Consider the following 62702-nt stretch of genomic DNA (forward strand, 5'->3'; position numbering starts at 1 on the left):
ATGAAAAAATTACTTTAGAAAAATCCACGCCTCTTATGAAAAAATTACTTTAGAAAAATCCACGCCTCTTATGAAAAAATTACTTTAGAAAAATCCACGCCTCTTATGAAAAAATTACTTTAGAAAAATCCACGCCTCTTATGAAAAAATTACTTTAGAAAAATCCACGCCTCTTATGAAAAAATTACTTTGAAAAAATTACTTTAGAAAAATCCACGCCTCTTATGAAAAAATTACTTTAGAAAAATCCACGCCTCCTTTAGAAAAATCCGCGCCTCTTATGAAAAAATTACTTTAGAAAAATCCACGCCTCTTTTGAAAAAATTAGTTTAGAAAAATCCACGCCTCTTATGAAAAAATTACTTTAGAAAAATCCACGCCTCTTATGAAAAAATTACTTTAGAAAAATCCACGCCTCTTATGAAAAAATTAGTTTAGAAAATTCCACGCCTCTTATGGAAAAATTAGTTTATAAAAATCAACGCCTCTTATAGACCTTGAAAAAATTAGTTTAGAAAAATCCACGCCTCTTATGAAAAAATTAGTTTAGAAAAATCCACGCCTCTTATGAAAAAATTACTTTAGAAAAATCCACGCCTCTTATGAAAAAATTAGTTTAGAAAATTCCACGCCTCTTATGGAAAAATTAGTTTAGAAAAATCAACGCCTCTTATAGACCTTGAAAAAATTAGTTTAGAAAAATCCACGCCTCTTATGAAAAAATTAGTTTAGAAAAATCCACGCCTCTTATGAAAAAATTAGTTTAGAAAAATCCACGCCTCTTATGAAAAAATTAGTTTAGAAAAATCCACGCCTCTTATGAAAAAATTAGTTTAGAAAAATCCACGCCTCTTATGAAAAAATTAGTTTAGAAAAATCCACGCCTCTTATGAAAAAATTAGTTTAGAAAAATCCACGCCTCTTATGAAAAAATTAGTTTAGAAAAATCCACGCCTCTTATGAAAAAATTAGTTTAGAAAAATCCACGCCTCTTATGAAAAAATTACTTTAGAAAAATCCACGCCTCTTATGAAAAAAATACTTTAGAAAATTCCACGCCTCTTATGGAAAAACTAGTTTAGAAAAATCAACGCCTCTTATGAAAAAATTAGTTTAGAAAAATCCACGCCTCTTTTGAAAAAATTAGTTTAGAAAAATCCACGCCTCTTATGAAAAAATTACTTTAGAAAAATCCACGATTCTTTTAGACCTTGAAAAAATTATTTAGAAAATCCACGCCTCTTGTAGACCTCAAAAAATCATCTTATAGTCTTTAAAAATATGTATTTAAAAAATGTAGGCCTATTTTTGTTTTTTTACAAAATCCACGCGCCAGGAAAGGGATCTTCCTCAGTGATATCCCTCGCTTAGTGATATCCCCCCTTCTGCTCCAATTTTGAAAATCATATGTATGCAAAGCAGCTGTAAAAATAAATTAAATTAACTAACAATCCAATGCTCTCTTTACAACAATACTAGTCACTAGCTGGTGACGACCACATCAGAATCCGAACCCGACTTACGTTGTGTAGGATATCGAAATTGTTTACTGAACATGCCATCGCCGTATTTATCCTGACTCAATACCATAAATTCATATTCGCGACCCGGTAGCAAATGTGGAATGGTGGCTTCCATGACATTCTTTTGGATGATACGCATTGTACGCCATTCCTGGGCATCCGCCAAACGATACCAGACCGTGTATTCGAGGTTGGGCCGCAAATATCCTGTAAATGAAAAACAAAAGCGAAAGATATAGTGAGTGTGAGGTAAATGCAAAAAAAAAAAACAGTGTCATTTAAAAAAGGATACACCAGGATACTAACTCCTCTCTATACATGCAAAGTGTAAAAATATCCGATGTTGTGTTTTTCGTTTCATGTTTGTGTGAGGATTTGTTTTTGTGTATGTGTGTAAATAAAGTGTAAATGTATTCGCTTCATATATTTTTGTTGGTGTTGTTGTATTTTTGCAAATAATTGTTGTTTATGAAATGAAAATGAAATTCAGTATGGAGGTGTGTTGTTGTTTTTGTAATTGTTCTATGCTGAGGCGAGAATACAGTTGGCGGTTGGAGGTGGAGCTGCCTGGTATGCATCAACGGAATCTCAGTAATTTTTTTTATTGTAAGTGAATTGTAATAATTGCAATTTTTTTTATTTTCATTTTCTTTGGGAATGTTGTAGATTTTTTTTTGTATTATATCCATTGAGGTGAAAGTGGGTTGTCATAATGTTTGAAACATTATATAGGGGGATAATAAAATTATACCAAATATTAGTGGTCTTAATGACAGACCGTTGGTCTTCAAAAATTGGAAAATACAGGGTATCTGCTAACGAAAAATGTGTCAGTCCTATCCCATGACTTCCACAGGGTAGGGCATCTCAAATTCGTGGTAACCTAACTAATCAAAAATATTTATTCCATTTTATTTCTTATTTTTCCTCATTGAATGTTATATTATTTTATTTATATTTATTATTTTGTAGATTAAAATTTTGCACTTGCACTCATAAAAATTCAAGGTTCAGTTATATGTGCAAAATAAATTTGTATAAAAAGCTTACCGGTAGCAGTCAGATAGATATTTGCTGAATACTTTAGTCATTTTGATAATTAAATTTATTTATAATTGTGTGTGTGAATTCTGCGTACATTCAACAAATAAATAAATAAAATTTTAACAAATTTATTTAAATTGGAAATAATGAATAAATTTTCGAAGCAGAAATTGGTCAATGGTTTTTCAGGAAAAATAAAAATTATAAAAGAATTCGAGAATAAAAATATTTTTTTAATAAATCCACACCAATGATAGGGAAAAAAATATTTATACCCTTCATCACAATGTGGTCCAGGGTATTATGTCTTCGTGCATATGTTTGTAACAGGCAAAAGGAACGATATATATATATATATATATATATATTTTCGTCCGGTTTTAGGTAAATAGTGCACCAAAGTCCCTTTCTATCCTTCGATTTGCACGAAATTTGGCACGGAATACTAAATTAAGTGTAGAATGATGTATGTTAAATTTCGGGGAAATCGGTTCAGATTTCGATATAGGTCCCAAATATATTTTCGTCCGATTTTATGTAAATGGAACATCAAAGTCCCTATATATCCTTCGATTTGCACGAAATTTGACACAGCTCGTTTATTTGGCCCAAGGACCAACCCTATTGATATTGGGAAAAAATCGGTTCAGATTAAGATATAGCTCCCATATATCTTTTCGTCCGATTTAAAGTAAATAGTGCACCAAAGTAACTATATAGCATTCGATTTGTTCGAAATTTGGCATAGCGTACTGAATTGGGTCTAGAGTGACGTAAGTTTCATGAAAATCGGTTCAGATTTAGATATAGCTCCCATATATATTTTCGTTCGATTTTATGTAAATGGTGCATCAAAGTCTTCGATTTACACGAAATTTGGCATGGCGTACTAAATTAAGTGTAGAATGATGTATGTTAAATTGTAGGAAAATCGGTTCAGATTTCGATATTGCTCCCATATATATTTTTGTCCGATTTTATGTAAGTGGTGCATCAAAGTCGTTATATATCCTTCGATTTGCACGAAAATTTTCACAGCTTTATTTGGCTCAAGGACGAACCCTATTGAAAAATCGGTTCAGATTATGTCAGATAATGTTCGCCTGATTTAAGGTAAATGGTGCACCAAAGTACCTATATAGCATTTGATTTGCTCGAAATTTGGCATAGCGTACTGAATTACGTCTAGAGTGATGTGTGTTAAGATTCGTGAAAATCGGTTCAGATTTTGATATAGCTCCCATATATATTTTCGTCCGATTTTAGGTAAACAGTTCACCAAAGTCCCTCTATATCCTTCGATTTGCACGAAATTTGGCATGGCGTACTAAATTAAGTGCAGAATGATGTTAGTAAATTTCGGGAAAATCGGTTCAGATTTCGATATAGCTCCCATATATAGATTCGTCCGATTTAAGGTAAATGGTGTATCAACGTCCCTATGTATCCTTCGATTTCACGAAATTTGACACAGCTCATTTATTTCGCCCTATTGAAATTGGGAAAAATCGGTTCAGATTAAAATATAGCTCCGATATATCTTTTCGTCTGATTTAAGGTAAATGGTGCATCAAAGTCCCTATATATTCTTCGATTTACACGAAATTTTGCATGGCGTACTAAATTAAGTGTAGAATGATGTATGGTAAATTTCGGGAAAATCAGTTCAGATTTCGATATAGCTCCCACGTATATTTTCGATTTGCACGAAATTTTGCACAGCTCATTTATTTGGCACAAGGACGAACCCTATTGAAATTGGAAATAATCGGTTCAGATTAAGATATAGCTTCTATATATATATATCTTTGCGACCGATTTAAGGTAAATGGTGCACCAAAGTACCTATATAGCTTTCTATTTGCTCGAATTTGGCATGAATTGCGTCTAGAATGATGTGTGCTAAGTTTCGTGAAAATTGGTTCAGATTTAGATATAGATCCCATATATATTTTCGTCCGACTGTACATAAATTGTGCACCACACTCCTAATGTTTGTCCGATTAACACGAAATTTTGCGCAACGTATCAAATTGAGACTTGAATGACGTTATTGGGTTTGGTTGAAACTGGTGCAGATGCAGCCATAGCTTCCATAGGTATTTTGGAAGGGTGTTTGATTGAAATTAAATTTTTAACAGTGCGGCGCACAGTGGTCCAAGACGCCAATCTAGCTGGAAAAAAGTCATAACTTCTCTTCGGAAGCAGCTAGAAGTATGAAATTTTGGAATTATGCATTTCTTATTGAAAGCATTCTTTGTACCAAAAATGGGCGTTGTAGGTAAAATAGTCGTGGAAATTTTTATGACATTTGAAAGAATATGAATATCTATGTATTAATTTAGAGGTGCCGAATATCCATTTTGGCAATATGTTGAAGGACGACTCGAGTTTCGGGCACCTCGTGCTCAGATTGAAAATATGTATATTTAAAAATTTCTAAAATAAAAATTTCTTTGTAATAATTGCGAAATTTTCAGTAAAAGTTTCAAATTTAACATATAACAAAGGAGACCCCACCACCAATAGATATATTGCACTAATATACAAAACAACATAAGAATATTAATATATATTTAAAATAAAAATCATTTATTTAAATCATTCTACATCTACCTGTATGAAAGGATCTAAAAGTAAGGAAATATCTTCATCACCTAATATTCCTTCATTTCGAGAGCTAACAAATGGCTTTGGTGAAAAAGATGAGATTAATGGATCTGATGAGGCACTTCTGCTGTTACATCGGATAACTTGATTCCATTACTTGGGTAGCACTTTTCTTTAGCTTCTAAAATTCTATAATATGATGGGTATATATCCGCGTTACGGATCTTAGCACCAGCACGCATCGAATTATAACTTGCTTTTGTATATTTTCCATCGATAAACAGACGTAATGCTTCTTCATCTGTATATGGTACTGGTTCCTAAGATTATGCATTAACATTTTTTTTAAATTTTAGTTGCTCTCGTTGGAGATTGATTTATGTTCTTTAGAATCGCGGCAGCATTCCTCTTGCCAGACTTATAAAGACTAACGCCAGCAGCGAAAATTAGTTTCTCGGGTGAACATTCACTAACTAAAGTCGACACTTCCAAACGCTTCCCTTTTTCAGATTTACCTTAAAAATCAGATCGAGGATCCCTAAATCCTGTGGAATTTTAATCACGTTTTCAGAAGGAAGACCAAATACTCCATTTAACCAAATTTTATTAGAGTCTTCAAAATATTTCTTTGATCTTTTTGCTTTTATCCACCTTTTGTTAATTGAATACGTTAATCTTTGTACAGCTAACACAACATTATTGCAATAATCATCTGTTTTAGTTTTCTGTAACCCACTCTTAGCAAAAAAATAGCTAATGACAGCTTTTACACTTTCTTTGCTTTCCATTTCGGCAACCCACACATTATATACTTCTCTCCGTGTTATGGGTATGTTATCTATATATGTATATAAAAAGTTTACCGGTCAATAATTGCAGCTATTTCTTTTTTTCATCTAAAGTGGACACCACACAGATAAACAGGACACAATTCATTTCACGGGAATCCACGGGAATCCTATTTAAAAGTTACTCTAAAAACCATAAACTGCTAAATTTTGCTACACAAAACACATATTTTCTCTTACCAATTATTTTGCACACAGAACATTTAAATTCGACATTTATTTACAATATAGCTTAAACATACCTGACATGATGCAATGTAAAAAATTACGACAAAATTTGTTCTTCTTTGATGTTACGAACAGTTCAAATGTGATGCTGGCAAGCGACAGGCCTGCTAAAACAACAGTGATAATGCAATTGTTCATTTCCAAAACATCATAACAAAGCAAATTAGAAAAAAAAAACAAAAAAACTGATACACAGTTATGAACAGTGGACTGTTATCTAACGACTACCAAACAAATTATGTGAAAATTGAAACATAAAAAAATTGACTTTTTTCCAGCTTGATTGGCATCTTGGACCACTGTGCGGCGTAGCGACTCTATATTTTGTTATAAATAGTTTTCCATAAATGTATCCCATTGTGCGCAGACGACTCTAAATCTGCCTGAATGAAGTTAAATGTATCATAGGTTGCAGAAAGACATGAGTATGTTCCTTCGGGGGAACATTGACATGCAATTGTAAGGGTCCAATATACCCAAAGTGGTGAAGGGTATCATATAGTCGGCCCAGTTCGACTTAACTACTTTCCTTACTGGTTTTTAATAAATCCACCCCTATGATAGGGCGGGCAACAAAAATATTTTTTAATGAATCCACGCCTATGATAGGACAAGAAAAATATATTTTAATGATAGGACAAGAAAAATATTTTTAATAAATCCACGCCTATGATAGGGCAAGAAAAATATGTTTAATAAATTCATGCCACTTTTGGTATACCAAAAATATTCTTTAAAATGTATCTATTTATAAATTTAATCCTTTATTTATTATCTCTGCCAATAAACATATTTGTGACAATTAAATTGAAATACATATTTTCTTCAATTATTTATTAACTTTTAGAGAAAATCCATATGTTTATACAAATAAACCTATTAAAAGATATATACAGGGACGTAGCAAAGGCTGGTCCGCCTTTTACAAAGTTTTTGTTTCTAAGTTTAGAAAAAAATTCCCATGCGATACGTCCCTGTTAAATTATTATCTCAATATTTCATATTGAAATTCTTGACCAAATAAATTCAAATAAAAACCGCCTTCTGGTCATTTTGGTCTCGATCCCATGATACGAGTCCAATGACACAAATGAGTTCATTCCCTGGCATTAATCACATTAAGATTGTTATAAAGTCCATCAATGCAATTCAATTTCAATGAAGTTGAAGGAAAACCAAACCAGGAAATCCTTTGACACAAAAGCACACACTCATACACACACATATACACCGACACAAATCTTATTTTATCTGTAAGGCATTTAACGCAAAACTTCCACAGAGATTATTAAACAAAAAGACAAAAAGAAAGAAGAATTATGTTTCGATTTTCAGATGATTAAGCAATTAAATATAATCCCTTATTTTGAAATAAAAGGCAGATCGAACGACGAACGGACGTAGAGTAGGACGTATGGACGGACGGACGGATGCAAATATCTAATGATGATGACAATGGCATAAAAGTATATTCCTAATCACTTTAATTTATTTACAATAGGATATGAACTCAACTCACCGAATATCATTGTGATAGACTTATGGTATATTTTAGTTACGGATTAAAAATTTGCGAACGAAGAGGCCAGGTGGAGTAATTGATAAGAAAATTAATTTAAATTATAACAAATAAATAAAGAAACTTGGAATTATTAGAGAATATTTTTCAAGGGCCAAAAGAGGGTCGCAAATATTAAAGAGGAGATATTAAAGAATCTTTTTTTCAACAGGGCCATCTAAGGCGTGGATTTATTAAAAAAGGTTTTTTGCAACAGGGTCATCTAAGGCGTGGATTTATTAAAGAAGATTTTTTCAGGGATCATCCAAGGCGTGGATTTATTAAAGAAGATTTTTTCAGGGATCATCCAAGGCGTGGATTTATTAAAGAAGATTTTTTTGCAACAGGGTCATCTAAGGCGTGGATTTATAAAAGATTTTTTTGCAACAGGGTCATCTAAGGCGTGGATTTATTAAAGAAGATTTTTTTGCAACAGGGTCATCTAAGGCGTGGATTTATTAAAGAAGATTTTTTTCAACAGGGTCATCTAAGGTGTGGATTTATTAAAGAAGATTTTTTTGCAACAGGGTCATCTAAGGCGTGGATTTATTAAAGAAGATTTTTTCAACAGGGTTATCTAAGGCGTGGATTTATTAAAGAAGATTTTTTCAACAGGGTCATCTAAGGCGTGGATTTATTAAAGAAGATTTTTTCAACAGGGTCATCTAAGGCGTGGATTTATTAAAGAAGATTTTTTCAACAGGGTCATCTAAGGCGTGGATTTATTAAAGAAGATTTTTTCAACAGGGTCATCTAAGGCGTGGATTTATTAAAGAAGATTTTTTCAACAGGGTCATCTAAGGCGTGGATTTATTAAAGAAGATTTTTTCAACAGGGTCATCTAAGGCGTGGATTTATTAAAGAAGATTTTTTCAACAGGGTCATCTAAGGCGTGGATTTATTAAAGAAGATTTTTTCAACAGGGTCATCTAAGGCGTGGATTTATTAAAGAAGATTTTTTCAACAGGGTCATCTAAGGCGTGGATTTATTAAAGAAGATTTTTTCAACAGGGTCATCTAAGGCGTGGATTTATTAAAGAAGATTTTTTCAACAGGGTCATCTAAGGCGTGGATTTATTAAAGAAGATTTTTTCAACAGGGTCATCTAAGGCGTGGATTTATTAAAGAAGATTTTTTCAACAGGGTCATCTAAGGCGTGGATTTATTAAAGAAGATTTTTTCAACAGGGTCATCTAAGGCGTGGATTTATTAAAGAAGATTTTTTCAACAGGGTCATCTAAGGCGTGGATTTATTAAAGAAGATTTTTTCAACAGGGTCATCTAAGGCGTGGATTTATTTACCATTTCAAACAAAATAAATGCATGAATATATGTTCCGAAATATTTTAAATGTGATTTTTTTTTACATTCCACTACCTATTTTTGAATAAACAAACACGACAGCATCATATTTACTTCGTAAACAGGTCTTTTCATGCCAAATAAGCAAAAACACAGAACCACAACAGAACCAACAATAAAATGAAAATGCATATTCCAATATGTAAAAAAATATGAACAATTCATTTTGTGACACATCAGCATTTTTTTGCTACATTTCCACCCTCTACCTCCCGTCCGCACTTACTTTCCAGAGGCATTCAACCACCGAACACAAACAATATTACTTGGGGCATGAAAGCAAAATGCCGGTATGCCATTTTTTTTAACAGACTACCATATTTTTATGCGACATGTAAAAAAGTGGGAAGGGCTCTGCACAGCTGGCAGTGGAGTCTGCCTTCTTAACATGAGGTGGTCATCAGGCCCTTAAATTATGCATATTTTATACAAATGCACACTCTCACACACATGTTTTGACAAATGCAACTGCCAAATTTGTTATTCAAATATGAATTTTATGCTGTATTAGCTATGGATGTTTTTTTTAGGGATGGATGCCCTTCAGGCCGGTGAATTTGTCCATGCATAAAATATTTTTGGACTTGCAGCCCTTACCTGGTTGCCATCTTATGGTTATCGAAGTCTCCGTACTATTAGCTGTCAAATTATAAGGTGGCCTGGGTGCAATATTCTCGATCATCAATTCCGTTTCGGCTGTTATTGTAGCTGCCTCATTGGTTGCCACACACTCGTAAATACCACGATCTGCCTCAGTAAGGCCAGTCAATGTTGACCCCGTTGAAAAAATCTTCTTTAATAAATCCACGCCTTAGCTGACCCCGTTGAAAAAATCTTCTTTAATAAATCCACGCCTTAGATGACCCGTTAAAAAAATCTTCTTTAATAAATCCACGCCTTAGATGACCCCGTTGAAAAAATCTTCTTTAATAAATCCACGCCTTAGATGACCCCGTTGAAAAAATCTTCTTTAATAAATCCACGCCTTAGATGACCCCGTTGAAAAAATCTTCTTTAATAAATCCACGCCTTAGATGACCCCGTTGAAAAAATCTTCTTTAATAAATCCACGCCTTAGATGACCCCGTTGAAAAAATCTTCTTTAATAAATCCACGCCTTAGATGACCCCGTTGAAAAAATCTTCTTTAATAAATCCACGCCTTAGATGACCCCGTTGAAAAAATCTTCTTTAATAAATCCACGCCTTAGATGACCCCGTTGAAAAAATCTTCTTTAATAAATCCACGCCTTAGATGACCCCGTTGAAAAAATCTTCTTTAATAAATCCACGCCTTAGATGACCCCGTTGAAAAAATCTTCTTTAATAAATCCACGCCTTAGATGACCCCGTTGAAAAAATCTTCTTTAATAAATCCACGACCCCGTTGAAAAAATCTTCTTTAATAAATCCACGCCTTAGATGACCCCGTTGAAAAAATCTTCTTTAATAAATCCACGCCTTAGATGACCCCGTTGAAAAAATCTTCTTTAATAAATCCACGCCTTAGATGACCCCGTTGAAAAAATCTTCTTTAATAAATCCACGCCTTAGATGACCCCGTTGAAAAAATCTTCTTTAATAAATCCACGCCTTAGATGACCCCGTTGAAAAAATCTTCTTTAATAAATCCACGCCTTAGATGACCCCGTTGAAAAAATCTTCTTTAATAAATCCACGCCTTAGATGACCCCGTTGAAAAAATCTTCTTTAATAAATCCACGCCTTAGATGACCCCGTTGAAAAAATCTTCTTTAATAAATCCACGCCTTAGATGACCCCGTTGAAAAAAATATTCTTTAATAAATCCACGCCTTAGATGACCCCGTTGAAAAAATCTTCTTTAATAAATCCACGCCTTAGATGACCCCGTTGAAAAAATCTTCTTTAATAAATCCACGCCTTAGATGACCCCGTTGAAAAAATCTTCTTTAATAAATCCACGCCTTAGATGACCCCGTTGAAAAAATCTTCTTTAATAAATCCACGCCTCCGTTGGCCCTTGAAAAATATTCTTTAATAAATCCACGCCTCAGTTGGCCCTTGAAAAATATTCTTTAATAAATCCACGACCCTTGAAAAAGTTGGTAAATATGATGCCCGTGTTTGTTTAAAAATCTTCTTTAATAAATCCATGACCCCGTTGAAAAAATCTTCATATATTCCTTGAAAAATCTTTGAAATAAATAAATCCACGCCTAGATGACCCCGTTGAAAAAATCTTCTTTAATAAATTGAAAAAATCTTCTTTAATAAATCCACGCCTTGGATGATCCCTGAAAAAATCTTCTTTAATAAATCCACGCCTTAGATGACCCCGTTGAAAAAATCTTCTTTAATAAATCCACTCCTCAGATGACCCCGTTGAAAAAATCTTCTTTAATAAATCCACGCCTTAGATGACCCCGTTGAAAAAATCTTCTTTAATAAATCCACGCCTTAGATGACCCCGTTGAAAAAATCTTCTTTAATAAATCCACGCCTTAGATGACCCCGTTGAAAAAATCTTCTTTAATAAATCCACGCCTTAGATGACGCCTTAGATTGAAAAAATCTTCTTTAATAAATCCACGCCTTAGATGACCCCGTTGAAAAAATCTTCTTTAATAAATCCACGCCTTAGATGACCCCGTTGAAAAAATCTTCTTTAATAAATCCACGCCTTAGATGACCCCGTTGAAAAAATCTTCTTTAATAAATCCACGCCTTAGATGATGAAAAAATCTTCTTTAATAAATCCACGCCTTAGATGACCCCGTTGAAAAAATCTTCTTTAATAAATCCACGCCTTAGATGACCCCGTTGAAAAAATCTTCTTTAATAAATCCACGCCTTAGATGACCCCGTTGAAAAAATCTTCTTTAATCTCTTTAACAAATTTGAAAATCCTTCTCAATAGAAACATCTTCAATTAAAATCCGAGAAAAGTTCGCCTTCTTTTCACAAAAATATTAACAAAATGTTAACAAAGATTTCTCATGTCATCTGAATAACCATTCAATTATGGCTAGTTTATGCATTGATTTTAATGAGCTTTTGGATAATGTCTTTGGAATCCTTTTGAATACTGCAGCAGAATAATAACACAACCACCCAACCCTCCTCCCAAAAATACTGAATCGACAACATTGCTATCGAATGGCATATCCCAAAATTTGGTTAATTCCAAAGTATTGTATGAGAATGCTGAGAGCATTTCATACATTTACAAAATTACTCCGGTAGGAGTTAACGCTTTAAAACCAGGACACCAACTGAAAATGAAAAATGTCCCTTTTACGGGATACTCGGGGGACAAATATCTCTGTATTGTGCATAAAGGTACATCGTGTGCGTGGCATATGAATAACAAAGTATTGCTTTATGACTCAATGGACGACCAGTCAGTCAGTATATATCATTGGGCCACATGACCGAAATAAAGTTGCACTTATCTCAAAAATATTGTTTTGCTTGTTTTGTGGTCCGATGAATGCGTTTGCATTAATATTCTGCCGACACACACCTGCCAATTTTGTAGCTATTATGATGATTGTTGCCACTTACAGTGAGTGTGTGAGTATGCACATATGCTTGCGTGTGTGTCATCTTCTTCAATACATGTACAACAATTTTATGTTTGAAAATACATATAAAACGTAATGCTATACAATGGAACGGAACGGAATCAACAAAAGTATAATAATCTGCCATAAGTATATATCTTTGGAGGGTATATAAAATATATGCATACAGATACTCACGTATATATGCAGAAACGTATTAATATTTGCATATACGTGAATACTGTATATGGGATAATACATACTGCCGTATTTGAGAACAGACTGATGTCCATATAACTCACGTATATGAACAAAATATTTTCTTCCAAAATCTTTAAAACTCCACGCCTCTCTTGGTATATGGAAAAAATATTTTCTTCCAAAATCTTTAAAAATCCACGCCTCTCTTGGTATATGGAAAAAATATTTTCTTCCAAAATCTTTAAAAATCCACGCCTTTCTTGGTATATGGACAAAATATTTTCTTCCAAAATCTTTAAAAATCCACGCCTCTCTTGGTATATGGAAAAAATATTTTCTTCCAAAATCTTTAAAAATCCACGCCTCTCTTGGTATATGGAAAAAATATTTTCTTCCAAAATCTTTAAAAATCGACGCCTCTCTTGGTATTAGGAAAAAAAATGTTCTTCCAAAATCTTAAAAAATCCACGCCTCTGTTGGTATATGGAAAAAATTCTTTCTTTAAAAATCCACGCCTCTGTTGGTATATGGAAAAAAATTCTTTCTTTAAAAATCCACGCCTCTGTTGGTATATGGAAAAAATATTTTCTTTAAAAATCCACGCCTCTGTTGGTATATGGAAAAAATATTTTCTTTACAAATCCACGCCTCTGTTAGTATATGGAAAAAAATATTTTCTTTAAAAATCCACGCCTCTGTTGGTATATGAAAAAAAAAAGATTTTCTTTAAAAATCCACGCCTATGTTGGTATATGAAAAAAATATTTTCTTTAAAAATCCACGCCTCTGTTGGTATATGGGAAAAAATATTTTTTTTTTAAATCCACGCCTCTGTTGGTATAGAGGAAAAAATTCTTTCTTTAAAAATCCACGCCTCTGTTGGTGTATGGAAAAAAATTCTTTCTTTAAAAATCCACGCCTCTGTTGGTATATGGAAAAAAATTCTTTCTTTAAAAATCCACGCCTCTGTTGGTATATGGAAAAAAATTCTTTCTTTAAAAATCCACGCCTCTGTTGGTATATGGCAAAAAAATTCTTTCTTTAAAAATCCACGCCTCTGTTGGTATATGAAAAAAAAAGATTTTCTTTAAAAATCCAGCCTCTGTTGGTATATGAAAAAAAAAAAGATTTTCTTTAAAAATCCACGCCTCTGGCCTTGTTGTTGTTCGAAAAAATTTTCTTTAAAAAATCCACGCCTCTGGCCTTGTTGTTGTTTGATTTTTTTTTAAATCCACGCCTCTGTTGGTATAGAGAAAAAAATTTCTTTTCTTTAAAAATCCCCGCCTCTGTTGGTATATGGGAAAAAATATTTTCTTTAAAAATCCACGCCTCTGTTGATGGCTGCTTCAAAAAAATTATTTTAAAAATCCACGCCTCTGTTGATGGCTGCTTCAAAAAAATTATTTTAAAAATCCACGCCTCTGTTGGTATATGGGAAAAAATATTTTTTTTTAAATTCACGCCTCTGTTGGTATAGAGAAAAAAATTTCTTTTCTTTAAAAATCCCCGCCTCTGTTGGGATATGGAAAAAAGTATTTTCTTTAAAAATCCACGCCTCTGTTGGTATATGGAAAAAAATATTTTCTTTAAAAATCCACGCCTCTGTTGGTATATGGAAAAAAATATTTTCTTTAAAAATCCACGCCTCTATTGGTATATGGAAAAAAATATTTTCTTTAAAAATCCACGCCTCTGTTGGTATATGGAAAGAAATATTTTCTTTAAAAATCCACGCCTCTGTTGGTATATGGAAAAAAACATTTTCTTTAAAAATCCACGCCGCTGTTGATGGCTGCTTATTTTCTTTAAAAATCCACGCCTCTGTTGGTATATGAAAAAAAATATTTTCTAAAAATTTAAGCTTCTGGTGGACTACCAAAAAAATATATTTTTGAAATTTAAGCCTCTACCGGACCACCAAAATATATTTTTTAAAAATCTACCCGTTTGGCGGACCTTAAAAAATATATTTAAGAAATCTAAGTCTCTGCCGGACCATTATCAAAAATTTTTTAAAAATCCACGTCTCTGTATGACTACCACTTTTTTATCTACTCGTCTGTCGGACTACCAACGAATATTTATTTAAAATCTACGCTTCTGCTGGACCACCAAAAAATATTTTTTTAAAAAAACTAAGCAGGATCTTAAAAAATGTTTAAAATTCTACGTCTTAGCTGGTCATTAAAAAATGATATTTAAATTTACGCCTCAGCTGTCCCTTGAAAAAGTTTATTTAAAAATCTACGCCTAAGATGGTCATTCAAAAATGATTATTTAAATTCTATGTAGTTCAAGTAGATCAGCACAATTCACCTGGCTAACTATAGTTTACCTGGCTCATTATAATTCACTTGTTTCAATATAGTTCACTTGTGTCTATATAGTTCAACTGCTCACTATAGTTCACATGGGCCATTATAGTTCAGATGTGCCACTGTTGCTCACATGGCTCACTATAGTACACATGGCTCACTATAGTTCACATGGCTCACTATAGTTCACATGGCTCACTATAGTTCACATGGCTCACTATAGTTCACATGGCTCACTATAGTTCACATGGCTCACTATAGTTCACATGGCTCACTATAGTTCACATGGCTCACTATAGTTCACATGGCTCACTATTGTTCACAGGGCTCACTATTGTTCACAGGGCTCACTATTGTTCAGAGGGCTCACTATTGTTCAGAGGGCTCACTATTGTTCAGAGGGCTCACTATAGTTCACATGGCTCACTATAGTTCAAATAGCTCACTATAGTTCACCTAGCTCACTATAGTTCCCATGGCTCGATATAGTTCACATGGGTCACTGTAGATCACATGGCTCACTATAGTTCACTGACTGAGGGTCACATGGTTCATTATATTTCAATTTGCTCACTATAATTCACCTGGATCACTGGAGTTCTCTATAGTCCCTTTGGGTCACTTTAGAACTCCTGATTCACTACAATACCCACTATAGTTAAAATGGGTTCAATGTAAATCAGATGGTGCCACATAGTTCAATCGACACAAAGCAGTTCCTTCGAGTCACTGTAGATCTACTCAACCGCTACTGTTCTCCTGAACTGCTACTGGAGATCCCCATTCAAAAATCACTTAAAATTTGTCCACGATTCTTTATACCGAAATGACCCATAACCAAACATTGTATATCCTCCCATCCTATACACACAAATATATCCCCAAATTATATATCTTAAAAATTACATATATACGCACATTCGACTACCACAATTGTTATGTGTTTTTTTGGGGGAGGGAGTGATGTGGTTCGTACTTACCCTTTTCCAATCAATTGATGGATGATTACTGCCATCTCGATCGATGGCCTGGCATGTCATGTGTACCGATTCGCCTAATTTTTGTATGTAAATTGCTTTTGGTGTTATTGTGAATATTGGTGGTCGCAAAACAATTACATTAATGACAGGAGATGGCCCGTCCGTGCCCAGATCATTGTATGGCGTGCACGTATAACTGCCAGCATGTGATTCATCTACTTTGGAAAAGAACAAACTGCCATTCATTTTATAGAAGACTCCCTGAAAGCAAACCGAAACAACAATAACAACGAGGACGACGACAATGAGAACAACAATGGCATCAATAATATCCACAACAAAACATTAAAACCATGGAACGACCATTGGTTGCACAATCATCAACACACATACATGGTCATCATCATCAGCTTTACTCAACTCATCATCCTCGGTAAACATAACCTCAACATTGTAGTGGACTAGATAGAAAAAAAAATGAACGAACAGAAACAACAACAACCAAGATAAAGGAAATGACATCCTCTTGCTCATACACAAAGGAGTCATAATTGTTCAACATTGAGGTGTATGTATGGTTACTTGGTTTGTGGGTGGATACGAGGCGGAGGAGGTGAGCAATGAGCTTGTGTCAGTAGAGTTATGATTATGGCACGCATGATGAAACAACCAACAACCGTTCCATGGCAGCAATTGCTTACAGGCACATTATATGAATCGAAGAGTAGGCCATCTTTTTCCCATCTTAGATTCTTCAGCGGTGGATTAGCGCGAAAATGACAATCAAGTACAGCCGGCTGACCATACGGCAAATAAACCTCAGGTGGTGCATAAATCACTTTGGCCTTATCTGGAAAAAAGGGGGGAAAAATAACAACGAAAACATAGCACGCCATAGATGAGTTGGCATCATTGTGCGAGGAGAGAGAGAGATCAAGAACACACGCCTTGATGGATAGCTATGTGGCAAGAAATATTAATTTACCAATGAAGGCGGGAGGAATTTCGTTGATGGGAGTGAAGTAGGCGGTAGTTGGGAACAGAATATATTGATTTATTTAAACTAGGAGATTCGCAAAGGCAACGTTCGGTCCAACATTCAATTTAACTACCTAATACAGCTTACTTTATAGTTCATCTGGCTCACCGTAATTCTCCTTGCTCTCTGTAGTCCTCCTGCCTCTCTACAGTTCTTCTGACTCACATGGATCACCTGGCTCACTACAGTTCATCGAGACTTACATACAGCAGTTCTCATGGTTCACTATAATTCACATAGTTCACTATAATTTGCGTAGCTTACTATAGTTCACATAGCTCACTATAGTCAACATAGCTCACTTTAGTTCATATGACTCTTTATAGTTCAAATGTCTCACTATAGTTCCCTGAATTTTCACAGTTCTCCTGAATCTCTATAGTTCACCTGGCTCACTACAGTTCATTGTGGCTTGTAATACATCACCAGGCTTACAATGGTTCTTCTGGTTTACTATAGTTCTTCTAATTCCCTATAGTTCACATGGCTCACTATAGTTCACATGGCTCACTATAGTCCACATGGCTCACTATAGTTCAAATAGCTCACTGTACTCCACATGGCTCACTACAGTTCACATGGCATGTGAATAGTTCACATAGCTCAGTATAATTCACATAGCTCACTATAGTTCACATGGCTCACTATAGTTCACATGACTCACTATAGTTCACATGGCTCACTATTGTTCACATATATCCCTATAGTTCCTCTGGTTCACAACAGTTCACCTGGCTCACTATGCTTCATTATAGTCCATCGCTCACATGGCTCACTATAGTTCACATAGCTCACTATAGTTCACATAGCTCACTATAGTTCACATAGCTCACTATAGTTCAAATAGCTCACTATACTCCACATGGCTCACAATAGCTCACATGGTTTAGTATAATTCACATGGCTCACTATAGTTCACATGACTTACTATAGTTCACATGGCTTACTATTGTTCACATATATCCCTATAGTTCCTCTGGTTCACAACAGTTCACCTGGTTCATTCTAATTCACCAGTCTCATTATTGTGTACAAGCCTCATTACAGTTCACCTACTCACAATAGTTCACCTGGTTCTCAATAGTTCACCTGGCTCACTACAGTTGATGGGGCTCACAATGGTTAAACTAGTTAAATACAGTTCATCTTGATTCCTACAGTTCATTTGGCTCACTATATTTCATCACATTCACTATAAGAATTCAGGCTCAGTATAGTATAATATAGGTTACTTATCTCACTACAGTTGACCTGGCTCGGCACAGTTCATCTGCCTCGATATTGTTCATCTCAGTCTATTTTGCTTATTATACCTGTCTCAATTAATATGGTTCATTACAGTCCATCTGACTCAGTATAATCTCCTGTCTCCCTAAAATTCTCCAGATTTACAAAAGTTCACTTGGTCCACTATAGTTCACCGGACCCACCAAAGTTCCTGAAGACCTCACTGTGACCCTTGACTCCACAAAGTGCATAAATATTTTCCTATGCTCATTTCATTGCACTTTCTATGCCGCTCTCTTCCTCCCAAAAATCCCTCCTTCCCCCTCCCTCTCTCCTCTTCATCAACCCACGCTTACTTACACTGTATATTTAGATATGCCTTCGCTGTTTGGATTTCATCATCATTACTTCGTACCGAACATTCATATTCGCCATTATCGCTCATCATTGTCGGATCAATACTCAGGCTACCCTGGGGACTGAGACGAGAGCGACGCATCAAATCGGGTATCTCTTGTAAAATAACGCCATCCTTGTACCATGATGTCTCCGATGAATTGGGATATTTCATGACACAATGAAAGAATGCCGTCTGTCCTTCCATAATTGTCTGATTCACTGGGGGTATTTTTATTAGAGAACCACCTGCAGGACGATGCAGGTACAATTCATTGGTCATTGTGTATTGCGAGCAGTACATAGGAATAGAAGAAAAGTTCATTAGTTTGCTTATTGTAGTAGGAGTGTGTACAGATATTTACAGATGTGAGTGTATGACACTCACACATACATTCATGGGAATATAAGAAGTGACAAAACACGGATTCCATTGATTGTCATAAATTTAGATGCAAAAAATCTTAACCCATGATGTTTGTTAGTAGCAAACAAATGGCGAAAGAGGTGAAATTTCCATCCTGTCGATGTTCCTCTCACCTCTCTTCTTTTCTATTAATATATTTATTTTAATTTTTAAAAAAATCTATTACCAGTTACTTCTTATATTCCCATATATTTTTAAAATTAAAAAAAGTCATACCTTGCACTGAAAGATGATACCACGTTCCATTATTACGTATACTCGGTGTACGATTGGGAAAAACAATTTGGCAGTGATACCAACCCTGATCCGATTCACGAATTGATGTTAAATTTGCACTGGCTTTACCATATTCCTCATTATTGGTTATCAGATGCAGTCGTCCACTGTAGAGATCATTCGATGATGTTTCGCCTTCAAACCACGTAAAGATTCGTTTATCCTAGAAAATTGAGAAAAAATAAAATTACTTAAAAGTTCGTTCAGAAAATGTTGGTGTTGGATTAAAAATTCAGGTAATGGAGAAACACTTCTTTCTCAGTAATCACAGAAATTGGGAACTTTTATAGAGAATTGAATTCTCACATACATCACTATTGTTCATCTGACTTGCAATAGTTCACCTGACTCCCTAGAGTTCACGTAGCTACAATAGTTCACATGGTTCATCTGGCTCCCGGTAGTTGTCCTAGCCGAGTAAAGTAGACAAATACTTCCCATTTTCGCACTTGAATATTACGATGTGCAAAATTTGTATGTGAGGTATCGTGCAATAGGGAAAATGTTTTGCTTCTAAAAAAATTGAGATCTAAAAAGTTACATCGATCAGATAATTTGTTAATTCTTGTCATAGTACATATAGCTTCATTATCATGAAGACTAGGGGTATAAAATCATTGAAGTTTTCATTCATATATTCCTATATTTATATATTTTTTCACCCTCCGAAATGTCGAAATGCCAAATTACATCCCCTTCAAAGGAAAATCTCGTTAAAACATTCAAATGACACTAAAAAGAGCTTTCACATGTAGATAACCCCCATCTCTAATACACAGACTCTTCGATTTGAAATTACGACTAAAACATTTAAAAAACTGATAATGGGATGGGACCTTTATATTAGGACTATGTCAAAGTATCGTAAGATATATCCTATTTGCAATACCAAACATCATAGAAGTAGTATTAACATACTCGTATGTGCTGCATCGATGTAGCATTTTATTCTGTTCAACATTGTATTTATTTTGTGGAATGTCCGACTATGTCCGATGGGAACATGTTGGTCTAGAAATGTGAAATTTGGAATCAAAGTCAAAGGGTCAATGTTTTATATAATTTTCGGAAATTCGTACTAAAGATACACAAAAAATATAAAGATACAAAAAAAAAATCAATTGGTGTTTGATATTGTCAAAAATTAAAAAAAAACCAGTAAGGAAAGTTGTAAAGTCGGACGGGGCCGACTATATGATACCCTTCACCACTTTAGGTATATTCAACAGATGAATCCTAACAGACGTCGCATTTTTAAAGAACCAATAAAATGAAATTGGATCCATAAACATGTCATTCTGCAAACGATACTAAATTTTTCATTTGGTCAGATATAGAAGCTATATCTAAATCTGAACCGATTTTCCCGAAACTTAGCACACATCATTCTAGAGTTAATGGAATACGATACGCTAAATTTCGTGCAAATAGAAAAATATATAGGGACTTTGGTGGACCATTTACATTGAATCGGGCGAACCTATATATGGGAGCTATATCTAAATCTGAACCGATTTTCATGAAACTCAGCACACATCATTTTAGGCCTAATTCATTACGCTGTGCCAAATTTCGTTCAAATCGAAATATATATAGGGACTTTGGTGGACCATTTACATTGAATCGGGCGAACCTATATATGGGAGCTATATCTAAATCTGAACCGATTTTCATGAAACTCAGCTCACATAATTTTAGGCCTAATTCATTACGCTGTGCCAAATTTCGTGCAAATCGAAAGTTATATAGGGACTTTGGTGCACCATTTATATAAAATCGGACGAAACTATATATGGGAGCTATATCTAAATCTGAACCGATTTTCCTGAAACGCAGCACACATCATTCTAGGCCTAATTCATTACGATTTGCCAAATTTCGGAAGATTCGGAAGATATATAGGGACTTTTTACATTAAATCGGACGAATATATATATGGGAGCTATATCTAAATCTGAACCGATTTTTCCCAATTTCAATAGGGTTCGTCCTTGGGCCAAATAAGTGACATATGCCAAATTTCATTCAAATCGGATTATAAATGCGACCTATACTTTGTTCACAAAAATACATGGACAGACAGACAGACAGACAGACGGACAGACGGACGGACGGACGGACATGCATAAATCGACTTAAAAAGTGATTCTATGCATATTCTCAAAAGGAACCATGGGTCTATCTCGTTTCCTTTTGCCTGTTACAAACATATGCACAAAGACATAATACCCTGTACCACAGTGTGGTGAAGGGTATAAAAACAATTATTAACAATATTCTCTGTCATCGAAATTTATCACAGGAGGAACATTGAAACTATGTGCCAACATTTTTCTTAATTCGATGCCTCTTCGCGTAATACGCTGGTTGGGCTAGAACTTTGATCATACGGAAATGACGCGTGACGGATAACACTAGATTGCAGAAGGCGGTCATTTTGACCGTTTTTTTAATTTCAAGTACAAAAACAACTGTGCATATAATTACACTTTTTATACCCTTCACCACACTGTGGTACAGGGTATTATGTCTTTGTGCATATGTTTGTAACAGGCAAAAATAATCGAGATAGACCCATGGTTCCTTTTGAGAATATGCATAGAATCACTTTCTGAGTCGATTTATGCATGTCCGTCTGTCCGTCTGTCCGTCTGTAGATGTAAAATTGTAAACAAAGTACAGGTCGCATTTATGATCCGAATTGGATGAAATTTGGCACAGCTCATTTGTTTGGCCCAAGGACGAACCCTATTGAAATTGGGAAAAATCGGTTCAGATTTAGATATAGCTCCCATATATATCTTCGTCCGATTTAAGGTAAATTGTGTACCAAAGTCCCTACATATCTTTCGATTTGCACGAAATTTGGCACAGCGTAATGAATAAGGTCTAGACTGATGTATGCCAAATTTCGTGAAAATCGGTTCAGATTTAGATATAGCTCCCATATATATCTTCGTCCGATTTAAGGTAAATGGTGTACCAAAGTCCCTATATACCATTCGATTTGCACGAAAATTGGCACAGCGTAATGAATTAGGTCTAGAATGATGTGTGTAAAATTTCATAAAAATCGGTTCAGATTTAGATATAGCTCCCATATATATCTTCGTCCGATTTAAGGTAAATTGTGTACCAAAGTCCCTATATATCTTTCGATTTGCACGAAATTTGGCACAGCGTAATGAATAAGGTCTAGACTGATGTATGCCAAATTTCGTGAAAATCGGTTCAGATTTAGATACAGCTCCCATATATATCTTCGTCCGATTTAAGGTAAATGGTGTACCAAAGTCCCTATATACCATTCGATTTGCACGAAAATTGGCACAGCGTAATGAATTAGGTCTAGAATGATGTGTGTAAAATTTCATAAAAATCGGTTCAGATTTAGATATAGCTCCCATATATATCTTCGTCCGATTTAAGGTAAATTGTGTACCAAAGTCCCTATATATCTTTCGATTTGCACGAAATTTGGCACAGCGTAATGAATAAGGTCTAGACAGATGTATGCCAAGTTTCGTGAAAATCGGTTCAGATTTAGATATAGCTCCCATATATATCTTCGTCCGATTTAAGGTAAATTGTGTACCAAAGTCCCTATATATCTTTCGATTTCCACGAAATTCGGCACAGCGTAATGAATAAGGTCTAGACAGATGTATGCCAAGTTTCGTGAAAATCGGTTCAGATTTAGATATAGCTCCCATATATATCTTCGTCCGATTTAAGGTAAATTGTGTACCAAAGCCCCTATATATCTTTCGATTTGAACGAAATTTGGCACAGCGTAATGAATAAGGTCTAGAATGATGTGTGCAAAGTTTCGTGGCAATCAGTACAAATTTAGATTTAGCTCCCATATATAGCTTCGCCCGATTTTAGGTAAATAGTCCACTAAAGTCCCTGGAAATCTTTTGGTATAGCGTACTGAATTAAGTCTAGAATGATGTGTGCAAAGTTTCGTGACAAGCGGTCCAGATTTACATATAGCTCCCATATATATTTTCATCCGATATAAGGTAATTGGTGTACCAAAGACCCTATATATCTTTCGATTTGCACTAAATTGAGCATAGTGTACTGACATTTGAAACTGTAATAATTTGTGCTAAGTTTCATGAAAATCGGTTTAGATTTAGATATAGCTCCCATATATATTTTCGCCCGATTGTAGGTAATTGGTGCACCAAAGTCCCTGGAAATCTTTTCATTTGCACGAATTTTGGCATAGCGTACTGAATTAAGTCTAGAATGATGTTGCGAAGTTTCGTGAAAATCGGTTCAGATTTAGATATAGCTCCCATATATATTTTCGTCCGATTTTATGTAATTGGTGCACCAAAGTCCCTATATATCTTTCGATTTGCACGAATTTTGGTATAGGGTACGTTGGTCAGCTAAGTACTTCGCGTTGTTACAAGAGACATTTGTGTTTGAAAGGTTTTTTGTATAGAAGCAATAGCTTCTGGGGAGAATATCCCAACAGAAAACTAAGGGAACTTATGAGGATCAGTGGCGTGATCCGAAACTATAGTCTTCCCTACCTCACTAATAAATAGTTTTTTTTTTATAAAAACAAAATACAAATGGTATCCCAAATAAACCGCCAACACTACTGAATTAAGTCTAAAATGATGTTGCTAAGCTGGATACATATGTAGAATATACCCAAAGTGGTGAAGGGTATCATATAGTCGGCCCAGCCCGACTTTACTACTTTCCTTACTGGTTTTACTTTGGTGACTTTTTGTACCACATAGAATTACGTTTATTATAAAAAAGTCACCAAATAAAAAGCTGTGTCATTATATACACAGTTGTTTTTGTAATTCAAATTGAAAAAGGTCAAAATGACCGCCTTCGGCAATCTAGTGTTTAATATGTCTGAAATTTTCAAAATACCGAATGGTGTGGTCAACAGTGCGGTTCGTTTTAAAATTGTGAGCTGCAGAGCGACTAGAGAAATTATCCAATTTTATGTAAAATATCATTACGATTAATCCGTAATTCCAATGATTGATTTCAAATTATAATGGAATAGTCAGAATAGTTTTTTTCCTGGTCAAAAGTCTGCATGGTTTGAATGAAGTTTTCGTTATATAAAGGCTACCATAAATAGTATTGGTTCACTATTTATGGTAACATTTGATTAGAAGATTGTCTTCACTATAAGATTTAGAAATACCAAGCTCCGGCTAATACGGTTGACAGTGTGCAAAAAAACCTCAAAAACATACCGAATTTTGGGAATATATGTGGTATATACCGAAAATCATTTGAAATATGAGTAGTAGCAATATGTGTGCAAAATTCGTGATTTCAATAGGCATATGGGCATATAATAGAGAAAAACAAAGGGTATAAGAAACTCAATGTTTTATCTGTGTAATTTCAATAAATGCTACTAAGGTATAGTACAACCCTGCAAACAGTAGCAACAAATAATGCGATAGAGAAAAGAAGAGAGGAAAAACGTAAAGATCAAGAAGAAAATCTGATGACAGATATGGATAGAGTCTTGTGGATCTGGAAGGAACATTTAGCAAAGCTTCTGGTATGAAATAATAGTGGTGAAGAAGATACCCCATAACCAATACGATATGACGGGTATAGATTGTATACCACCTAGCCAAGATGAGGTCCGAATAACAATTAATCGACTAAAAAAAAAGAAAGCAGCAGATGCCGATGAGTTACCAGCCAAACTATTCAAGACATGATCAGATCAACTGATAAATACAATTTGGCTAAAGGAATGCATACCCAATGATTCGATCCTCAGCATCCGGGATCCTCATGCATAATAAAGGAGATAAAACAACTATAGAGGTATTAGTCTCTTTTCCATTACATATAAAATACTATATAGCGCGTTGTGGGAACGACTGAAGCTTATTGTCAGTGATCAGGCCAACAATAGGCCTGCTTAACCAATTTAGGATCAAGGTCACCTCTCGCCAGACTAAACTCATTTTTTGATTTAATTCGATTCTACACTAATTCAAGAATGTCCCTACAAAATTTCAAGTGAAAATCTCAAGAACTCTTGAAAATATAGCCGATTTATTGTGGCAGCATCAAGTGACGGCTAAAGGGCTTCTCAAACTTTAAACGCGTTTTTCTCTTTTGCGAATAGCGGGCTCGATAACTCAAAAATTAATAATCCAATCGATTCCAAATTTTTACACGTTTTTCTGCGAGTGTATAGCTATCGTATGAACTAGGATAAAGCCAATCGGTGAAGATCTTCCTTATTTTTTAACTTGGTTTTTGGTCAAAAATCGGCGATTTTCCAAAAATATTTTTTTAAACGTTCGCCATTTTGTTAATTTTAGGGCGAAGTCAATAATCCTAGTTCATGTTCACATCACTCTTTCACATGTACTCTTTCTAACACCGTTGGAATTTTCGGATTCCGATGTTGCAGTGAGGAGTTATCATGCCCCCCCATCAAAAATAAGGACTTTTCTTTAATTACAAAAAACAACAACAAAACAATAATAAAAACTTTTTGTAAATTATTTTTCTTCTCTTTTAAATCTTCAAATATATATGTGCAAAGTTACAAACCTTAACAAGCATCGGTATTGATTTACCAGCCCATTGAACATCTTGAAAAATTAAAATCGAGAATGGGTGGGGTTCCCTTAAATAAATTTCATGCAGATTGTGAATCTGATTGGCCTTTAGTATTTTTTATACCATCGAAATATTAATTTTCGACCCTACAAAGTATATATTTTCTTTATCTGGATAAAATTCTAAGATAATCTAGCCATGTCCGTCTATCTGTCCGTCTGATGTAATCACTCTGTCTTCTGAAGGAATTGGGACAGGGAGCAGACATGTTTACACAGGGTTGTCTTTGGTCTGCAGGCATGTCAAGTTTGAAGATGGGCTATATTGATCCACGTTTAGGCATGGCCCTAATATAAGAGTACCTCCCAATTTTCGCTATTTTTAGGATTTTTGCGCGTTTTTCTACGGAATTCGCCGTAATTCGGTACTTTGGGTTCCTGTTGGTTACCAATATCTCCACTTAAAATTACAAATATAGGTCCACTTTCTCGTGTAGCCCCATATAACGGTAACCCCCAATTTTCGAAATTTTATGTTTTATGAGAGGTTCTTTCGACCGAATTCGCTGTAATTGGTTATGTAGGTTCTAATAAGATACTAAATATTCCCGCCAAAAATTAAAAAAAATGGTCAAATTTCTTGGGTAGTTCCCATTTATTGGTACACCCAAATTTTCAGTATTCGGAGCGATTTGAGCATTCACATTTGGTTGGTTACCAATATCTCCACTTAAAATTACAAATATAGGTCCACTTTCTCGTGTAGCCCCATATAACGGTAACCCCCAATTTTCGAAATTTTATGTTTTATGAGAGGTTCTTTCGACCGAATTCGCTGTAATTGGTTATGTAGGTTCTAATAAGATACTAAATATTCCCGCCAAAAATTAAAAAAAATGGTCAAATTTCTTGGGTAGTTCCCATTTATTGGTACACCCAAATTTTCAGTATTCGGAGCGATTTGAGCATTCACATTTGGTAACAAATCTCCTTACCAAAAATTATTATGTTCCTTATTTTAGCACATAGGCATATTACACCATATTGTCAGTTTATACCCTACAAGTATGTAATTGTAAGAGGACTTAGCCATATGCTGCTGTAATAATTCTACCTTCGAAGGATATCGAGATCAACAATTAGAACCTCAGGTTCGAGTATGAAATATATCCGTTCGCATTTTCGACACCCATATATAGATATCTGCTGTTTTTAAGTATTCCTTTGTTTAATATTAGATACAAAACCAAAAGAATAAGTTCGAAATTGAGCTATATCGGCCCAAATTAGACTTAGCCCCTTATATAATGATAACTATACGATGTAATAAATATTGGTTCCGCTTTAGGTATAACCTCCAGGGGCTTACACATACAAAAATGTATTTCTGCAATGACAAGTTCATATTGAACCAGCGGGCCGCACCCTGAAATGAACTCATGTGTACGTTGGCGATAGCTTCATATAACTCTCCCCACTAAATAGCGATGTTTTGAGGATTTTATACACATGTTCCACCCTACCATGCGTTGTCAATAACGGTTCACGTTTTGGGATTTTGAGATTGTCAATTTTTAGGAATTTTCTTTTTTCAAAACAGCTTACTAATATTTTCTTGTCTGTCATATTTGAATTAAACGGAAATAGAACATTTTTCTCAATTTCCATATAATCGAGCGCTTATGAACGAGATTGCTAGAGTCGATACATTTCCATTAAATTCTTAAATTTATTTTTGTGGGCAATATTAGCGCCACTTTTATATGAATAATGTAACATATTCTAGTTTTCACACACACACAAAATAATTCCCAGAAATTAGTATAGTCTGAAATAATAACAACAATATCCCGGACCACTTAAAATATAATCTCTACTTTAGACCAGACCGTTAACAATTTCCAATCATTGCCATTATGATTTATGTCTCAGTAACTACACTTATCCTTCTCCGGGTTAAGTATCGCTTAAGTGTTTTTTTTCTGTTGTTATTTCCCAAAATCATAATATCAGCAACAACAACGACTAGTATCTCATAAAACTGCACCATGTGATGACACCCTGATGGTGCAAATTTCGTGGTTACCTTGTGTCATTCATCACCACAGGTATGTTGCAGCATCATGTGTGGGTTTGGTGTTCCTTTGCCCCATACACACCCTACCCTACGCCGATCCCAACCGGCCACCCTATGTGGCATCAATAAAAAACACATTTATCAACATAATAAAACAAATTACACGAACATAACTTGATTTATCCGGTAATTTTGTTTTATGTTGCCATGTTTTTTGTGGGTTTGTGTGTGTGTGTGTGAGTGTGTAGGTGTTGGGTACTATTGGGTGGATGAGGTAAATGAAGTGCACGAGTGGATGTTATTTTGTTGCAAATTATAATTTAATTTTATTTACAAAAAATATATAGATATATAACAACAACAATAACAACAACCAGAAAGCGTCATAGTTGCATAGACAGATAACGTAATTTGTTCGAATATGCGGATACTACGGGGTATGACCATGACGACCACAATTGTCGCACATAATTTGTTCACTTATTTAAGAGTTGACCGTGAAAAATGTTTTAGGGGGTTGGTGGTAGGTGGTGGTGGAACAAAAAGTACAATAAATTATTTGATATATATTTCACACCCACCCGTTTAGATGGCTGACTGGCTGAATGGCTGCGAATGAATGGGTTGATTGATTTAGTAGTTCACAGTTCATAGACATGTGTGAGTATGTGTGCGACTGGTATTTGAGAATTTGATGTTATCTTTTAATTAGATAGATTGTCTTATTTTGTTTTTTTCTTATTTTTCTGCTGGGAGGGTATTTTTTTCTATAAAATTCCATAGTGAGCAATGTGAGGTCATAATGATATATTTTAAGTCATTTAAAATAATATAACATTATTTAGGTTTTGGCTGGAGGGAGTTGCGAGACAGATGGACGTAATATTTTCGAATCAAGGACGTCGGGGTTTTTAAGATCTTGTTGTTATAGACCTCCTTAAGAAGTCAATCGAGTGGCTGATAAATATCAAGCAACGGCTCTGAATGGCTTTAACATGGCGAAGTCAAGGCTTATCTTGGTCCCTCTTTCATCTCAATTGTGGACACTGACCTACGCGGTGTCACCTGGGGTAGCTATTTTCATCACCCCTTGAAATAATAAGCTGATATGTGCGCGAGTTCACCCAAAATGGGTTGAGGCGTCGCGTTAGTTGCCCACACTCGGAAACCCCTCTTACTATGAAAAATCAAAGAAAAAGAAAAACAAACCACCCTAATTTGATGACCCCCGCAAATGTATAAAGGACCAAAGGCGCAGTTTTTTCTTTAGCGGAGGTACTCAAGAGGTACAAAGTCGATATTATTGCCTTACAGGAAATGCGATGGAAAGGGACAGGCGTAAGTAAATCAGATGATTACGCACTATATTATAGCTGCCATGAAACGAGACATGAATTTGGCTGCAGATAACAGGAGAATAAAAGACCTCGTCTCCAGATTCACTCCAGTAGATGTGAGAATTGCTATATGTAATCCGCATAAAAGCGAAGTTCTTCTGGATCAGTCTTATTTGCGCCCATGCTCCGACCGAAGACAAAGATAAGCAGACCAAAGACATATTTTAGCGCCAAGAAACAGCATATGATCGCTGAACTGAACATGACATTAAAATTCAGCTAGGAGATTTTAATGCAAAAATCGGAAGGAAAAATATTTATGGCCCCACCGACGGAAAATTCAGCCTCAATGAAGAAACATCCGACAATGACATGAGGTTGATTGACTTCGCGGCAGCAAAAAAACATGGTAGTTAGCAGCACCAGATTCAAGCATATCGATATACACAAGGCCACCTGGATATCTCCTGATCAAGCAACGAAAAATCAAATTGATCATGTTGTGATAGACGGAAGGGATTCATCCAGTATATTAGACGTTCGATCGATCCGAGGAGCGAATCGTCTGAAACTCGACGTCGAAAGGCTGCAAACACAACAGGTAGCCGAGGCGTACTCCGCTCAACTTACCCACCTGCTTGACGAAAGCACTTCTTGTCCCGATAAAACTGTAGAAAGCACAATACTGCAGCAAAAGCAACACTGGATACCAAAACCCACCACCAAGAAACCCATGGTACGATCAGGAGTGTCGTAATGCTACTGATGTAAAAAACGCAGCGTATAGGGCCACCCTGTAGACAGTAGCAACCCGCTATGCAATGGAGAATTATCGGGAGAAAAGGAAAGAGGAGAAACTCATTTTCAGAACAAAAGAGAGAACAAGAAAAACGTGGGCGTGTGCAAATCAAGCTGTACAGGAGTCGGAATGAAGTCCGGAAATTTTACAACCGAGTAAAACACCAAACCGAAAGCTTTGGTACAGGCGCATCCTCTTGTAGAGATAAAGAAGGAAACCTGGTGACAGATACAGACAGCGTGCTGAGGATCTGGAAGGAACATTAAAAAAACTTCTGGAATCAAATAGAAGCGGTGAAGAGGATATCCCAGAACCAATAATAGATAACTGTATAGAGTGTATACCACCTAGCCATGATGAGGCCAGAATATCAATCAATCGGATGAAGAATAATAAAGCAGCAGGTATCGATGGGTTATCAGCCGAACTATTCAAGATGGGAGCCAGAAGCTAATCAGGAGCATGCACCAGCTGATCAGTATAATTTGGCTAGAGAAATGCATGTCCAATGATTGGAACTTCAGCATCCTGTGTCCCATGCCCAAAAATAAGTCTCCTTCCCTCGCATATAAAGTGCTATCCAGCGTACTGTGTGAACGACTGAAGCCAATGGTCAATGACATTAATAGACCATACCTATGCGGATTCAGACCAGGCAAATCCACCATTGACTAGATTTTCACTCTGCGCCAAATCCTGGAAAAGATCCATGAAAAACACATCGACACATTCCACATATTCTTGGACTATAAAGCCGCATTAGACAGCCCATTCGAGAAGTCGCAAAACATCCAGTAGACTTGGATCAACTGTGGAACTTGAGAACTACTTCTACAAGGTAGTCAGAGATTTTATATACCTTGGTACCAACATAAATAAAACTAATGACATCAGTTTCGAAATTCGGAGAAGGATAGTGTTGGCTATCTTAGACCATAGTAGCATCTGTTTAGAAAAAAGGCCACCTCCCGCCAGACCAAACTCACACTCTACAAGACGTTGATATTACCCGTGCTGTTATATATGGGTACTTACGCTTGTGGAGTGTTTGAGAGAAAAATTCTCCGAAAGATCTATGGGCCGAACTGACTTGATAGTGAATAATGCAGTAGAATGAATCATGAGTTATACCATATATTCTCGGACATAGGCAGTAAGTGGTCCTCATTCCTTCTAAACCAATATTGCTTCAAATTCTTACTGCTAAATTTAAAAAAAAATATTACCAAGTCCTTTGAAGGATTTGATGACTGCACGAAAAGGCTACGTCAAATAACGATCCAATATTCAGTATATCGGACACTCTCTGAGAACCCGAAAATATAATAAAAATTCCCGCCAAGTGAAAAATGATCTTCAAAATACCTAACCTCACCTAGTAACCTTATATGAGAATAAATCAAAACAGGGATCTCAATTGAAATTTGTCTAGCAGGAGGTATTTCATAGACTAGAAGTTGGCTAGCACCTCCAAAGTACATAAAATAGGGGACCTTTACATTAGTTTTACAAATTGAGTGTGAATAAGGAACCTGAATTCCAAATCACAGCTAATAAGGAGGGCCATCAAATTACAGAGCTTTGGGCGGAACGTTTACATTGCAACTATGCCTAAGCATGGACCTATATATACTTCACTCCTTAAGAGGTCCTTTATCATATTAAACCCCTACCTACTGCCAAAAATATGCAAAGGAGTTTATTCCCATGAAGAGCAAGAAATGACATTCCGATTGGAAAATGCGACTAAAACCTAAAAAAATTACGGGCTAAAAATAAAACAACATGAAACCCAACCATTATTAATGGACTGGGACTCCTTCCGCTCGTTTATAAAGATTCAATGACATCTGTTCGGGTAAAAGGACATCTAGACCTTAAGACTGTAAAAAATTATGATTTACTCAGTCTATTAAGTCTACTCAGTCTAATACTTCGATAAATATTCCCTTCAGATATTGTATAAGAACCCTCTTTCTTCTTTCATATTGTCCACAGAGAACTCCTTCAGCTCGTCTATAAATACTCCTTTCTATATATACACCATTCTATAAAGACTTCAGCTCGTTTTTAAAGACTCCTTTCAGCTCAGCTCCTCTATAAAGACACCCTCTACTTCCACTCGTCTTTAAAGACCCCCTATACTACCACTCGTCTATAAAGACTCCCTTTAGCCCGTCTATAAAGACTGCCGGGTTCAGGCCGTCTATAGACACTCCCATCGGCTCCTCTATAAAGACTATCTTCAGCCCACCGATAAAGACTTTCTTCGGCTTCTCTATAAAGAATAACTTCAGCTCGTCTATAAAGACTCCCTTCAGCCTGTCTCTTCTGCCGTTTATAAAGACTCCCTGCTTCAGGTGGTCTATAACGACAACCTGCTTCAGCTTGTCAATAAAGACTCCCTGCTTAAGCTCGTCTATAAAGACTCCCTGCTTCAGCTTGTCTATAAAGACTCCCTGCTTCAGCTTGTCTATAAAGACTCCCTGCTTCAGCTTGTCTATAAAGACTTCCCTCAGCTCGTCTTTTAAGACATCTTGCTCAAAACTCGTCTGTAAAGACTACCTTCAGTGGGGATCTCCAGCTCGTCTTTAAAGACTCCCTGCTTCAGCTCGTCTATAAAGACTCCCTGCTTCAGCTCGTCTATAAAGTATCCCTGCTTCAGCTCGTCTATAAAGAATCCCTGCTTCAGCTCGTCTATAATGACTCCCTGCTTCAGCTCGTCTATAAAGACTCCCTGCTTCAGCTCGTCTTAAAAAGACTCCCTTCAGCTCGTCTATAATGACTCCCTGCTTCAAATCTATAATGACTCCCTGCTTCAAATCTATAATGACTCCCTGCTTCAGCTCGTCTATAAAGACTCCCTGCTTCAGCTCGTCTATAAAGACTCCCTGCTTCAGCTCGTCTATAAAGACTCCCTGCTTCAGCTCGTTTATAAAGACTCCCTGCTCCAGCTCGTTTATAAAGACTCCCTGCTTCAGCTCGTCTATAAAGGCTCCCTGCTTCAGCTCGTCTATAAAGACTCCCTGCTTCAGCTCGTCTATAAAGATTCCCTGCTTCAGCTCGTATATAAACACTCCCTGCTTCAGCTCGTCTATAAACACTCCCTGTTTCAGCTCATCTATAAACACTTCCTGCTTCAGCTCGTCTATAAAAACTCCCTGCTTCAGCTCGTCTATAAATTATCCCTGCTTCAGCTCGTCTATAAAGACTTCCTGCTTCAGCTCGTCTATAAAGATTCCCTGCTTCAGCACGTCTATAAATACTCCCTGATTCAGCTCGTCTATAAAGACTCCCTGCTTCAGCTCGTCTATAAAGACTCCCTGCTTCAGCTCGTCTATAAAGACTCCCTGCTTCAGCTCGTCGATGAAGCTTCCCTTAAGGTCTTCTGTAAATACACCCTTCAGCTCGTCTATAAGGACATCCCTCTTCAGCCCATCCATAAAGACTTATTTCAATTCGTCTATAAAGACTTCATTCAGCTCGTGTATAGAGACTCCCTTCAGCTCATCTATAAAGGCTCACGGCTTCAGCTCGTCTATGAAGACTATCTACCGCTCATTTATAAAGACTCCCTTCATCTCGCTTTTAAATACTTCCAATAACAATTTAAGCGCATCGCTCAAACTATTTAAATTATACAAAAAATTGTAAATTGCAAAATCTGCTCAATATAATTAAAACCCTAAAAGGGGATTTCAAGCCGATTTACTACCGAATGCTCATTATCTTCTATATCTAAAATTTAGCGAAACTAATTCAGATTTTGGAGCCATGTTAAGCTTTTTTGTAAGTTTTTTTTATTCAGCCTACCATTGTTGACTACCGTTTTGGTTGAATACATTTCATTCCGCATTTAATGCAAATCCGGTGGAAAAATACCATGTCCGGAGTGTAATACTACGCATGGACGTAATGTATTAAATTTAAATCATTTGTCGTCTCGAAAAAAAAAAAACAAATTGTTTTGATTCATTAGGGCATTATACTATTACACTCCCATGGTTGATTACATCAAAGTGGTCGGTGGAAAAGTTTTTTTTTTGTCGTGGTGGGGGGTGAAGGTACTTGGGTGCGGTATTTGGGTACAATTAAAAACCACTGTCAATGACACTTTAACATGGACTCGACGCGTCTCGCCTCGTCAACTAGAACAGCAACAATAACAACGTCATTATTTTCATCATTTGTAATGATTGTTGTGGTCTTTCTAACGTCATTGGCATCTGCATTTCAAATGGTGGCAGTAACGGCATCACCACCACCAGCAACTGCTGCTTTTGCTGAAGCAGCAATGGCAGTAGAGCGATATATTTACTATGTGGCCGACCAGTTGTCCGAATGTTAAAACTGTTTATCAGATTGATGAAATGCAAAAAAAGGGTTAATGGAAAATCAATAGAAGATCGAGAGATGTGATTAGACGGAAGAAAATCAAATCAAAGGTAGAATCAAAGAGGTACCATGAACTAAATGAAGACTCCCTAACGAATATACAAAGATTCCCTGTAATTAGCTCTACTCCCTGCCCTTTAGGTGGTCTATAAGAATTCAATGGGCACAAGTTCTCTTATAAAGAATCCATCCGCTTGTCTCTAAGACTCCCAGACCTTTAACTCGTCGATGTGAAGATTTCCTGCTCTTCAGCTTGTCCTTATGACTATTCCTAAGGCCTCTTTCTGATTATTCTTTGTCTTCAGCTCCTATATACAGCGATTCACTGATGTCTGGTAATTTGTTGATACCTTTTCCAATAACCCTCTAAAAAATTTCTACCCATATAAATGTAAATGTGTCCATACATAGAAAACTATTGCACCACATGATTTAATTTAGAATTTTAATGCGTATATGTGTGCGATTGAGTGTGTGCATGTGTGTGTGTTAGTTGATTGTTGTATACACAAAGTCCGAAAACTATTTAAATTTTGTCCATACCTATCTGCATACATATATTTGTGCAAAAATTTGATGATGATGATAATGACGATGTGGTTGATGCCTTTTAGCCCCAATGCCATTGCAATTACATGTGTTCTCGTGCCCAGCTAGCCAGCAACAACAACAACGACGACAAGTAAATAAAGAAGAGCAAATTTAATATTTTATCTGGACAACAAAATCTGAATTGAATGTCAAACTTAGCAGGTGGCTGAGAATATTTTGTAAGAATTATTTTCATAGAGAACATACATGCACACACATACATACATATATACATGGATTCTTGAAATTTACAAATATACATATTTGTGGATGGGAAGGAATGGTTTATATATGGCCAGACACATGGAGACTTTTTCTTTATAGACGAGCTGAAGCAGGGAGTCTTTTTATAGATGAGCTGAAGCAGGGAGTCTTTTTATAGATGAGCTGAAGCAGGGAGTCTTTTTATAGATGAGCTGAAGCAGGGAGTCTTTTTAGAGACGAGCTGAAGCAGGGAGTCTTTTTAGAGACGAGCTGAAGCAGGGAGTCTTTTTAGAGACGAGCTGAACCAGGGAGTCTTTATAGAGACGAGCTGAAGCAGGGAGTCTTTATAGATACGAGCTGAAGCAGGGAGTCTTTTAAGAGACGAGCTGAAGCAGGGAGTCTTTATAGATGAGCTGAAGCAGGGAGTCTTTATAGACGAGCTGAAGCAGGGAGTCTTTATAGACGAACTGAAGCAGGGAGTCTTTATAGACGAACTGAAGCAGGGAGTCTTTATAGACGAACTGAAGCAGGGAGTCTTTATAGACGAACTGAAGCAGGGAGTCTTTATAGACGAACTGAAGCAGGGAGTCTTTATAGACGCACTGAAGCAGGGAGTCTTTATAGACGAACTGAAGCAGGGAGTCTTTATAGACGAACTGAAGCAGGGAGTCTTTATAGACGAACTGAAGCAGGGAGTCTTTATAGACGAACTGAAGCAGGGAGTCTTTATAGACGAACTGAAGCAGGGAGTCTTTACAGACGAACTGAAGCAGGGAGTCTTTATAGACGAACTGAAGCAGGGAGTCTTTATAGACGAACTGAAGCAGGGAGTCTTTATAGACGAACTGAAGCAGGGAGTCGTTATAGACGAACTGAAGCAGGGAGTCTTTATAGACGAACTGAAGCAGGGAGTCTTTATAGACGAACTGAAGCAGGGAGTCGTTATAGACGAACTGAAGCAGGGAGTCTTTATAGACGAACTGAAGCAGGGAGTCTTTATAGACGAACTGAAGCAGGGAGTCTTTACAGACGAACTGAAGCAGGGAGTCTTTATAGACGAACTGAAGCAGGGAGTCTTTATAGACGAACTGAAGCAGGGAGTCTTTATAGACGAACTGAAGCAGGGAGTCTTTATAGACGAACTGAAGCAGGGAGTCTTTATAGACGAACTGAAGCAGGGAGTCTTTATAGACGAACTGAAGCAGGGAGTCTTTATAGACGAACTGAAGCAGGGAGTCTTAATAGACGAACTGAAGCAGGGAGTCTTTACAGACGAACTGAAGCAGGGAGTCTTTATAGACGAACTGAAGCAGGGAGTCTTTATAGACGAACTGAAGCAGGGAGTCGTTATAGACGAACTGAAGCAGGGAGTCTTTATAGACGAACTGAAGCAGGGAGTCTTTACAGACGAACTGAAGCAGGGAGTCTTTATAGACGAACTGAAGCAGGGAGTCTTTATAGACGAACTGAAGCAGGGAGTCTTTATAGACGAACTGACGGCCAGTGAGTCTTTATAGACGATCTGACGGCCAGTGAGTCTTTATAGACGAACTGAAATGAAGTGAGTCTTTATAGACGAACTGAAATGAAGTGAGTCTTTATAGACGAACTGAAATGAAGTGAGTCTTTATAGACGAACTGAAGCAGGATGTCTTTATAGCAGGATGTCTTTATAGACGAGCTGAAGCAGGATGTCTTTATAGACGAGCTGAAGCAGGATGTCTTTATAGACGAGCTGAATCAGGGAGTCTTTTTATAGACGAGCTGAAGGGAGTCTTTTTATAGACGTGCTGAAGGGAGTCTTTTTATAGACGTGCTGAAGGGAGTCTTTTTTATAGACGAACTGAAGGGAGTCTTTTTTGAAGGGAGTCTTTTTATAGAAGAGCTGAAGGGAGTCTTTTTATAGACGAGCTGAAGGGAGTATTTTTATAGACGAGCTGAAGGGAGTCTTTTTATAGACGAGCTGAAGGGAGTCTTTTTATAGACGAACTGAAGCAGGGAGTCTTTTTATAGACGAACTGAAGCAGGGAGTCTTTATAAGCGAACTGAAGCAGGAAGTCTTTATAGACGAACTGAAGCAGGGAGTCTTTATAGACGAACTGAAGCAGGGAGTCTTTATAGACGAACTGAAGCAGGGAGTCTTTATAGACGAACTGAAGCAGGGAGTCTTTATAGACGAACTGAAGCAGGGAGTCTTTATAGACGAACTGAAGCAGGGAGTCTTTATAGACGAACTGAAGCAGGGAGTCTTTATAGACGAACTGAAGCAGGGAGTCTTTATAGACGAACTGAAGCAGGGAGTCTTTATAGACGAACTGAAGCAGGGAGTCTTTACAGACGAACTGAAGCAGGGAGTCTTTATAGACGAACTGAAGCAGGGAGTCTTTATAGACGAACTGAAGCAGGAAGTCTTTATAGACGAACTGAAGCAGGGAGTCTTTATAGACGAACTGAAGCAGGGAGTCTTTATAGACGAACTGAAGCAGGGAGTCTTTATAGACGAACTGAAGCAGGGAGTCTTTATAGACGAGCTGAAGCAGGATGTCTTTATAGACGAGCTGAAGCAGGATGTCTTTATAGACGAGCTGAAGCAGGATGTCTTTATAGACGAGCTGAAGCAGGGAGTCTTTATAGACGAGCTGAAGGGAGTCTTTATAGACGAGCTATGTCTTTATAGACGAGCTGAAGGGAGTCTTTTTATAGACGTGCTGAAGGGAGTCTTTTTATAGACGTGCTGAAGGGAGTCTTTTTTATAGACTGAAGGGAGTCTGAAAGGGAGTCTTTATAGACGAGCTGAAGGGAGTCTTTTTATAGACGAGCTGAAGGGAGTCTTTTTATAGACGAGCTGAAGGGAGTCTTTTTATAGACGAGCTGAAGGGAGTCTTTTTATAGACGAGCTGAAGGGAGTCCTTTTTATAGACGAGCTGAAGGGAGTCTTTTTATAGACGAGCTGAAGGGAGTCTTTTTATAGACGAGCTGAAGGGAGTCTTTTTATAGACGAGCTGAAGGGAGTCTTTTTATAGACGAGCTGAAGGGAGTCTTTTTATAGACGAGCTGAAGGGAGTCTTTTTATAGACGAGCTGAAGGGAGTCTTTTTATAGACGAGCTGAAGGGAGTCTTTTTATAGACGAGCTGAAGGGAGTCTTTTTATAGACGAGCTGAAGGGAGTCTTTTTATAGACGAGCTGAAGGGAGTCTTTTTATAGACGAGCTGAAGGGAGTCTTTTTATAGACGAGCTGAAGGGAGTCTTTTTATAGACGAGCTGAAGGGAGTCTTTTTATAGACGAGCTGAAGGGAGTCTTTTTATAGACGAGCTGAAAGGGAGTCTTTTTATAGACGAGCTGAAGGGAGTCTTTTTATAGACGAGCTGAAGGGAGTCTTTTTATAGACGAGCTGAAGGGAGTCTTTTTATAGACGAGCTGAAGGGAGTCTTTTTATAGACGAGCTGAAGGGAGTCTTTTTATAGACGAGCTGAAGGGAGTCTTTTTATAGACGAGCTGAAGGGAGTCTTTTTATAGACGAGCTGAAGGGAGTCTTTTTATAGACGAGCTGAAGGGAGTATTTTTATAGACGAGCTGAAGGGAGTCTTTTTATAGAAGGGAGTCTGAAGGGAGTCATTTTTATAGACGAGCTGAAGGGAGTCATTTTTATAGACGAGCTGAAGGGAGTCTTTTTATAGACGAGCTGAAGGGAGTCATTTTTATAGACGAGCTGAAGGAAGTCATTTTTATAGACGAGCTGAAGGGAGTCATTTTTATAGACGAGCTGAAGGGAGTCTTTTTATAGACGAGCTGAAGGGAGTTTTTTATAGACGAGCTGAAGGGAGTCTTTTTTATAGACGAGCTGAAGGGAGTCTTTTTATAGACGAGCTGAAGGGAGTCTTTTTATAGACGAGCTGAAGGGAGTTTTTTTTATAGACGAGCTGAAGGGAGTTTTTTTTATAGACGAGCTGAAGGGAGTCTTTTTACAGACGAGCTGAAGGGAATCTTTTTATAGACGAGCTGAAGCAGGGAGTCTCTATAGACGAGCTGAAGCAGGGAGTCTTTTTAGACGAGCTGAAGCAGGGAGTCTTTATAGACGAGCTGAAGCAGGGAGTCTTTATAGACGAGCTGAAGCAGGGAGTCTTTATAGACGAGCTGAAGCAGGGAGTCTTTATAGACGAGCTGAAGCAGGGAGTCTTTATAGACGAGCTGAAGCAGGGAGTCTTTATGGACGAGCTGAAGCAGGGAGTCTTTTTAGGACGAGCGGAAGCAGGGAGTCTTTATAGACGAGCTGAAGCAGGGAGTCTTTATAGACGAGCTGAAGCAGGGAGTATTTATATACGAGCTGAAGCAGGGAGTCTTTATAGACGAGCTGAAGCAGGGAGTATATGTAGACGAGCTGAAGCAGGGAGTCTTTATAGACGAGCTGAAGCAGGGAGTCTTTATAGACGAGCTGAAGCAGGGAGTCTTTATAGACGAGCTGAAGCAGGGAGTCTTTTTAGGACGAGCGGAAGCAGGGAGTCTTTTTAAGACGAGCGGAAGCAGGGAGTCTTTTTAGGGCGAGCGGAAGAAGGGAGGCTTTTTAAAACGAGCGGAAGCAGGGAGTCTTTTTAGACGAGCTGAAGCAGGAAGTCTTTATAGACGAGCTGAAGCAGGAAGTCTTTATAGACGAGCTGAAGCAGGAAGTCTTTATAGACGAGCTGAAGCAGGGAGTCTTTATAGACGAGCTGAAGCAGGGAGTCTTTATAGACGAGCTGAAGCAGGAAGTCTTTATAGAAAAGTTCACGGGTAGGAAGTCTTTATAGACGTACTGAAGGGAGTCTTTATAGAAAAGTTCACGGGTAGGAATTTTTTATAGACGAGCTGAAGGTACTCTTTTAGGTAAGTTGAAGGGAGTCTTTATAGACGAACTGTAGGCAGGACGGGCTGTAGGGTCTTTATAAACGACCTTGATATGTGAGTTGAAGGGGCATGGAGTGGAATTTTAATAGAAGTGGAATTTCAATAGACGTGTGCATATTCAGGGAATCATTAGACAAACTGATGTCCAAGTAGTATCGATTGTCGATCTAAAGCAGGTAGTCGTTATGGACCAGATGATGGCCAGGGGAGTTTGTAGTCGATCGGAGAGGTTGGATCGATCTGATTTGAAGCAGGTAGCGCCTAAATACAATCTATGGAAGGGAGACGTTTTGGAGCAGATGAAGCACAGGGAGTGTCTGTAGTCGATTTGAGGCCTGAAGTTTTTATAGATTTTACGAAGTGTTACATTTTTTCTAGAGGAGTCAACTTTAAGCAGACTGAAGCCAGAAAATATTTATTGATAAGACGAAGCCAAGGAGTTTTTCTAGGGGAGCTGAAGGCATGGTTTCTTTATAAGTTAGCTGAGAGGTGGGGCGTATTTATATACTGGAAGTGAAGGGAGCTTGAAATATTTATATATGGATGATATAATAGTCAGGCAGGATTTATAGGCATGCAGAAGCGGCAGACAGTCTTTAATAAGTACATTTACCTATATTCAATGTCTTCATAACTCCAAATACCAAAATGGGAGTGTAATCTTTACATAGGGACAAAATGAAAATAAGTACATGTATAGAAAATTTTTAGCGAGGAGGTAATTGATCCTCTGATAAAATATTACAGTTGCTTTTGTAGGAAAATGTGGTTAGGATCTTCATTACACTGAAATTGGGGCGGGCCATATATATGGGGGATACGACAGAATATAGACGTATCTTATTGAAAAGTTCCTATCAGGAGGTACCACTTCTTCTGAAAATAATGAAGATGTGAATCAATAAGTCTGTTTTCAATGCGAAAGGTCATACAAAAAGTAGCATCGTATGGGCGAAATTGCAAAGCCCCTTTTTTGAATATTGCGAGCTCTGTCAAAAATTTATAGAAAATGTTCCGAAAGGAGGTATCTGATCCTCTGAGAAAGCGAAAAGACGGTAATTTGTCTTTTCGCATTGGTAATAAAATGTGCATAGAACATTCATACACACAATGGGTCTGGGCATTTGTATGTGGGCTATGTCAGAATATAGACATAAATTATGGAAAATCTCCTATCAGGATATACATTATCCTCCGAAAAATCTGAAATTAAAACAGCAATATAGTTAGACAAATTCTATCCTGATTTCAACAGTCAGAAGGAAATCGACTCCGATCAAATTTTGCGAGGTCTCTGCTTCAGCTCACTGGGTTCATATTTTCTATTAAGATCTTCTAGTTTCAGTAAGTCTATATAATTAGTTCCTAGTTTCAGCTCTGAAAATATTCCTTAGCTTTACCTTGTACCCCTCGCCGAGCTGATGAGTATTATATATTAAAGTGTGAACTTTGCTCACAATATAAAGTCCACTCATATGAAAGGATGTTCTAATTTCTAGACACGTTTGCTGCTCAGCCAGATTGTCTACGAAAATTTAAATGGGTTTTGTTGTCGTCATCTGACATCGAAAAATACCCAATGCCAATGTATGAACGTTTTAAGTAACAAAATTGTTCGTTGGCGTTTTCATTGTCTGAGATTTGATTTATTATTTGTTTTCCATACAAACGTTTGAATTTCTCTGCTGATGTGCTGGTTATGCTTTTACGGTCGGTCGGTCAGCTAGAGGTTTGTGTGCGTGTTAGTTGCCTCATTTGAATACAGCAAGCTTGAATTCATTTTACATAGAGAATTGTCTGCAAGTCGCACTACCCTGCAACCCATGCTGAGAACCGAACCTATACATGTGGCATATACTCTGCTATATGTTGGTTGGGTCAGTCAGCCCGACGGGTGTGGTATGGTATGCCCGTTAGAACATTGTTCCATACTCGTTCGCCTGTATATGACAATGCTATTATTGTTGCGATTTTAATTGTAATTTTGATCTTATTAGTAAATTATGATTGTTTACTATTTATCCATGTGTATATGTAATTTTTGTTTTAGTGTGTATTTGTGTGTGAGTATACACTAAGAGTGTGGGTTAGTTTGTAATGTGTTTCTACATAGTAGATGCCATCCATCAACACAACACGAGTCTATATATTTTGTCTTGTATACATAAATTTGTAGACATTGTTTAAAATTTAACAGAAAATAATGTTCGCATGTGTCCAAAAATGAAACTACAGTTCAAAATATTTACAGCAGATAATACGATTAAATTTTGAAAATGATTATTAGAAAATGTATTTGTGTAAGAAGATGATTATATTTTGCTAATAACGAGAAAAATTAACTTTCGAAATTTAATTTCTAAAAATGTAATTATAAATGATAGTAAAAATTGAATATCACTTTTGTGGACCTCTAATGATATGTTAAATTCTAATTTATAAACTATTGTTTTGTAAATTTGGATATGTTCAATGGAAGAATTTTAAATAAATCTGCCTTTCCGAGTAATCGTATCCGCGATAAAAAGAAAAAAAAAATTTATACCCTCCACCATAGTATGGAGGGTATATTAGTTTTGTTTTTTTCGTTTGTAACGCATCGAAGTAATCATTTCCGACCCTATAAAGTATATATATTCTTGATCAGCGTAAAATTCTATGACGATCTAAGCATGTCCGTCTGTCTGTTGTAATCACTCTACCCTCTATGGTCCACATATAACCCCCCAATTTTCAGTTTTTGTGGGGTTTTGACCGGGTTTTTCACCGGATTGACTGTACTATTGTATTTTGAGTTCTTAATACATACAAAAAATTATATAGGTCCATTTTGCGGGTAGCCCCCCTATATGAGGGTATCCCAGATTTTCGGTATTTTGGGGTTCTTGAGCACGGTTTTCAACCGAATTCGCTGTAATTTGGGATTATGTAGTCGTATATGGTAGCAGATCTCCCTACCAAAAATTATTAATATTCGTCCCCTTTTAGGGATAGTCCCCATATAACCCCCATTTTTATACCCTTCACCACACTGTGTACAGGGTATTATGCCTTTGTGCATATGTTTGTAACAGGCAAAAGGAACGAGATGGTTCCTTTTGAAAATATGCATAGAATCTCGTTTTAAGTCGATTTATGCATGTCCGTCCCTCCGTCCGTCTGTCTGTCCATGTTAAATTGTAAACAAAGTACAGGCCGCATTTTTGATTCGAATTGGATGAAATTTTGCACAGCTTTTTTATTTGGCCCTAGGACGAACCCTATTGAAATTGGGAAAAATCGCTTCAGATTTAGATATAGCTAACGTATATAGTTTCGTCCGATTTGATGTAAATGGTGCACCAAAGTCCCTATATATATTTCGATTTTCATGAAATTTGACACATCGTACTGAATTAAGTCTAGAATGATGTGTGTTAAATTTTGTAAAAATAGGTTCAGATTTAGATATAGCTCCCATATATATTTTCGTCCGATTTTAGGTAAATGGTGCACCAAAGTCCCTATATATCATTTGATTTACACGAAATTTGGCATAGCGTAGTGAATTAAGTCTAGAAAGATGTGTGTTAAATTTCGTGAAAATCGGTTATAGCTCCCATACATATATATATATATATATATATATTCGTCTGATTTTATGTAAATGGTGCACCAAAGTCCCTATATATCCTTCGATTTGCACGAAATTTGGATTTGAAAGTAAATGAATAACTCAAAATGTGGCTGAATGCACAAAACATACTGAAATAAGTGTAAAATAACATGTGACAAGTTTTCATGATATCGGTTTAGATTTCGATGATTTATTTATTAACTTATTAACATAATTTTGTCCCACTGCAACTATATATCTGACCAAAATTTTGTATAGGTTGCAGAATGACATGTTTAATTTCATGCCAATGGTCCTTCAAAATTACGACGTCTGTTAGGATTCCATCTGTTGAATATACCCAAAGTGGTGAAGGGTATCTTATAGTCGGCCCCATCCGACTTTACTACTTTCATTACTGGTTTCCAATACTGTTGTTAATACCATGTTTTGGTATATTTTATACCCTCCACCTTAAGATGGAGTGTGTATTTAATTTGTCATTTCATTTGCAGCACTTCGAAGTCCTCACACCGGAGAGCTCCAAAGTTATACGTCACCATAAATGCAAACGGACATAACTACAATTTTATTTATTTTACAGGAAAGGCAAAAAATATTATATAATCTATAAAAAATTAATAATGTTTGCCATTATTATCAAAGTTTAATTGCATTATAAAGCCGAATGTATTTTTGGAAAAAACTTTTTTAAGTTAAGTCTTTATACCCTCCACCACATTGTGGTACAGGGTATAATGGTTTTGTTCATATGTTTAAAACAGGGCAAAAGGAAACGAGAATATGCATAGAATCACTTTCTGAGTTGATTTATGCATGTCCGTCTGTTGATGTTTAATTATAAATGATTTGGCACAAATCACTTATTTGGCCCAAGGACGAACCCTATTGAATTTTTTTTAGATTTGGTTTAGATTTAGATAGCTTCCATATACATTTTCGTCAGATTTTATCTAAGTGGTTCATCAAAATCCCAAGGATTGTCCGATCGAGGCAAGGTCCAGTTGAATGTCTGTGAAGTTTTGTTGAAATCGGTTAAGATTTAGATATAGCTCCCATATATAGTTTCGTCCGATTTTATGTAAATGGTGCACTAAATTTCCAATATTTGTCCGATTCATACAAAATTTTGCACAGCGTACTGAATGGTAGGTTTGGTATCACCAAAGAATCCGAGTCTCCCCGATTGACGTGGTTTTTAAAAAATTCAAATATCTATGTAGGAAACTCAATGAAACATTGTTTCTGGGCAACGATGGATGACAGTCCCATCACCTAGAACAGCTTAAAGCAGTCCAGTAATCCACTCAGCTGTAATAAAAACCAGTAAGGAAAGTAGTAAAGTCGGACTGGGCCGACTATATGATACCCTTCACCAATTTGGGGAAATTCTACATATGTATCCTAATAGACGTCGCCTTTTCGAAGGAACATTGACATGAAATTGAACGAACTTAAATACGCGATCTTTATCTACGAGTAAACCGACTAACATCAATCCTTACACATGTCATTCTGCAATCTATTCCATACTTTGTAAATAGACTTTAAGCAAACTTTACGCATGCTATTTGGTATGCTTCACTGTTTAAAATGTAATATCAATCAAGCAACCATTGATTATTTGGTTTACAATCTGAACCGATTTCAAGGAAACTTGCCCGAGATTAATTTACATTAATTTCAGTACGTTTTGCTAATCGGCCTAGCTATGGGTCTTTAATACACCACTTACGTAACATCGGATGAAAGTATATATAGGAGCTATATGTAAATCTGAACTAATTTCAAGAAAACTTGACACATGAAAGGTTGTAGTAACTTCAGTATATTGTGCAAAATTGTGTGCGGGTCGGTCAATCTTTGGTTCTTTAGTGCACAATTTACATTAAATCGGACGAAAATATATATTGGAACTATATCTAAATCTGAACCTATTTTCTCGAAACTTGGCAACATCATTCTGGACCTAATTCAGTACTCTGTGCTAAATTTCGTGCAAATCGAAAGATATATAGGGACTTTGGCGCACCATTTACCTTAAATCGTACGAAACTATATATGGGAGCTATATCTAGATCTGAACCGATTTTCTCGAAAAATGGCACACATCATTCTGGACCTAATTCAGTACTCTATGCCAAATTTCATGCAAATCGAATGATATATAGGGACTTTGGCGCACCATTTACCTTACATCGGACGAAATTATATGGGAGCTATATCTAAATCTGCACTGATTTTCACGAAACTTAGCAGTCATCATTCTGCACCTAATTCGGACCAAACGATCCATTTACAGCCCTTATATAATATCTTCTTTGAAAAATCGATAACCATCTGTGGTTCAATATTTTTGTCCACGTGATTCAATACATTATAATGTTTTCACAAGACCCTCATTATCTCACTTTCTTATAAGAAGCCTCATATTCACTAGGAATGGAAAATCCATCAAAATACCGAAAATGGGTTGTGTTCTTCCTTATATGAGGGGGTTTATGAACATAGAATGCCTTATTAAAACCACTTTTGTGGGAAACGTGGATAAAACGGTAAAAATTCTGAAAATGAGGCAGAACCTTAATATTAGGGTTATGTTCAAAATTGAGCCTATATTGAAAATACGGTATACGGTGCGGGACAGTTAGAAACTTTTCTGCAAAAAATGAGTATCATCCACCAAGAACCTTGAATGCCAAATGATAGACACTTCATTGGGATTTGTGGTAACAAGGACCAACATCGTCAAATCATTGACGATAGGTAGATTTGACACCGAAATTATCGTTCGGTTGAGAAGTGTGCCCAAAGTCACAAAAATACCGAAAAATGGATGGAACCGTTAAATACGGACCAATATTTAAAAATGTTGGTCACTTTGTTTGAAAAACGTGTCCAAAATACAGACATTTGCGACGTAACCTTATAAGTAGGCAAACATCTATAATTTTTATGTCCTACTCAAAGCCACTTTGACCTACAATAGCAATTTGACCCTGTTTTTGTCTGTTTGGATCACAAATCTTCATAATTTAAGAAGACTATAAAGACACCGCCTTACTTTAGTTATTATTATTTTTTTTTTTTGGATTTTAGCTGTATTCTGCAATTTGACATACTGGAATTTTGGTATGTTTTAAATATCTTCTAGGAAAAAGTTAAACATTTCATTCCATAATGGTATATTACACGTATTCATGTCACTGAGGTATTTCCAACGGAAGTGGCTGTAATTTGGCATTCCGTACTCTTGGAGCCAGGTATCGATAAGTAGACTAATATAGTGATTCTATGTATATCATAACTATGGGTTCAATTTAATTTTTTTTGTAAATATGAATTAATTGCGCTTTTATAAATAGTATAGTTCATGATCTACCTCACCGATTACAACAATTTCTTACCTATTTATTTTTATTTATTTGAAGAAATCAATTACATTACAATTTCAATCACAAAATAAATTGAAAAGCTATTCGTTTGACAGTGTCGTTTTATTTTTTGCATTTTTTTTAATTTTATTACACGAATAAAACAATTTTATTTAAAATTAAAGTTTAATTAATTTTGTTTGACTCCTGTCATTACGTTCACACACACACACTCACTCACTAACTGACTGACACACTGATATATTGGCGTGAGAACAATGACTTCCGTTTGAATTGAAAAAAAAACCGAAAGTGTGGCAAATTAATTTTGTAATTTGTAGACAAATTTGTTGGATTAAAAATAACAGCAAAAACAAAAAAGTAGCTGTTGATTGATTGTGGAATTCGAATGACTAACGGTAGCATTTAATGAGAATATTTTTTCGAATTTTTTGTGTATTAATAGTGTTGATTGTAAATAGGTCAGGGGGTAAGGTTTGAAAAAAGTGGGAGGGTTAAATTTATTCTGTCTCATGCCCTTGGTCTTTTGAAGAAAAATAATTCATCAGTAATATTTTTATGTTGGCATTTAGGGAGGTATGTCAGATCGAGTTGGGTTTGATGCGATCATCATTGGGTGGTACATTAAATATTTGTGACAATTTTTTCTTGAGTCTAGTTGTTTTCCTTTTAAAATTCCCTTGAATTCTTGAAATTTCTTTTAAAGAAAATTCATCTCCCAACATTGACCTATGATGGCCTTCAAATACTGTGTAAATATTGACTGACAGTCATAATCAATAACCAGAATGATATTTGATGTATTATTACTGAACTACTAAACGGAATTATACACACCGTTGTGGTTTTGAGTTTTTTCGTTTCGTTTCTATTTAGATATCGGTTTTATTTTGAGTATAACAACATAACAGGTAAGGCAAACTAATATCAGATTGCGGTTTGGGACATTTTCAAAAAGTAGAACTACAAAATTCGCTGTCGTGCGAAGAAGACGACATTGCAATGAGAGCCAGAAGGCTTAACATCGAAGTGAAATGAAAAATTTCAAATGACAATAAAAATTACGGGCATGTTTGTTTGAAAAATAAAATACCAAACTATTTTAATTAAAACCGAGAAGGCATGAGAAGTGGCGTATTCATTTCAGTTGGCATATTTGAAATAGTTTTGACGTAAAAAAAGAATTTCAGGCATAGATTCATCGATAACAATGTGCAACAAGATTATAACCTATGGTGGGATGCATTTTTGAGAATTCATGAAGAAGAAGCTCTATATATTTTTGTGGCTATTGAAGGATATTTTTGAGATGACATGTCTTCAGTTAAATATAATATACTAGCAAAGTGTCCTCTACTTCGTATGCGGAAAGGGAATACAAAAAATATTTCATATGGTATCGTAAATACTGTAAATTTGTTCTACTATAGTTTGCGATTTAGTACTCTTCATACACATAAGCATTTTTTTCGAAGTCTCTCTTACTTTCATTAAACAGATTAAAACCAGTAAGGAAAGTAGTAAAGTACCCCATGCAAAATTCCGTGCAAGTCGAAAGATATATAGGGACTTTGGTACACCATTTACATTATATCGGAAGAAGTTATATATGGGAGCTATATCTAAATCGGAACCGATTTTCGTTCTAGACGTAATTCAGCCCTCTGTGCCTAATTTCGAATAAATCGAAGGATATATAGGGAGTTTGGTGCACTATTTACCTAAAATCGGACTAAAATATATATGGGAACTATATCTAAATTTCAATAGAGTTCGTCCTTGGGCCAAATATGTGCATATGCCAAATTTCATCCAATTCGGATCATAAATGCGACCTGTACTTTGTTTACAATTTATCATGGACAGACAGACGGACATAGAATGTGATTCTTAGCATATAATGTGATTCCGTTGCCGAAATGTCTTTAGTGCATTTGCTATTCTATTTACTATTCTGTAGCTAAATACTACAATTCAACAGTAATCTAAATTCCAAATCGCAGGATCCAACCAAATCCAAATGGTTCCAAATATAGTACCATCATACTTATAAGTAAGAATTTCTGAAACTACATCAATCTTACTCTCCAACTGTAATCTTAATTCCACCAAAGTCCAAATTTAGTAATTTTCTTACTCATAAGTACGAATTTTCAAATATACCTCAAATTTCCAAATATACCTTATTTCAAACAGTAATCGTAAGTCAAAATTTAAGAATTCCAGCTCTGTCTGTTCATCAAAAACCAAATTGTACCAGATTTGGTACCATTCTGTACACAGTAACCTAAGTTGCAACTTTCGGGATTCGAATTCTACCCGTTCACCAATGTCCAATTTGTACCAAATTTTGTGCTTTTCGTACCCATAAGTAGGAATTTCCAAAACTACCCCAGTCATGTTCTCCAATAATAACCTTTAGTCCAAATTTAAGGACTATCCGTTCAATACACTCCACCAGTAATGTTAATCATAAATTTCAGGATCCCAGCCATATCCGTTCACATAAATCAAAATTATAGCATATTTAGTACCATTTAGTACTTTTCGTACTTTAAGTTTGAATTTTCAATACTGTCTCAATCCTGTACTCTAACAGTAATTTTATTTTCAAATATAAGTTTTTTATCTCAATCTAAAAAAAAACTTAGTACCATTTAGTACACATAGTCATTCATTTTCAAAACTACCTCCATATCTCAATCCTTAATTTTTGATTCCAAATTTTAGGGTTCCCGCTCACTCAAAACGAATTGTAGCCTATTTAGTACCATTTATTGCTTCTCGTATCCAAGAGTACGAAATTCCAATACTACTTTAATTCTGTGATTTACATTCTAAATTTAAGTTTCTCTATCCATTCACTCTGATCTAAACTGTACCAAATTTAGTACCATTTAGTATACGAAGTGACAAATTTTCAAAACTACCGACATATTTCAATCCTGCACTCCAACAGTAATATCAATTTAATCAAAATTGCTGGATCTCAACCTTATACATTGGTACCATTTAGTACTTTTTGTTTCTATAATTAAACTACGTCAATCCTACACTTCTAAAGTAATTTTAATTCCAAAATTCTGGAGTCCAACTCTATCCACTTAATCAAGTTGTATCAAATATAGTGCCATTAAGTACACATACGTACTATGCTTCCATACCTTAATTCTATATTCTAAAAGCAACCATTATTCCAAATTTAAGGTTTCCAGCTCTCTCCGTTCACCCAAATCCAAATTGTACCATATTTAGTGCCGTTTAGTATTTTTCGTACACACAAATACGAATTTCCATAGATGTCTCTATAGCTCAATCTTCAACAGTAATCAGAATTCCAAATTTCAGGTTTTAAGCTCATCCAAATTGTACTATATTTAGTACGATTTAGTACTTTTCCTACCATCAAGTACGAATTTCCAAAACTACCTCAATTCCACACTGCAACTGTCATTTTAATTCCCAATTTCAAGACTCCAGCTCTATATGTGAACCGAAATCCAACTTGCACCAAATTTAGTACCATTAAGTATTTTTCGTATACAAAGGAACGATTTTTTAAAGCTACCTCAATCCTGTATTCCAACAGTAGTCCTAATTCCGATTTTCAGAATTCCATCCATATCAAAATGTAAACATTTTGTAAAAATAATCAAAGAGTACATCAAAACACCACTAGCCTTTTTATCTGCCAAAACTAAACTAACATTCCAAAATGGCAAAATATAAACCAATAAGGAGTTCAAAAGTCGGACGGATCCTTCATCACTTTGGGTCCATACAGTCTAGGCTTGAAACGATAATAGAGTGTGCAAAATTTGGTTCCAATCGGGCATTCCATTCGCCTAATATTGGATTTATAAATATTGAAAATATTATTCTCTGTGGGGGAGGTACCAAAAGGAGTGGACCAATGGGTCCCATCTTCAAACTTATTCTGGGCTTGGTAAAAATAACAGGTTGTACAAAGTTTCGTTAAAATGGGATAGTCCGTTTGCATGATATTATACCCTCCATCATAGTATGGAGGGTATATTAATTGTGTTTCTCCGTTTGTAACTCATCGAAATAATAAGTTCCGACCCTATAAAGTATATATATCCTTGATCAGCGTAAAATTCTATGACGATATAGTCATGTCTGTTGTAATCACTCTAGCCTAGAAACGAATAGAGATAGATCCCCCAAAATGTAAATGGTCCACCAAAGTCCATATATATCTTTCAATTTGCACGAAATTAAGCACAGCATGCTAAATTAAGTCTATAATGTTATGTGCTAAGTTTCGTGGAAATCGGTTCAGATTTAGATATAGCTCCCATATATATTTTATACGATATAATGTAAATGGTGGACCCTATATATCTTTAGATATGTAGCACAGCGTACTGAATTAAGTCTAGAACGACGAATTTTAAGTTTCGTATATATCTTTCGATTTGCACGAAATTTTGCATAGCGTTATGTCTAAAATAATGTGTGTTAAATTTCGTGAAAATTGGTTCAGATTTAGATATAGCTCCCGTATATCGATTTTGTGTAAATTGTTCATTAAAGCAAATGTTTGTCCGATTGCCTCACAATTTTGTACAATGAACTGAAGACATTATACATTAATCTCCCGCATGTTTCTTCGAAATCGTTTCAGATTTAAATATAGCTTCCACATATATTTTCGTCCGATCTTACGTAAATGTTGCACCAAACTCTTGATTGATTTTGCACAACCTGTCTAATTGAGACAAGAATGACGTTATTGGTTTTTTTTTTTTTGGAAATTAGTGCAGATGCGGACATAACTCCATATATATATATATATATATTGAACGGATGTCCGATTGCGGCATACCGAATAGCGTGTATCAAGTGTGCTATAAATCGATTTACATAAATTTGTCCCATTGTACGCAAAGTACAAAATACATACATATGTAGAATATATCATACTTTTTACTACTGCTTTCCTTACTGGCTTAAAGCCAAGATAAGCGCGGAATTTTTAAAGATTAACACAAAGGTGGTTGCGGATTTTTTAGCAGTTCTTTTCAAAATTTTGGAAACAAATTTAAAATGTATACAATTTTTTTTTATTTTTACATCTTTGTCATAAATATTTCATAATTGTAAAAAAAAATTAAAATTAGTACTGTTTGTGACACACTTTCCCTTAGCACAACAACAACAACACAATAGACTTCGTAATTTTTCCGCTTTCATAATAAATATTTACACGTTATATATATGTACCACCACGGTGAACATCTATGCACGTATATTTGCATGTATGTATATATGTGAGTACATTATAAAAATTGATTTTTCATTTAATTATGAACTCTAAATGTAAAGTGTTTTCCATTGGGCGGACAAACAGACGGACGGACGGACAATTCGTTTGACTAATTGTGCAAAAGCGTTTGGTTCAATTGAAATGTCACTTTAGTATATTCTCTACGATTTCAACAACAGCAACAACAACAACACAGCCGAACAACACAACCCAACAAGAACAATAGATGAAAATGGGGTTTCAAAAATAAACAAAAAGCTGATGATGTTGATGATGATAAAGTGACATCATGACACTGAACCACTGAAAAATGTTCGTTGAAACGTAAATCATTCGAACATAATATAAAATTAAAAACCGAAAAAAACTAAAACAAAAGCGACGAAAAACACAACAACAATGCCAGCAGATAACAGCGAACATCATCAAATAGATCATTTAATCCAAACTGCCGGCGTTATAAAGTCGCGGCCAGACATACAGAGATCATTGTAAATCATCAATTATCGAAAACACAAAACGAAAGGGTGGCATGGGGTTTAGATTTTAAAGCTGAACAAAGAAGGTGGCTTTAAAAATGGGTGGTCTTCGAAAAATTATTATTTACAAATCAGACACATAAGGATGTGGTAGCTTTGAAGCAAATTATGATTTAAAAGTCCAGCTAAGAATATGATAGTTTTGAAAAATATCCTTTTAAACGTCATGTTGTGATAGTCTTTGATACATAAATATTTTGGAAACATATCTAGAACCCTCAACATAAATGGGAGATATACCAAACCAGTAAGGAAAGCAGTAAAGTCGGGCTGGGCCGACTATATGATACCCTTCACCACTTTGGGTGTATTGTACATATGTATCCCCTCCAAGGAACATACGCAAGTATTTCTGCAACCTATGATAAATTTAATTTCATTCGGGCAGATTTAAAGTCGACTTCGTACCATGGGACAAATTTATGAAAAACGACTTATAGCAAAATTAATACATGCTATTCGCTCGCCGCACTGTTAAAATTTTAATTTCATTTAGACATCCATTCAAAATACATATGGAAGCTATGACAGCATATACATCAATTTCAACATAACGCAATAACGTTATTCAAGTTCCAACTTGATACGTTGTGCAAAAAATCGTATTAATCGGACAAACATTAGAAGGTTGGTGCACCATTTATGTAAAATCGGACGAATATATATGAATATGTGGCAGCGATATCGAAACCAGAACAAATTTTTTCCGAAACTTAGCACACATCATTCAAAACTTAATTCAGTACGCTGTGCGAAATTTCATGCAAATCGAAAGGTATATAGGAACCATTTACACCATTTACATTGAATCGGAAAAAACTATATATGGGAGCTATATCTAAATCTGAACCGATTTTCACGAAACATAGCACACCCAATTCATTATTCTCTGCCAAATTTCATGCAAATCGAAAGATATATATGGACTTTGGTGCACCATTTACCTTAAAAAGGACGAAACTATATATGGGAACTATATATGGGCACACCTCATTCAGGACCTAATTCAGTACTCTATGCCAAATTTCATGCAAATCGAAATTTACCTTAAAGAGGACGCAAGTATATATGGGAGCTATATCTAATTCTGAACCGATTTTCTCGAAACTTGGCACACATCATTCTGGACCTAATTCAGTACGCTGTGCCAAATTTCATGCGAATCGAAAGGTATATAGGAACTTTGGTGCACCATTTACATAGAATCGAAAAAAACTATATATGAGAGCTATTTCTAAATCTGGACAGATTTTCTCGAAACTTGGCACACATCATACTGGACCTAGTTCAGTACTCTATGCCAAATTTCGTGCAAATCGAATGATATATAGGGACTTTGGTGTACCATTTACCTTAAAAAGGAGGGAACTATATATGGGAGCTATATCTAAATCTGAACCGACTTTCTCGAAACTTGGCACACATCATTCTGGATCTAATTCAGTACGCTGTGCCAAATTTCATGCAAATCGAAAGATATATAGGGACTTTGGTGCACCATTTACCTTAAAAAGGACGAAACTATATATGGGAGTTATATCTAAATCTGAACCGATTTCCTCGAAACTTGGCTCACATCATTCTGTACCTAATTCAGTACGCTGTGCCAAATTTCATGCAAGTCGAAGGATATAGAAGGACTTTGGTGCTCCATTTACCTTAAATCGGACGAACCTATATATGGGAGCTATATCTAAATCTGAACCGATTTTTATGAAATTTTACACACATCGTTCTAGTCCTAATTCATTACGCTGTGCCAAATTTCGTGCAAATCGAAAGATATATAGGGACCGTTTACATTAAATCGGACGAAAATATATATGGGAGCTATATCTAAATCTGAACCGATTTTTTCGAATTTCAATAGGGTTCGTCCTTGGGCCAAATAAGTGACTTGTGTCAAATTTCATCCAAATCGGATCATAAATGCGACCTGTACTTTGTTTACAATTTAACATCTACAGACGGACGGACGGACACGCATAAATCGACTCAGAGAGAGATTCTCTGCATATTCTCAAAAGGAACCATGTGTCTATCTCGTTTCCTTTTGCCTGTTACAAACATATGCACAAGGACATAATACCCTGTACCACAGTGTGGTGAAGGGTATAAACATAAACTGTGTCCGTCCGTGTCCGTCCGTCCGTCCGTCCGTCTGTCCATTATAATTTGTAAACACGATACAGGCCACAGTTATGGACCAATCTTCACGAAATTTTGCATGTAGGATGGGTTGTGGCCAATGAAGACCCCTATTGTTTTTGGAAAAGATCGGTTAATATTTAGGGGATGAAATGGACCAAACACTAAATTTTTGTCGGTTTTTCTGGTCGCTCCAGAGGCCGCAATAATGGTCCGAACATCGTGAAATTTTGCATGGAGAAGCGGATCGGGCCAAAGAATAAGCATGCCTGTTTGGATAAAGATCGGTCAATATTTAGCGGGTCAAATGGACCCTGACTTTTGTGTGAAAAATGACAAAATTTGTATTCTATGGCGTATATATTTACCCCTGAAGGACATATACCAGAGAAGTTGATATTATATCCAAGAGGAGTGGTTGACCTTTAAATTAAGACCAATTATATTGCTGTATGTGCTCGGATGTGAGAGTTACACCTACATATTTACAGGTATCTCCGTATTTGTATATTATTTAGTAACCCATTATCACTCTGGAGAGCTGAACTATAGCACTGATCGCTTTGAAATGTTCCAGTTATGGTCAAGGACAACGCCTATAATTTTCGGTGGTGGTCATATAATAATTTTGGAATGAAGTGGACCGAAAACTTAATTTTTTGTGTTATTTTTGAGTCGATCTATAGACCACAAATGAAAGCCGAACATCACAACACAACCCACGGTGAAGGGAATCTGGACAATAGCTGTACTGAATACTCGTAATATTCGGAAAAGTGAGAGGAAGGTGCTGTTTACCTCTAATCGGACAAGAGGGTGCAAATATTACGAAATATTGCCCAGGCTCGGAATAAACATCCAAAAAAATTTCAGTTCCGTGGTAGTTGTGTTATTCATCAATAATTTTGGGTGTCACCTCCACAAAAATTGCAGGTGACTGGTTTTAAATTGTCAAAATATTTCCTTCATATTTCATTTTAGTGTGCATTTTTATTGAGTTGGTTTAGCCACTTTTGAAACAAATAAAAAAAAAACTTAAAAACAAAAACTATTAATTATAAACACTGCCAATTAATATACACTTGGCATGTGTTTAATTAAGTACAGTGAATTTTCACATACTCTTAAAATATTATACTTTTGTATTGACGTTTTTTGATTATAAATTAGGAAAATATATCAAATTTGCTTTTCTAAAAATAATAAATGAAAATGTGTTGGTAGGAATTTTGTTAGAAACATTTCTTTTATCATTAATATTTATTAATTTTAATTATTATACCCTTCACCACACTATGGTACAGGAAAAGGAAACGAGATAGACACATGGATACTTTTTGAATATGCATAGAATCACATTCTGAATCGATTTATGGATGTCCGTCCAGCCTGTCTGACCATGTTAAATTGTAAACAAAGTACAGATCGCATTTATGATCCGAAATTGATAAAATTTGGCACAGCTCATTTATTTGGTAAGGACGAACTCTATTGAAATTCGAAAATTCGGTTTAGATTTATATATATTTTCGTCCGATTTAAGGTAAATGGTGCACCAAAGTCCCTAAATATGTTGATTTGCACGAAATTTGGCACAGTGTACTGAATTAAGCCTAGAATGATGTGTGCTAAATTTCATGGAAATCGGTTCAGATATAATATAACTCCCATATATATTTGGAGTGACTTGAGTTAAATGGTACACCAAAGTCCCTAAATATATTTGGAAATTTCGTACAACGTACTGAATTAGGTAGAGAATGCTGTGTGCTAAGTTTGGTGAAAATCGGTTCAGATTTAGATATAGCTCCCATATATATTTTCGTTCGACTTTAAGGTAAATGGTTCACCAAAGTCCCAAAATATCTTCCGATTTGCACGAAATTTCGCACAGCGTACAAAATTAGGTCTAGAATGATGTGTGCTAAGTTTCGTAAAAATCGGTTCAGCTTTAGGATATAGCTCCCATATAAATGCTCGTCCGATTCAATGTAAATGGTGCACCAAAGGCCTATATATTCTTCGTTTTGCACGAAATAGCGTCTAGAATGATGTCGAAAATCGAAACGATGTGTGTTAAGTTTCGTGAAAATCGGTTCAGATTTAGATAAAGCTGTCATTTATATTTTCGTCCGATTAAATTAAATGGTGCACTAAAAATATATTTTTCGATTTGCACGAAATTTGGTGTGTGCTAAGTTTCGCGAGGATTCGTTCAGATTAAGATATAAGTTAACGGCTCACCCTAATAAACATCAAACTAAATATGCAAACCAACTAGTAAACATTCCCATCATTATGCTGCGCAAGCAGTCCGACAAATCAACAGGAATATGACACCAGGGCAGTCATCCGCCACAAACACGCGCACTAATACCAGCGCACCGCAAGTGATGACTCAGCGTAATAACGAGCACGACCAGGCTGCAGTATAATATTAGTTTTAAGTTGAAGTTAATCATAATTGTAAATCCAACAAGAGAGGTGCATAGCACCGCAACATAAATGTTAGTAACAAAATAAAGAAACACCATAGCAGTGTGAAATAAACTTTAACTTCTAACATTAACTGGCGCCCAACGTTAAAGGATTAAAACATCCCAACTGCCGGTACGAGAACCGTTCCTGAGTAGGAGTACGAAAAGGATGTTACGTAAGAACTAGCGGACTACCGGGATATAAGGAAAATGATCAAATTATTATTAGTAAGTTATTATAAATTTAACAAAAGTAAAAAAGAAGAAATGTTAAAATAAAATTAAACAAAATAAGGAATAACACAGAAAGTGAAAGTGTGAAATCTAATTTACAAAAAATCATATTTGTGCTAGAATACGTTTAACAAAAATAACAAAGTAAGAAGAAAGAAATGTTAGAGTAAGGTAAAACAAAAAATAAAGTGTGACATCTAAATTTACAAAAATCATATTTGTGCGAAATTAACAAATGTAAGAAATATGAAATGTTAGATTAAGTTAAACAAAAAAATAGAGTGTGGCATCCAAATTTAAAGAGTCATATCCGTGCTGAAATAAGTTTAAAGAAATTTTGATAATAGATTTGTGACGAGAACTAGGATTTGGTGTTTCTTTTTCTCCTTTTTTTTCGAGCGGCCAATGCCGGAAGATTTAAACAACTTAATAACAAAGGTCGAAGCTATGAGTGTTTCAGGACAGACATCTTCGCCTTCTGGGGCAGCTCCCGTAAGGTTTAATCCCTTTACGGAAAGTCAGACTAATGAGGTGAAACGAATAATAAGTGAGACGGTGGCAAACCTTCTCAAACAGGGGGAGGATGTTACCGCCACTAAAGATGTCGACATAGAAGGATCTGGGGATATCTCAGAAGGAGAGAGAATACCAGACATAGTGAAGACGTTAAGGGAATTCTCGGGCAAGCCAGGAGAATTTAGTTCGTGGAGGAAAGCTGTTGATAGGATCATGAACATTTATGAGTCACAAAGGGGAACAACCAAATACTTCACAATTCTACACACTGTTAGGCATAAAATTGTTGGTGAGGCCGACACGGCTTTGGAGTCTTATCGGACCCCATTAAATTGGAAAGCGATAAGAAAGTGTTTAGTGCTTCATTTTTCAGATAAGAGAGATATTTCAACCTTAGAGTATCAAATGACCGTCCTATCTCAGGGTGGGCAAACCATAACAGATTTTTACCAGAAGGTTTACCACCATTTGTCTTTGATTCTGGACAAGATTGATTGTCTGGATATAGGGAACGAGGCTTTGGATGTATTGACCCAAACATATAGGGACAAGGCTTTGAACACCTTTATTCGAGGACTTAATGGTAATCTTCCAAGCTTAATGAGTGTTACAAACCCGACAAGTTTGCCTCAGGCTCTAAATGCCTGTTTAAAATTAGGTAATCTAGGTGTGCGTATTCAACACGCTACCGAGAAAGGATCTAGACCGAACAGGATCCCCCAAACTAACCCTCCTAGACATTTTTACCCACAGCTGACGATTGGTGATAGGAATTTTCAAGGTGACCAAAGGTACAGAGGCCCTACTCAATATCGTTATCAGAATTTCCGAAGTGGAGAACAACAATACGGAGGGCCGGCGAACTCTTCGAATCGACCTCCAGTAGTGAATAATTTTGGACACCCCCAATACGGAGGATACAGACCCCCACTTCCTCCTAAACCTGCTGTACCAATGGACGTGGATCAATCAATACAGACTAGGCAGGTAAACTATCAGAATAGGCCACAGTTGAGTAATGCTTTTAACAATGTTCAGCCTAACTTTAAGAGAAATAATTCAGGAAATATTCATCAGCCGCAAAAGCAGCAGAGAATGTTTAATGTTGAGGCCCAAATACGTGAGGATGCAGAGCCGGATGAAATGAATGGTTCTGATGAACAGGAATATGAGGTTTCCTATGACGAAGCGTACGAGGAGGATCTAGACGATCAGTTGGCAATTGTAGATGACGTTAATTTTTTAGACTAGCTTCAACGTTGCCATACCTCCCTTTCAGAATGAAAAATGGCAACGAACTTAAATTTCTTATAGACACCGGTTCGAACAAAAATTATATTAATGGCAAATTTATTAGAAACCCTCTAAAGAACCAGAAACCTTTTCATGTTAAGTCCGTAGGCGGCATAGTTAGTATAGAGACCCATAGTTTTATTGACATTTTTAATTGCGGGATCGGAAAGTTAGAATTTTACATCCTTCCTGGTCTAGAGACCTTTGATGGGATAATAGGGAATGATACCCTGAAATCTTTGAATGCAGTGATTTACACTTGGAGATCCTATCTCACAATTCTGGATGGAAAGAAATTTCCTTTGAAAGAGCTGCAAATTGATGAGATTAATAACATGAATCTACGTTTAAATCATCTAAATCCCGAAGATGAAAAAGAAGTCAGGAATATTTTGGATGACCATCCAAACCTTTTTGCAGATCCCAATAAAAAACTCACTTATTCAACAATCGTACAAGCTGAAATTAATACGAGTAGTGATAGTCCAGTTTATTCAAAATCCTATCCGTATCCAATGGCACTAAAATCCGAAATTGACAAACAGATAGAAGAACTATTAAGGGACGGGATAATTCGCCCTTCCAGGTCCGCATATAATGCTCCAGTTTGGATAGTACCAAAAAAACCAGATGCTTCAGGTGTGAAAAAATACCGCATGGTTATTGACTATAGGAAACTTAATGAGATAACTAGACCTGACAGATACCCCATACCTGAAATTACAGAAATCTTGGCTAACTTAGGCGAACAGAAATACTTTTCCACCATAGATTTAAAGAGCGGATTCCATCAGATTCCACTTAGGGAATCCGATATTGAGAAAACAGCTTTTTCCGTCAAGAATGGAAAGTTCGAGTTCACAAGACTACCATTTGGACTACGTAACGCGTCTGCAATATTCCAAAGAGCTCTAGATGATATTCTTAGAGAGCATATAGGGAAACGGTGCTACGTCTACATTGATGACATTTTGATATTTGGTAGGACTAAAAAGGAACACATTGAAAATTTGAGGATAATATTCCGCACTTTGGAAGACTCTAATCTGAAAGTTCATTTGGACAAGAGTGAATTCTTAAAGGAAGAAATTGACTTCTTAGGGTTCAATGTAAAGGAAGGAGGTTTTTCTGCAAACCCAGACAGACTTAAGGCCATAGTTAATTTCCCTCAACCCAGAACAGTTCATGACTTGCGATCGTTCCTAGGTTTGACTGGACATTATCGGAGATTCATAAGGGGCTATGCTCAAATAGCCAAACCATTAACTTCCATGATGAGAGGCGATATAGGGAAAACCCCGAGAAACCAGTCAAAAAAAATCAGTGTCAATTTGAGTTCCGAACAGATTGAAAGTTTCAAACAGCTCAAGAACTGTTTGGTATCGGAGGAAGTCGTTTTGAACTATCCCGACTTTGATAAGCCCTTTGAACTCACTACTGACGCATCGAAATACGCTTTAGGAGCAGTTTTATCTCAAGGCAATAGACCTATCACATACCTTTCTAGAACTCTCAGTAGGGCAGAAGAGGAATATGCGACAAATGAGAAAGAAATGCTGGCGATAATTTGGGCTTTAAAGGAATTGAATTGTTACTTGTATGGAGCAAGAAGCATAAAGATATTTACCGACCATCAACCTTTGACATTTGCGCTAAGCAACAAGAACACAAATGTGAAGATGAAGAAGTGGAAGGCACAGTTAGAAGAATATAATTACGAGTTAATTTATAAACCAGGTAGCACGAATGTAGTCGCGGACGCGCTATCGAGACCACCAGTGACAGATGTTAACTCCCTAACGCCCACGGTTCACAGTGCCGAGGACTCATCGGAAGACCTAATTCCTTCCGCTGAGGTGCCAATAAATACCTTCAAAAATCAGATCATTATTGAGGAATCATCAGCTTCCTCATATGAATTTAACATTGTATTTCCCTCCTACCATAGACATATCATTAAAGAAACCAGTCTAGCGGAATCAGATCTGAAAGTCATATTAAAGAGATACTTAAATCCTACAGTAGTCAACGGCATCAAGACCTCAGAGCCAGTTATGCTTATGATTCAAGCACTGTACCCTCATCACTTCAGAAACATTAAAGTACGATTCGCTCGAATAATGGTTGAAGATGTTACTGATGAGGAGAGACAAAAACAAATCATTATTGAGACTCACAACAGAGCACATAGGAATAATGCCGAGAATAGGAGACAAATTTTAGAGAGCTATTACTTCCCTTCTATGACTAGGAAAATAAAGAATGTGATCAATGTCTGTAAAGTATGTAAAGAAAATAAGTATGAGCGACATCCGAACGCTCCCAAACTTAATAAGACACCTATGCCAACTTATCCTGGGCATACAATCCACATAGATATCTTCTCTACAGACAAGTTTCGAGTTTTAACCGCAATAGACAAATTTACAAAATTCGCAGTAACCAGAATGATAAATGGCAAAGGCATTGAAGACATTAGGAAACCATTGAGAGAAATAATTTTCTACTTTGGGGTCCCGAAGTCAATTGTATTTGATAACGAGCGATCTTTCAATTCTCAGACCATTCGGTTTATGTTGGAAGACGAACTTGGCATGGAAATTTTTACGGCACCGCCTTATAAGAGCGAGGTTAATGGGCAAATAGAGAGATTCCATTCGACCTTATCGGAAATTATGCGTTGCAGTAAGTGTGAGCGACCCGATTACTCTTTTGAGGAGCTATTGCACAGATAGCGTTAACAAGA

At 36.2% G+C, this 62702-nt stretch overlaps 1 protein-coding gene across 1 annotated transcript; it reads right to left on the reverse strand.

Moving 5' to 3' along the window:
- Positions 1-1482: 1482 nt before the first annotated feature.
- Positions 1483-19903, reverse strand: LOC133332187 (protein borderless). The gene is made up of 7 exons (XM_061540567.1): positions 19889-19903; positions 19519-19741; positions 18840-19124; positions 16915-17063; positions 16210-16474; positions 9771-9983; positions 1483-1730 (listed from the first exon to the last, which is right to left on the reverse strand). The coding sequence occupies exons 1-7, from the start codon at positions 19901-19903 to the stop codon at positions 1483-1485; spliced, it is 1398 nt and encodes a 465-aa protein (XP_061396551.1).
- Positions 19904-62702: the final 42799 nt, after the last annotated feature.

The sequence above is a fragment of the Musca vetustissima genome, unplaced genomic scaffold (genome assembly GCF_032173495.1).
Source record: "Musca vetustissima isolate MV318-11 ecotype Yass unplaced genomic scaffold, APGP_CSIRO_Mvet_v1 utg96007, whole genome shotgun sequence".
NCBI lineage: Eukaryota > Metazoa > Arthropoda > Insecta > Diptera > Muscidae > Musca > Musca vetustissima.

Excerpts from the sequence above, each read along its gene's own strand:
- LOC133332187 (XM_061540567.1), bottom strand. Across the intron at positions 19,125-19,518 it reads GTATCATCTTTCAGTGCAAG|GTGGTTCTCTAATAAAAATA; the intron begins GTATGACTTTTT and ends ATCGTCCTGCAG. Across the intron at positions 9,984-16,209 it reads AATTGATTGGAAAAGGGTAA|GCGTGGATTTATTAAAGAAG; the intron begins GTACGAACCACA and ends GGGTCAGCTAAG.